The following is a 72,089-nucleotide window of genomic DNA, read 5'->3' as shown; positions in this document are numbered from 1 at the left end:
CTACTGAGCCCGGAATCGATCGTCCTCTCGGGTTCCCGACCCGTGATTCGCTGCGCTGCGACGGAAGACCCCAGCTGGTGCTCCTGCGGCTTTCTGGCGCCGGCCACCCTCGCGTGAATGCCGTCGATTTCCGTGTTGCATATTGTATCCTTGTTGGAAGTACCCCATTGCCTTTATAAATATTTAAAAAAAATAAAGCGCATGCTTTGGAAGAAATGAGGAGTCGCGAAATAGCAAGCTCAAATCCGCGTGTGCGACCGCAAAAGACGCGAACTTCGCGTTCCACTTCACCAGGAGAGATACAGCTTTGGCAGGGGCTTTATTTCAAGGGCGCTACGCACAAAGACGTTCGCGTCGTCGAGGCACAGAATTCGTACCAAGTTTATGCATCATCACCACGAAGTAACCAACACACAATACATTCTTGAGCGGAATCTTTCTCGTTGGAGAAACAATAATTAAACGAAGGCTTCCGTCCGAGTTCTGAATCTCACGGACCCAACGTTTCGACATTACGGTTGGTTTCTGAAATTACGGCTTGGTTGGACGTCTTTCTTTATTTCCGATACATTATTTGCTACAACTGTATGTTCTAGTGCTCAATATTCGTGGTGCCAGTGTTTGCAACGCCACACCGTCACACAGCCACACGTCACAATATTTTTTTCGTAATTACGTAATTTTATAACGGTAAAATAAAAAATGCCAAGAAAAACGAAGAACAAGACAACGAAATACACATACGAACCACAGGTGTGCAGCACTTCGTTTTTTTTTTTTTGTTTTTTTTTTTTGTTCTTCTTCTTTGGGCACTGTGTATTTTATCGTGAACATGTCCCACATACTCGCCCAACTTTCCACCGTGATACGGAAGCTTACTTAACCACCCCCTACTCCTCCCTGACCTCACAAGCCACCCCCGTCGTTTCCTCATTTCACAAACACTTCCGACATCCCTACTCGCACCGCCCACGGTGCCCCCAGCAGGGTTGTTGACGCCGGCGGAAGACGAGGTCGAAAGCCACGTCGAGAAACGTATTCTTCGCCTTGTGTCGGAAGCGACTATTTCAGACGCTTCCCGCAAAGTTGTGAAACAACCTTTTGTCGTCCCCGGTAACACCCAAAAGCGACAGGTACGGCGGCGGGAAAGCTCGGAGTATTGACAGCTCGTCTAGGGACAATCTAGACAGCATCGACGACAAAGAGGCGCAAGGTGTAGGGAAAAGCGGGCGCAGCAACGTCGGCGCAGACGTTCGATCGGAGAGGCGCGCGGTGTTTGCTGTCCGCGCGTACTTCCATGAATATCGCTTCGAATTCGCGTCACAGAAATCTCATGCAATCCGGGTATTGAAGGCTGGAACACGTATACGCGATATAACAGGTAAAACTGGTACGAAACTCGGAACTCTAAAAAGTGCTTCACATCATATTTTAAAAACAATAACAACCGGGGGGGGGGGGGGGGGGGGTCTATAAATTTACAGCACAATATAGGCCTCTAAAAAAACGGACGATAAGAATTTTTTTTTATGGAAAAATGTATTATAATTTTTGTTCTTTTGAAACCAAAAGAAGGACCAACTGTGAGCACATCAGTGTAATAAGCACTCTCTATTTCCTCCCCGATAATCGGCCGTCGTATTTGTTATTGTCCGTCCTTAAAGTCATATCTACCTCATTTATAAGGGGACCGACTTGACCTCATCATTCGAAGCGGCCGCAAAGCTGTAAAAATCCAATTGCGTATTTGTCCGCAGTGGTAAAGAGACGCAAGCAACGAAAAACTCACGCGCCCAGTTCCTTTGAGAGAAGAGTTCGGTTGTTCGATTACATTGGATTCTTTTCTGCTTACCCAGGTCACCGAAACTGTACCTAAACCTTCGGGAATCAGCCAGGCTGAGCGGAGACATCCTATTTTGTATCTGGTCGTCCCCCAATCTGGGAGGACTCTGTCACTCCCCGTCGCCAGAGAAAACACCGTCCATCATTGCCGGCGTCTGGGTTTTAGGGACAAAATCAGTCGGAAATTCCTCTTCGATTACGAAAAAGTCGGCGAGTCGGGGTGGGGCATGGGACGGCTCTACAAATGTGGCCTTTATAAACCGCGCCATTCTGCATCGCCCGTAGACCATACAGAAGTTGACATTGGTTGCATTACTTCCTTACGTCATCAATGCTTGTGGCAAAAGGGAACTTTTAGCGAACCGGTACTGTGTTCAGCGTACCGCACTACCGGAGGTTTCGAAGCATGCTTTTAAGCGCGCACCCTGCAGTCCCGGTATCACTAGAACGTGCGCTTAAAAGCATGTTTCAGAGGCTCCGGTAGCGCCGTACGCATAAATGCCTGCGTGTTTACTTACCCGCAAAACACTCAAAGAGCCAATCTCTCCGACCTTCGAAATCAGCTCAGCGAACGATGAGGCGAAACATCCGTTTAGACCTAAAAATGAAGTCGGCGCTGTGGCATTATGCAGTGCAAAGTGTCATGCTTGCATTGCGTGATGCCACAGCGCGGACTTACTTCTTATGTCTAAACAGATGTTCCGCCTCCTCATTCGCCAAGCTGATTTCATAGATCGCAGGGATTGGCTCCTCGCGTGTTTTGCGGGTAAGTAGACGCGCAGGTATTTTTTAGAGTGCACGGTAACGGTTTGGTAAAGGTTCCTAATATCAAGGAGTTTTCGTAGACCGCGTTTCCCGGGCCAGACTTGGGCTGGTTACTTGAAAAATGTAATGGATTACATTTACAAATTACCGAGCCTCAAATGTAATCGATTACTGGTACAGATCACTTTCGCTGAAAAGCAAAGTATTACTTTACTCGTTACGTTACAAGTTACTTTCACGTTACTTTTTTCGTACACTTATCCAGAAAACAAAAGAAACAGTTTTCATACTTTTTAGAAATGTTCCGCGACACTGTTTTTCATTTCTCATACGCCCGTACTATGGTAGTCCTTGTAAAAATAAAATATTGTATTTAAAAGAAAGTGTGTAGGCGGTAGTGCTGCAAAACTATCGATAAATTGACTATCGATACTATCGATAGTTTTTTCCAAAACTATCGATAGTGTCGCAGAACTATTAATAGTCGGCTATCGATAGTACTATCGATAGTTTTTCGATAGTCGACTATCGATAGTATTATCGATAGTTGCTTTACTATCGATAGTTTTCCACCACTAGAGCGAACACAATTGCCGCACCGCCGCTCGCCTCCCTTCCTCCTCTCTTCGCTCTAACTCCCGTCTTCGTCATCACTGAAAGCTGAACCAAAGTTGGGATGGTAAGTTGGTGTCCCATTTGAAAAAAATAAAGCGAAGAAAAGAGTAGGGAGTGACGAAAACTACTAGTGTCGCAAAACTATCAATAATAAAACCGTTGACAGTAGTATCGATAGGTTTACAATAGTCGACTATCGATAGTTTTTCGATAGTCGATTAACGATAATTTTCCGATAGTCGACTGTCGATAGTACTATTTATAGCTTTTCCACAGTCGACTATCGATAGTACTATCGATAGTGTTTCGATAGTCGACTATCGATAGTACTATCGATAGTTTTTCGATAGTCGACTAAAGTAGTACTATCAATAGGTTTTCGATAGTAGACTTTCGATAGTAATAGCGATAGTTTTTTCGATAGTCGACTATCGATAGTGCAATCTATAGTTTTTTTACTATCGATAGTTAGATTTCCGGTGACTATCGATACTATCGATAGTTTTGCATCACTTGTAAGCGCACTCCGTTCACCTGTAAGCTGACAACGCACTGAAAGCTGCAAACACACCCGCCATCCCGCTAGCTTACGGCCTCCGGAAATGATCCCTGGAATTGTGCAGACAAAGCTAGTGGTGCGCATGCTCAGTAGCAGCGCCTACCTCCACTACGAGATTCGGAACTAAAGAAGCAATCTACGAAAGCTCCCCTTTGACTCCGGTGTTTTGCCTGTTATTCACGAGAGAAAACTTGGTTCCAACGTTACAATGTATAGCCAATGCAGAATGCAGGTGCCCCGGCTTACCTTGATGTGTTCCCGTACATTAGAGTCTGTTGTTCTTGCTGATGACAATTTGTGTTCTTTGGCAAGCAAAGTATGCGCTGAAACTCTAGGTTTCCATTCTCCTTAATGCCCTGCATTTTGAAAATCTCATTCAGAAATGGTCATGGAGACGACGGACACTTTATGACCGACAACTCGACCAGTCAGCGAAAAAGGGGCTGTTACGGGTTATTGATCGTTCATCGGTTCTCACTTTCATACCAATATTCGTGGAGGCCAGGGAAGGGAGGATAAGAGACCGAGACAGACTAACGGTGGCCATCGGTCTCAGCAAACAATAGAGGATCACACCACTTTTAAGCGTTCTCTCTCTCTGTCAGCACTTCTTAGATGGCCTAACCCCTCCGCCCCCCCCCCCCCCCCCCCCCCCCCCCGCTCCGATTCTGTCGACAGTCAACTGTAAGGTGAGGAGTGCACTCGACCACCGTGCCCAGACAAGCGAACCAAAAGAAGTATCGTCCGTACCCTCGACGACAATGCTCTCAGCCTCGTGCCGGGCGCTTTTCAGCTGTGACTCAAGAGCGTACTAGAATAAAGCAGCGCACATCAAAGGCAAAGAGAAGTCGACCCCCTCGGCCTAGGCTACATCGCTGTTACGTGAATTGTGAACCCGCGAAGCGAGGGGGTACGGACCCGCGTTTGATGTCTGTGCAGGTGGCCGGAGACGTCGAAGACGTCTCCCGCCACCAGCGCATACATCACACGTACAACGAACCTCACACTCGAGATGTCGGAATAGAAGATTCAATAAGTGCAAGGAATATCTAAAGTGTACCCTCGTTGAGTGATATATTACTCATAAAACACTGGAAAGGACAAAAGTAACGTCGTTACTTTCATCGTTACCTCAGAAAAAAGTAATAGAACTACAGTTACAAGTTACATTTAAAAAAAAGTAACTCGTTACAGTTACAAGTTACCAAAAAAAGTAACGAAATTACAGTAACGCGTTACTTCCCAAGACTGGTCGAAAACCACGTCGAGAAATGTATTCTTCGCCTTGGATCGGAAGCGACTATTTCGGACTTAAAATACGCTTCCCGCAAAGTTGTGAAACAACCTTTTGTTCGTCACCGGTAACATCCACAAGCGACAGGTGCGGCGGCGGGAAAGCTCGGAGTATTGACAGCTCGTCTAGGGACAATCCAGACGGCATCGACGACAAAGAGCCGCAAGATGTAGGGACAAGCCGGAGCAGCGACGTCGGCGCAGACGTTCGATCGGAGAGGCGCGCGGTGTTTGTTGTCCGCGCGTACTTCCATGAATATCGCTACGAATTTGCGTCACAGAAATCTCATGCAATCCGGGTATTGAAGGGTGGAACACGTATACGCGATAAAACAGGTAAACTGGTACGAAACTCGGAACTTTAAAAAGTGTTTCACATCATATTCTAAAAATAATCACAAAGGGCGGGCTATACACGAACTCAACTCTCCTACGTCACGCCGCGGTGGTGGCGCGTCGGTCGCACTTCCGGTCTGGGGCGGTGGGCAGAAGTCGCCGCGCGAGGCATGCATTCTTGTGTTCTTTTCGGAGAAACCAGACGAAAAACATCGTTTTCGTCAATATTCTGCGACGGGGGCTGTACCAAAAGTGTCTGGAAAGGTTTGAAGATCAGTTTTCATTTGTTTCTGCCCGCTCCGTTCGTCCGAGTACGTGGATAGTAGCCGTGAAAAGGGTAAGCCAGGTGCTGTCGAACTACGATTGCTTGTGCGAGAAACACTTTGTGGTCGGCAGATGTATTTGTTTTGTTCCGACATGAACGAGAGAAAACCGCCAAGTTGTCAGGGCCACTCGCGGGTTCACAGCGTCTTCAAATTCACACGGCCGCATGATCGTTCGAACGTTCGTCTGCTCTTTCGAGCCTGCTTTTTGACGTCTGCTCGTTCAAACAAAAGCGCCCCGTAGACCAAACTTTGACCCGGTGATTGCAATAAGAAGTAATTGCAGGCCTCAAAAGACTTATGTAGGCTCGGTGTAAAGACTAGATACAAGATGTTGATCATAGGTACCTGTAGCCATCACCGACCTGTTACGCTTGGTCTGTTCCCGCTTCTGAATTTCGGTATCGACGTCGAACATCGCCGCTACCTTCTACACTTTTGCAGCACGAGCGACGTCGCGATCGAAAATATATAAAAGAATCTCATCATGGTTTTGGCGTCCATTCTGCGGCGTTCACGCGAATGAATCGCCGCACGTCAAATAATTTACGCAAAGTTTAGCGGTGTAACGAGCCTTGATAATTTCGCTCAGGCGATTAAAGGGGTAAGACATTGCTACGAGGACGTAGAATAGACAATTCGAACGCGAAAAACAGTATGCAGACTCACACAGACGCCGACAACGTGACATTCCAATGGTTTGTTGAGGCGGGACGTGGTGCTTCTTGCCCGCTTTCAATTGCGCAAGCGTTCGAACTGTCGTCTGCTCTTTCAAACTTGTCTGCTTTTTGTCGTCAGCCCGTTCAAAGGACAGCGACCAGTAAACCAAACGTTGACCCGGTAATTGCGATAAGAACTAAGTGCAGGCCTCAAACACTCTTGAAGGTTGGTGGGGTAAGTAGGCTAAGTGTAAACAGTAGATACAAGAATATGTTGATCATTGTTACCAGTGACCATCACCGATTTGTAATGCCCGATTCCACCTGCGTTCTCAGTATCGATGTCCACCATCCCAGCTACGGTCCACACTTTTGCAGCCCGAGCGACGTCGCGACTGAAAATAGCGAGCAGAATCTCATCGTGCGAGTCAGGCTTTAGCGCCCATTCTGCGGCGTCCAAGTGAAATGAATCGCCGCAAGTCACATCATGCACGCAAAGTTTTGCCTCGTTAATTTTGCTGAAGCCGCTCAAGTAGTCGGACATTGTTAGGAGGACGTAGAATCAACAATTCCAACGCGAAAAAGAGCACGGGGACTCCCAGCGACGCCGAAAACAACGCAATTCAATGGTTTGTTTATGGGCGACGGCAGGCTTCTTGCCCACCATCCATCGCGCATGCGCGGCGCCGGTGGCGTCCGCTAGGGGCGCTCCGGTTTGTTTGTAAACATGAGTTGGTGTATAAAGTTACATCACAATATAGGCCCCTAACAAAACGGACGATAAGGTTTTTTTATGTAAAAGTGTTTTATACTTTTCTTCTTTTCAAACCAAAACAAGGACCAACTGTGAGCACGGGATCACCCTGACCATGCGGACGACTCATTTCGTCTCTCTGCTCGTTCAGGTTACGGCTCGCCTCCATCTTTCGGCCCAAACGTTCCTGCCCAACCGTGACAACACTATTCTGGTGAACGAGTACGGCAACCATCGTGATGAAGCCCACCCACGGCATGAATGTGCGGCCCATCTTCTGGAAAATCATGCTCCGAGCTGGGTCATCGAGATGGCCTGGACCACGTCAGCAACTACGTCATCATCGAAAACAGCGGCGCCACCTAGAGACAACTATATATACGGCTGGAATCACTTGGCAGCCTTGAGGGAGCACGGGATCACCTTGACCATGCGGACCACTCATTTCGTCTTTCTGCTCGTTCAGGTTGGTACAGTACCCTCGTTAAACGCTAAAAGAACAAACAACGTGTGTTTACTGGTGTTCCCGTGCTCATAAGTGTTTTGCAAAAACTGTTTGTGACTGGGTTGATATTATAGGCCTCCTTCTAAAGGTGTCCGGCGACGTTGAGGCCAACACCTGTCCGATGAGTGATAAACAACTGGAACAGTTCAATGACATGCACAAAATGCTGGTAGAGGTTAACGCGCGCTCGCTTAAAATAGATCAGGCTCGGTCTTGTATATACTGGCATCGTTAAACGAAGTTAAAAAATCTCAGGAGTCTATTCAAACTGCCATAACAGGTATTAACGCTAGACTGTCCAAGGTTGAAAATAAAACTATTGCCGTGACTGAGGAAGCTGGCGTGACAAGACGTCTAGTCGAAGTAGTCCAACAAGAAAACTGGTCTCTGCGAGCACCTCTGGACGAGGCGGAAGACCGCTCTCGTCGTGATAACGTGGTTTTTTACGGGATAAACGACAACTTATCTGAGACTTGGGCACAAACGCAGGAGGCAATTTTTGACATATTGAGGCAGACGCCGAATATTCCAGTGGCTGATGGAGCCACTGTTCGTGCCCACAGGATCGGTACTTTTTGTCGCGATAAATGTCGCCCAGTTATCGTTAAATTTGCTTCCTATAAACTAAAAGACCAAATTCTACAGTTCAGGTCATCGTTTAGATCTAGTCGCATTTCCGTGAGTGAGGACTTACCAGTTGGAACACGTCAAGCACTGAAAAAGGTAATTGAATTTGCGAAAGCCAAAAATGCCACATTTAAGCTTCGACACAATCGAATGTACATTGGTAATAAATGTCTTGTTTACGATTCTGTTAATGATGACGTGCTCGAAAACAGTCCCTCCGTCTCAGCTGTTGTTTCCGGGACACAAAGTTTGCCTTCTGCTGAGGACGCACCTCAAACATTGAATTCGGAATAACAGGCAGCGAGGGGAAGAGTATGTCATGATCTTGTCTCTAATGTGTCGGTACTTTTTACTAATATTAGAAGCATTATTAAAAAACGAGACGACTTGTGCTCAGTTATTGACTCCACAGACGCGGATATTATTGTCTTAACTGAAACTTGGCTATCTGGGAAAGTGCGTGACAGTGAACTTTTTGATCGGTCTAAGAAATATAATATTTACAGAAATGACAGGCAAGATAGGTGCGGTGGGGGTGTTTTAATTGCAGTGGGTACTCAAGTTGAGTCGTTTTGCATTAACGCGACAAGTTTAGAAATACTTTGGGTCTGTATAAGTTCTCACCACAACAGCTGGACTATGGGAGTATGCTATAGACCACTGTCCTGCTCATCTCTGTTTGTTAAAGCTTTGCATGACTCTCTAAACAACTTAGTTATGCGTTTTCCCAGTTCACCGGTTTTTCTGTTGGGCGACTTCAATTTTCCTTCGATCGTGTGGACAGAGTGTAATCTATCCACGATTGCGTCATCATCGGACTGCAATGACTTTGTGAACCTTTGCTTAGATTTTAATCTCACTCAGTTGGTTACTGAACCGACCAGAGTAACCCCGCTGTTCCCAAAGATATTGGACCTCATTCTGTCGAATCACCCTGACCTAGCTTTCCCCATATCATATCTTCCAGGGCTTAGTGATCGTTGTATATTACATTTCTATGTTAAAGCTGCAGTGCTGAAATCATCAAGTCACGTAAAACAAATTCAAGATTATGCGAGAGCTGACCTCGTCAAAATGAAAAATGATCTAGCAACTTTTATTGATACATTTCTAGAAGAATTCTGAGACCGTTCAGTGGAAGCGAATTGGCAAGTGTTTAAGAATAAAGTGAAATCCCTTACTAACCTGCAAATTCCCCTTAGGATTGTACTCGAAGATTCCCTGTCTCCGTGGTTTAACAGAGCCCTCAAACGTCTCTCAAATACAAAGAAGCGTTTATTTAGAGCAGTCAAATATACCACATGTGAACGGCGGTGGTCCAGATGCCGCACTGCAGCTGAAACATATAAAGAGAAAGTTATTAAGGCCAAGCTTGAGTTTTTTACGCGCACCATACCCGGTATGTAATAAAAAAACCTTAAAAGTTCTGGAACATCATGAATAAAAAAACTTATTTTTCTGTGAGTTTTAAAAACGAAAGTGGGGATGTTATGCCATTGAAGAGTGTGCGAATGTATTGAACCGAGTTTTTGTTGAATCCTTTTTTAGTGACAGCAGCACGTGATGTCCTCTCTTAGACATTTCAGACTACTTTCCGATGGACCTCACCTTGCTCGATTGTGCTGGTGTCGATCATGTCATTGAAACATTAAGATTGTCGTCTTCAGCGGCAATGGAAGGTGTTAACTCGAAGTTTTTGAAAAATACTAAGCATTACTCTTCTATCATATTAACTAAACCTTTTGATCAGTCTATTAGAGATCATATTCTCCCTTTAGATTGGAAGGTGGCTCCCACTCACAAGACTGGTGACAAACATTTCCCCTTAAATTATCGCCCAATCTCTGTAACCAGTGTTCCTTGCAAACTCCTTGAGCATATAATATTTTCTAACCTCGTCAATTTCTTAGAATTTAACAACTTCTTCTGTCCATCCCAACATGGATTTCGAAAAACATTTTCATGGGAGACAAAGCTTGTATCATTCACACATGCCCTTCACTGCACCCTGGACCGAGGATCCCAGGCAGACTGCATTTTCCTAGATTTCCCCAAAGCGTTCGATAAAGTATCTCATAAACTACTTCTTCTGAAACTATCCAAACTTAACATAGATGCTAACGTTCAGCCGTGACTTGGCTCCCACGTCTCGCCGCGAGCGAACCTTCTCGCGGCCCAGGAAAAGGGGGATGCACGAAGCCACGTTTTGATCCAAAGGAGCAGTTCGGCATTTAATTGCTCAGCGCCAACGACCAAGTTAAGTATATAGAAATCATGCTTATTTATTAGGGTGTTTTCTTGTGTTAGAACTTTCCAGAGTTGCGTCGGCATTGCTTTTTAGCTTTCTTTGTGGGTGTCGGCGTTTTGGAGGGAGTGTTTGCGTGGGCAGAGCGGCCGAGATGCGGGAGCGGTTCCCCCGCCGGTCGTTAAGAAACGTCTCGGATTTCGGGAGTCTGCTCGGACAGATCCCTGGGACAGCCCCTTCTTGCGACTTTTAGCCGAATGTGCCTGTATATGAAGGGTTTTGCCGCTTTGTATAAAATTGTCGCGTTTTGCCCGATGCAATAACTTAGCGGTTGGCGCCAGTCAGGCTGGGAAAATTGCAGAGAACAACTCTACGAGGAATTTAGGTTTGACGGTTAGGGCTCCAGGATGACAGCTCGCCGACCATTGGAGAACAGTATACCACGTGTGAGTGGCGGAATTTGAATAGATTGGTCGGTTCCTGAGGGGAAAGGAGGCCCCTACGGGCCTACAAAAAGAGCGCGGAGAGGATTTTGAGGGATTCGGACTTTGGATTTGATGGAGAGAAATTGGGGACGGGGGTCGAGACTTTAGACGAGGCAGGATGATTTCCCAAGTTGGGACTTGTAACTAGAGTGTAAATAAATGTACATAGTTCTCTAGAAGCAGTGAGCCGACCCGTCATTCAGCGACGTTCGTGCCGTCACGCTCCAGACCATCGGTGCGGAACCTGCCTCCCACACCATTGGGAGGACCAACAACAACAACTTTAACTGACCACTTCCGGTCATCCAACGACCGGTATCCAAGACCTCCCAAACCCATAACCAAGCACAACAAATCATCACGCGCGGACAACTAATAAGCGCGAGGCACATTTTGTGCTCTCCATGTGTATTATCAGGAAAGGTGGAGACATACCTCAGCCTGCCTTCCGTACGTCACGATGACAAAGAATTGTCTTTTCCAGGTGGTTTTATCGAATCCCGTTGTAGCGTGGCTTATTTGTAGCGTATTTTATATTGCTCGAATGTACGTGTTTTAATTGTAACATCATGCGTTTGAACAGGCCACTTTCACAAATCCGCCCATGCAACACTTCACGCGTTGCATGCTGGGAACCAGTGGGCCACGAAGCTGAGTGGCATGGTTTCGGTTTCGATTAGACAGCCACTCTCTCTGTACACCTGCAACCAAGCACGTGAACTTCCAAGCCTGCATAACCTTCCTTCAAGCGCATGCGAACGTGCTTGCACGCCAGGGGCACCAGCAGGGAGGTTGTAATCCATCATTCTACATTTGCCCACTTTTGCCCAAAGTCCGGCACATCGGGAACCACAAAAGCAGTGGGAAGGGTTTCTTTTTCGGTATCTCTCGGCAACACGGTATTGTACACTTGTAGAAAGTCATAGCAATAAAAACGCAAGCGGCGTGTTCCGTCATAGCACGATAATCATTACAAAATCTGAAACTGACACCGAAACTAAGTGGCCAACTGGTACCCAGAATTCATTTTGTGCCACCGTGCCACCAGGGGCGCTTCGATTCGGGAAAAGGTCTATTGGTATAGCTAGAGTGTACTAGAAGGTACGACTGGGACGAGCTATAGGCTCCGCTCATGCTTTCAGGTGCACCTCAATATGTGAAAAGCGATGAGCTGGAACCAAGTCACTTTGATCGCAGCGCCACCTTCGCTGCGATCAAGCAACGACACAGGTCAAGGTCATATGGGCAATAATTCAGTCTTGGGTAAGTTACTTTTTAAAAGTATTTAGTTACAGTTACTTTCCTAACATTGTATTTAAGTTAGTTACTTCAAAAGAAAAGTAACCCGTTACAGTTACAGTTGCTTGGGCAGAGTAACTTAGTTAATTTCAAGATACTCATATTTTGTATGGAACTTTGAAGACATGGACGACAGGACAAAATGGGCAACATTTACATTGTTTTGGGAATTTCTAAAAGTTCTGAACTTTTCGAGATATATTTAATAACGCCGTGTTATTATTTACTCCATGTTGTATCAAAGCAGCACCTGCTTTTCGAAGTTCTTATCGCTTAGCTTTCCCCTCTTGATGTTGAGAACGTCCTGCCCCTTGCTGAAAAGACGTTCAACAACTGCGCTAGGAGGAAACGCGGCATTGAGGCGTAAAAAGATATTCTTAATGCTGGGAAAGTCGTTGAGGATGAATAAGGCCGTCGATGAGGTGTCAGTCTTCCATCGCTGTGTTCATCGTCATCATCGCATATTGGCTCCCGTGTAACTTCCTCAGAAGGGCCTACATTCCTCTGCAAGAAGCAGCAAAGAACGCGTTTTCTGCGCTTCATCCATTCATGAAATTTTAAATTTTGGAGGCGCCGCGGTAGCCAGTAGGAGCTCGTTGGACCTGAGGTCTTCAGAAAATCTGCGAATGAAATGAAAGCATTTACTCACACGTGTAACGTTAAAAACTAAAAACAAACGTTTCAGGAGCGGGTCGCAGTATCAGTGCACTAGCCGTTACGTCCACGGTATTCGCCATATAATGTGTGCCTTAATAAAAAAAATTTAGGAATATTGTGGCCAAGGCCCTTTAGGTCTCATATGTAATAAAAAATTTAACCCTTTTATATTTAATAAAAATGTGTGCATTACTTGCCTTGATAATCGTGAATGAGCCTGCGTGGCAGACGTAACTTTCTACAAAAAGGCGCTAACAAAGAGGTAGTACATTGTCCAAACAATAAGGAACTGACTTCTTCAAAACTGCAATCTACTGTGTCTACAAGACAAGCGAGCTGCGAAACCTGAGCGTAGGCAGTGAATGTAGCTGCCGCATCAGCGCCACCAATGTCGGCACCAAAGCGCCCATGAACATGTACTGTTCACCTTGTAGGATGTCGAGCGCCTTGGCAACCCCTTTTATTGTCTAAGGAATAATAATAAAAAAAAAAAAACATTAAAAAGATTGTAAAAACGTGAGAGCTTTTGGGCATACCCGGCAATACTCCTGAATGAGCTTCTGATCATCTTTTTGTAGACGCGGCAGCGCGAGGGCGCGTCGCAGACAGCCTCCATCTTGTCCTTCTGGGCCTCGTCAACAAACTTCATTTCATCCTAGAGTGAATTCCAGCGAGTAGCGTTAGGAATAGGGAAGTATCTGCCTAGTTTCTTCTGACGACTAGCTATTTAAAAAAAAAAAAATGAAACTGTTCAAAATAGCAACATCGGAAATATACCATAGTCAATTAATAAGAAATCTAGACACTCGAAATTTCATTGACGTAACCTACGATTCGCTCCTTACGATATCAAGGTCAAACCCAACGTCCTATTTCTGCCGCGCTTTGATGATAATGTTCAAGGGAAATATGGTCTGGCGAGATTAACGTAATTTAACCCGAGCCAAGAACCCTACTGATCTCCAGCTCCACCTTTTTGACCATTTTAAAGGGGTGAGAAAAACAATCTTGAAGAGTCTGAATGTCAAGGATTTCTGTAGCCATAACCAGAGACAGGGTTCACTTTTAGGAAAAGTAACTGTAACTTTGCCGTTACCGTTTCGTCACTTTTGTAAAAAATTTAGTTATCGTTACAGATACGTTTTGAAAAAGTAGCGAGTTACAGCTACAATATACCAAAAAAGTAACGAGATACAGTATCTCTATACCAGTAACGCGATACTACCCAAGACTGGGCAATATAGCACCTTGGGGGCTATATTCTATTTTTTTTTATGATTTTGACGCCAGAGGTAACGTCAAAGCACCACGACACGACGACGCCACGACGTCATCGTCGACGACGTTATGCCACGCCAAGATACTGTCGTAAGGCCGTCGTGACATCGCGTCGTGTCGAGGACGACGCCGTTTGGCGACATCAAGTCGCCGTTGTAACGCGGTCATGACGTCGCGCGCCACATCGAGGACGACGTGGACGTGGCAACAATTACGGTTTCCACTGGGTGGGGCATTGTAAAACTTGTGGTTGTTCCCCACGCTGGACGGTGCGCAGGTAGAGGTACGTAACAAAGGAAGGTTGGAACGAGAGTTGCTGGATCGCGAGGCGGCAAAAATACATGCTTTTGAAAAAGGCGTTTGCATAAGCGTCGCATGGGTGTATAGGCAGCCGAAAGAGTAGTTTCATTCACACTAACTTGTAAATATTAACGCGGCGTTTTTTCCTTTCCTCGTTCGGATTGTGCGGTGGGGGGAGGTAGCTATTTTTGCTGGCTTTTTGAATAGGCGGTGGGCGGGCTGTGTCTGCTGATTTGGCGGTACGCAGTTTTTGTTGAGACAACACTAAGCGCGTACACGGCGATAGCAAAGTTGGAAGCATTCAATAAATTTTGGTTGCCAGTTAGCGCTTGTCCTGTGTGCTTCTTCGTCTTTTTGTCCCGCCTTTTTTGCGCTATTTTTAATACACATTCTGCCATTTATGAGGCCAGAGCTATGTCAATGCTCTCATCACCGTGAACGGTACGCACATTTCTTCAGAAACAATTGCAATCGGTTGCAAGTTACAAATACAAGGGGTCCCCAGTTTTGGAGAAACACTCTACGCTTACCGTTCCTTGTTCTTACCTTTTCCTGCGTTGGGGGGAGCACGGCTAGGACTGCCGAGCGGGGAACAACGCCGATGGCTGGACAGGGACGAGTCCCCGACCCTGGTCTCAGCCATTCCTCTATCCATCGCCCCCTCTATACTCACAAAGCCTGGCTGTTCGACAACGGAGCCATAGAGTCCCCGGTCGCAGATTTCGAGCGCGAGGATGTGGTAGCACAGAGCGTTTCGGGGGAACCAGGACGTCAGCGCACACCTATTGCAGCGGCGAGAACCCGAAACATGGTTTTCAAACTTGTGGAGAAAAGAAGCGGTAGCGCGAGGAACGCCAGGAGCAAGGGTTTTCCCAGGAATTGAAATTAAGTGAAGATTGACAATAGAGAAGTCGTTACGAATTAAAGGGGCGCCTTCACAAAAATCAAGGGGAAGGTGTACACCCCCCCCCCCCCTCCCCCCTTTAGGGTGTGTGGAGGGAAATCACTACCGAGGAGCACGAGCGGAAATTCCATCGCTCGGAAGAAGTGTGTTTCGGCATCTCGCCGCATCGGGGCGCCAGTCACGTGGCTCTCCTCTCATCCTTTGTCTGCCGCTTTACCTTTTAAGTTTCGGCGGCCGCTTCTCGTGGCGATCTGCCAGGCTTTCTCAGTATAGAGCTATGCTCTACTTACGAATGCAGAACGTGGATTCGTGCGCGTAATCACGTTATTTCAGAGGCCTTTTATTGTTCAGGCAAATAACACCATTAAAATCCGACCAGACTACGTGCAGCAATGACGTCGTGGATTCCCTAACTTTCAACATTTCCTCGACGCAATGTAAAAGAAAGAATTATATACGCAGTGCGGTCTACGTAAGCAATGTACACCATGCGCGGTGTCTCCTTTTGGAGCTGTTCGGTCTATAGGATTAACGCGTATCGGCCAATATTGCACAATCTCGCTTTACCGCGGCTACTACAACTATAGGCGCCTTTGTGCGCCGTTCGGCGTGAGGGCTCTGTTCCCAGCCCGTCTCACGCTTAGAGAGCGCTTCCGCAACTGCTCTTCGACAAAGAGCACTTCGATAGAACCAGGGAAACAAACATTCTCAAGAGCACAGTCGAACTTCACCAGGACCGCACGCCGTAATCCGAGGTAATCCGGTGTAATCCAGGTGTGCACGTACTCCTGTTGTGGAAGACACTTACTCACGCAACAGCTCACGAATTTGCACACACTGAAATTGTCGCCGCCAACCCACCCACGTGGGAGGTTGCACACGGAGCACCCCTCAGGGGCTCGCTTCGTATTGCGGGGCAAGAGAAGGTCTCGGCGGGTCACGATGAGAGAGAGAGAGAGGGAGCACAGCGATCACGACCGCCGGCGAACACGGAGCACGCATTGCCGACGCACCTGGATGTATCCGACCGGCAGGGAGTGTGTGTATCCAGTTGTCTTCCCGCTGACGCCACGACGGCTTCCATCCACTCATATATTCCACTCGCACGCACAAACAAACGGCGCCGTCTCGCGCGACAGCTGCGCGTACGCGCGCAGTAGGAGAGACACCCGCAGGAGACTAGAAACAAGGCGCCCGCTATTATATAAAGCGCCATACGCGCCTTCGAGTGCGCAACGGCGTCCTTGCTGCCGAAAGCGGTTATTAGCGGTACGTAGAGCGGAACGTCTATCGGTGCGACGCATGGGAGCAAGTGCGGTACTGGACTTTCCCTACCGCTGCGTTGCGGTTGATCGTTCGAGAAACGAAGGAGGATGGTCCGCGCGCTCGCTCGCACCACTGACTTCAGTCGACTGCGTGTCAAGGAAGATGTGCGTACAAGCATGGCGCAAACGCTCTTCGCGACGCTACGCGTCGGCCTGCCGCAACTGAAAGCTTCGCATTCAAATGCTGTGTGTACATGCCACGCCGTCTCCTCGAGGGAGAGGGCGACTCGGCGACGCGGCCTCACATCTTGTTGAACCGTACGCAGGAAGCCCGCGTTTGCAGGTTCTTGATGACGATGCGCGGGTGAAAGGCGTCCGGGTCCGGGTTGATGCACGTCAGGTTGGCGCCCTTGAGGAAGCCCCTGCTGCCGCTCCGGTGGTGGTTGTGGTGGTGGTGGTGCTGCTGCGACAGGGGCGAGGACGTGGCGGCCTGGTTGACCGCCACGGCCGGCTTCTGGTACAGCGACACCGCGGGGGACGCCACCGCCGCCTTGCGGTACGGGGAGGGCGAGGCGGGTCCCTTGGCGGTCCCCGGTGGGCACGCCGTGGGCAGCACGAGGGGAGGCCTCCCAACAGGCCTGCGCACGGGCGCCGGTGCCGGCAAGCCCCGGTGGGACACCGAGAGGTCGAGGGGCCGCGTGTCCTCCTCGCCCTTCGTGGGGCTCGAGGCGAGCGGGGTGGCGGGAGGGGTCTTCGGGGTCTGCGGGTGGGCCTGGGGCGGAGAAGCGGGTAGTCCGGAGCTGCAGGCCCCGGAGCCCTTCCCGGTGGGACTCTGGCTCCTCTTGGCCGGCTCCGGGAGCGACGCGCACTCGAGAAGCAGCTTGCCGGGCGAAGCGGGGCGGGCCTCGCCGCGGCCTTGTGCGCCGTCGACCCCGGCGAAATCGGCGCCGTCCAGCTTCCGGTTCTTGGCCGTCGTCGCTCCCTCCGGCCGCTCCGGGGACCGGCTCCAGGGGCGCCCCTGGCTGTCCGGGGACCGTCTCTGGTGCCTGGCGTACTGCAGCGTCCGCTCGGCGTTCCGCTGCTCCTTGCGCCTGGACTTCTTGGACTGCGGGGAGCGGGGCGGGGACATGGCCTGCGCCACTGTCGGGGGCACCTCCTTCGTCTGGATGGTGATCTTGTTGCTGCTCCTGTCCAGCGTGCTAATGGTGATCTTGGACAGGGCGGGGAGACTCTCGGCGGGAGGCTCAGACGCCTTCTGCCGTTGTTCCTGCTGCGGGAAGGACGATAGGACCGTCTCCGCCATCTGGGCACTCCCGAAGGCAGCAGGCGTCTCTGCTGCCATTGACCTGCGAGGAGCATACAGCACGGGAGGCGCGAAATCGTTCGCATGCGCACTCAAAATGACAGAGTATAGGGAGTCCCCGAGAAAAGATAACTTTGTTTTTCGAGCAGGGTAAATAAATTGTGAATCGCAGAAAGCTCAAACTCCGTGATGATGTCGCGCTAGAAATTAGGAAAGAACGCGGAAATTTGAGAACATGACGCTATTCGGATCGAAAAATAATTGAGAAAAACAAAATTTCTCCGTGAACCGACGTCCACCTAAGCCCAATATTGTCGAAACGGGAGATGACGTCCTGGGTGCCTGTACCATCTATTTAAGTGAGAGAGACTCGTCAACAAGAAAGAAAACACTATCCTCTTTCTCGCTCACAAGAGTTTTCCACTGATATAAATTTCACAAGCGTCCGCAATGTAAAGTTCTATTTTCCCGATCTATCCCAAGTGCTAGCGTGACATTCTCGCGGAGTTTAAGCTTTCTGCGATGCATAGTTTATTTACTCGGGCCAAAAACACTCTTCTCGTTTCTCGGGAACTCCCTGTACACGTCCCTACTTCCATCATCTGTTTCGCACGAATATGCCCGGAAAATACATTTTAAATCTATGGCCAGCATCTTTTTTCGTGACTAAGGCCACAGGCAGAAACTCGGAATAGGCTAACACACAAAAACTTAGTAAGTACAGGAATATAAAGGAGGAAATAGTCGTTCGGGGGGGGGGGGGGGGGGGGGGGGGAGGGGGAGTCACGTCTTCTTCATCCAACGCAGGCAACGCCATATGTACCGCTATGCCACAGGTTCCTCGATGGAACAATCATGCTTATCGCCCGGCTAGTCCGACTCAAACTCTCCGAGCAGTACATCTTCCCGGTGGTTTCAATCGAGATTTTTTATAGTAAACGTGCAAAGACTGCAAGTGTCGACCCAACCCTGATCAAACCCGTGACGTTTCCTAGAGCTGGATGACCTGACCACCCTTCAGTCTTGGACAGAGAGCGCGATACGTGCCGGCTGAACTAATCAACCATCCACACTTCTCGTCGTGAAGGCGTTCTTCACGTGCCAATGTTCGGAACGCCGGTCAGTGGCCTCAACCAACGGTCAATGCGGAGAGCAAGTCGTCTGCTTCTTGCGCAGGAGATGCGGTGACGTCAGAACGACGCCGAGTTCTGATTGGAAGGGGAGTGTGTAGACCTCAATGCGAGATGCTTCGAGGTCTACCCACTATTTTTTTCAGTCAGCTAATCAGAGCTCGGCGTTCTGACGTCACCACAACCTCGGCAAAAGAAGCAGACGATTTGCTCTCCGCATTGGTCCATCCGGCACATAGCACGGAGTCAGCCGATTGGCGAACGAGATGTTTCAGTGCGGCATTAGTACGGTTCCTATCCCCGACGAGACAACCGAGGCTACTAAAAAAAACAAAAAAACTCAATCGTGTGAAAAAAAAAACGCTGTGGAAGCCTTAGTCAGTACGTTCCGTCAGAGATGAAAGCCTGACTTTGCGCTTCTATCCGGCGATGAGAGCAGAAATATCCCTACTCACGACGTTATAACTGAGCACTTGGCCAATTGCGGAAGGCCGATCACAGCGCCAATCCCCTCTTGGAATTCGAGCACTCACGCGTCCCGTGTCTCGGGTAGGCGCGTCTCTGCAGCGGGTACGACGGGCGGAGTGACAGCGCCCGCAGCTCCATCTGGCGGGTGCATGTCCCTCGGCACTAGCGTCGCGGGAGGTCCTGCAGCGTCCGGTTCCGGACTCGCGAGGCTCTGGGCGACGCCTTCTTCCACTCCCTCTGAAGACTCCTCCGGCACCGGTCGACCGGGTGCCGTCGCCTCTTCGCGGGGGCACTGCTGTTGTTGTTGTCCGGTCGGGTTCCCGTCGCAGTGCCTCTCGTCAACGTCCGCCTGGGCCCCAGCCGTGTCCGTCGAGGCAGGTCGCTTTGCAGGTTGGGAGTACACCCGGAAAGCGAGGCGTAGGGGAGAATCCTGCGAACCCCGGATTAAGCCCTCCGTCACGAACTCCATCGCGGTCGTGTTTCCAGGCGTCTGAACGCCTGCCAACCGAACTAGCATGGAGATCCTTTTGCGGGTTCAACGAAATGAACCCGAGTCTATGGAATCTTTCTTGGAACTAAAGGAGACGAGCCTTGTCGTATCATTGACCTACACGCCGTTCACGATCATTCAGCACTGTAACGCCGTCTGCTCGGTGCCTAAAAGAATTCGCTTTTCTCCGCTACGCTCCACACCCTCATCGCATGCAGACGCTGCATTAATGGGTAATGGAAGCATGTCGTCGACACCGCAAAATGAACAAAAGCTGTCCGAATATCCCCGAGGAGTTCAATTCGTCCGCACTCAGCAGGAGTGCGTTCATCAGGGTGCTGAAGAAGGCTCACCCTCTTCCAGGCGTAGATGTAGGCCACGTCCATGAGCGAGTAACCTTCGCAGAGAACGTCGTTCATGTGCAGGATGTCGATCTGCGGACGAGAAACACTGATAAGTCTTGAAATGATCCCTGGCCTTATGGTCTAACACTTTATCGTACGCAGGTTTGTCAATCACTCGCTTGCACTGCTTCGGTTAAAGGGGCCCTGCAATCATATTTAAGCGTCTACCTTTTATGCGGTTTCCACGTCTCTTGGTTTTCGGGCAAGGCAGCGGGCACGGAAAGAGTAGCTAAATATCAGTGCGCCATATTTTAACCGGACGACACGGTAACCTCCTCCACCGACAAGGGCGACCCGCGGTACCGAAAGCGCGCAAAATGTGATGTCTTTGGTCCTCGGCTTACTACTGGTCAGAGCTACTGAAAACTTCTTTTTGGTCGAAATAGAAAATATAAGTGGCGCGAACCGTTTCAATTATTTATGAAAGTAGCTTTTGTTCACTATTAATGAAAAAAAAAAGAAATGCAGTTTATAAAGTACGGAAACAAGGAATGACCCGTCAACATTCCCGCCGCCAAGCGGTGGAAAAGGCGGCGCATACTAGAAAGGAGTAGTGGGATAAGGCGCCGACACGGAAAGGTCCCGGATGTACGCGGTGGCGCTGCAGTCGTCTGGACAGGAGGATCCGACCAGCTCCGAGCGTTCCGAAGGCCTTCGGCGAGAGGCTTTGTCTTGCGGTTTGGCCGTTTCGCGGTATGGCAGCGCGAAGTGGCTCCCATTCTGAACTGATCTTTACCCCGTGTTTGCTGTCGTTTGTGGCCAATGAAGTGTCATGCTGAATTAAGCGCGAAACACATGTACGACGAAACCGTCCGATCCGACGTCCGACCGCGCAATACGACGGTCGGAGGCGAGGGTTTTGAACGCTCTCCGATGCTACGAAAACCCTCGCCTCCGACCGTCGTATTGCGCGGTCGGACGTCGGATCGGACAGTTTCGTCGTACATGTGTTTTGCGCTTGAGTGTTTAATCGCGCAGCAAACGCAATGAAAGCCGCTTTGGCTGCCCGCTGCATACAGCCTATCCAGAACATGCTTTAGTGGCGCCCTCTGGCGCCGTCGACACGGAGTGCGGTGGCCGTGAGCGCTCGATGAGCTCACTATTCCTCCTCTAGTTCACGGCCACTCAAGCCAGGACCTACGACGTCATGAAGGAGGTTATTTTTTGCTTGTTTTTGTAATTCTAAATTGCCTATAACTTTTAAAATAAAGCGAATTTCGCGAAAAAAAAAGTTTCACTAAGTTACTACGTTCAGTGCGCTCAGGTTCGGTGCAAATTAAAAAACAGTAAAAAGTCCTTGCAGGGCCCCTTTAAGCAATCATAATTTGACTTCTACCTGAGATGGGACGCAACCCGCATCCTCTAGGCGACCGGTGCGTGCAATCCGCCTGCTCCGGGTACCGATCCCAGTACTTCTTCAAGACTTGCGACCAGTATAACGATAATGATCCCTGGAGAACGGGAAGAAAGGGGGACAAAAGACAAACAGAAATCTCCATACACAGCAAGGTGACTGGTGCGCAAACGAAAAAAATCCGCATGGTCCTGGTATCGAACTAGGGACCTCTCCATTTCTAGTGGAGCACTCTACCAACTGAACTAAGTAAGAGTTAAGGTAGGTTTATACTCCAACGTAACGTCGACGGGCGCGGCGTAGCGCAGTGCGCACAGATACTGATTGGTCGCAGATATCGAGTTCCTGGTTGCCGGCCAATGAAAGGCGCGCGTTCTGCGCTACGCTGCGTTCACTGCGCTCAACGTCGGAGTATAAACAGCCCTTTAGACGTCAGTAGAGAAAACGGGTTTTACCAGCTGCCACCATGGAAAAGGTCCTTGGTTCGATACCAGGACCTGATGGATTTGTTTGGAGATTTGTGCTTCTCCGTTGTCCTTCTTTGTTCCCCTTGTCCAAGGATAATTATCGCCTTAACTTTTTTTCTTTTTCCTTTTTTTGGCCGCATGGGTGGTTTAGGTAGCTCTGAGCTAGGAGATTTTTTAGCAGAAAACATATCGGTTCGAGAGCAGCTTCGTATCCGAAAAAGTTCACATTTTGCCGGAACTTTGCAGGAGCACATACATAAGTTTGGATGGATTTGGCGTTGTCCCCTTTTCGTCACACTTCCAAGGATTTATATATTTACTATTGCGGGACACTCATTCCAAACGTTAAGTCAGCGATCGTACTAGCCAAATTACCCTTCAACGGCTGTGAAGCTGTGACGTAAACTTAGTCGTCAAATTCGTATCTCGTTTTCATTATTGCTAGTGGACAAGGTTGCCAGGATTGACGCACACGTGCTATCCCCATTCCGAAGTTGACGTAGAGTACCAATTAAACCCTCTAACTTAGGTAATAAAGAGCGGTAAATTGCCGGTATACAAAGTTTTCTCACATGATACGAAAATCAGCAATTTCTGAACCTCACAACTCCTGAAGACAAAATATGCTTTGTGACAAAAATTTTATTTGTGACAATTTGCTTTTCCTCGGATACGATTCATGGGATCTAGCCGCCTGAAAATTCAATATCTTACAAAGAAGGTAAATATAAATACTCTGGGTTCCTTGGTGCACAGATGTTATAACGAGTAGGACGATCATGGACTCACATCATTTGAGTCAAAAAAGGGCACCAATACTGTAATAAAGCAGTCGCAACCGATCAGGTTAAGGAAGTGGGAACCATGTGCAGGCACATTTGTACAAAACAATGTCACAATTCTAAACGCGTTCACGCAGGACAAAAAAAAAGAATTACCTACGCTCGTTGATATTCCGTGGTGCGACGAAACCCCGGCAGTAGCCGGAGCTTTGTCGCGTGCCGCGCTTCGTCTCCCTCATTCCAAGAAGTTGGCCGCCGCCACACAGTTTACCAAGATATATCGAAGCGGTGCATAGACCGCGTTTACATGAATGCGACTTGAGCGCACCGACTCCAATCGTCCTTCCAATGAAGCCGACGGGGCAACGTTTACATGAATGCGCACCAAGCCTTACGCGAGGGTGACGACTTGCCGTGTCAAAGCTCAAAGTTGAAGCTGCGTTTCCCGCACCAGCCGCACCACGGGACTAGGTTTCCGGGTGCTTCGCACGTGGAAACCCTTCGACACCTTCAACGAGCGTAAAGATAGTGCCCACGGTTTTTAACGCTGTGCTAGAAGTTACGAGACGTAAGAAATATGAAAACCCAAGCGTTGTGGGCTCCGGGCCGGGCCGCCGGGCCAACAGGGGCGACGTACGTGCGCACGCCCTGACGAGCGAGATCGTTTGCAACCGCTCTGAGGCCTCTGAGGACGCCACCGCGCTTCGTCTCGCCAAACCTCCCCAAAGCACGACCGGACTCCGAGGCCGAATGGCCCGCAGCCGGGAACGGCACGGAGGTAGGAGCTGGTCGTTCTGCGGTACCCAGTGCTCGGAGGAGCTGTTGGCGTCGTTCGTACTTCCGTCGAAGCCTCTGGGAACTCCCTCGGACGCGTAAGTCGTACTTCCCGAGGCTTGGACGGTGGCCGCCCTTATAGCGAGAAGCTCCGCTATCTTTACAATGGCAATAAAAGCCCGCCTTTCGTCTCGGGAGAAAACTGCGGGCGCCCACATGGGACCGTTGTCTGCCGCCGCCTACGAGGATGACCGCCGCAATGTTCTCAGCTGTTCACTCGCTCCCGCAGCGAGGGCCTTCCCATAATCCTCAACGTTCAAAAATGCGATGCGACCTCCGTTTACACGGGCCGAAAGAATGCACATTTGCCGTCTCGACCTCCCCTCGTCTAGCGACTTGAATGCGATGCACTTCCCTAGCGCATTATGCCGTTTACATGACCGCAATCAATGGCTACGTTTACGTGGATGCGACTGCAGCGCATCGGATCCAGTTAATAAATCGAATCGGTCCATGTAAACAACTCGGATCGGATCGGGGTCGATCCGATCCGCTGGGACGGGGTGGTTTGAGATGGTCAATCCGAATCGAGACTCTCCATGTACACGCTAGCGGATCGAATCGAGTGCTCGAGCGAGGGATTACGGGGGCTTTGCTTCGCCTGCCGCTAGGCAAACCGGACACCTCGGAAACAATCTGAAGGTCACGAGGTTTGCGTTGTGATCCTTTGACACGAGGTGCCGCTGCTGGTCGATCCGAATCCATGTAAACTTAGTGATTGCAGTGGATCCGATTCGCTAACTGGATCCGATGCGCTGCTGTCGCATCCACGTAAACGTAGTCAATGCGACGACTGGATTCGATGCGACTAAGTCGCATTCATCTAAACGCGGCTCTAGACAGCGTCGCGGGCGACCCGACCTTTCGCCTCCACCGCACGTCTCGCGCCGGTTTTCTTCTGGTGGCAGGGTGTCGTCCGGACTCCATCGCTCATTGATCCCCAGGGAGAGAAGGAGGACAGGCTTCCGCCGGGGAACACCGCGGAGCTTCACACTCTCGACACACGACCCACGCTAAGCGAACCGACGCCCCCCGAGCGTGTGCGTGGACTCAACCGCTGCTGGAAGGCCAGCGGGCGAGTGCATCGGCGGCCACGGGAAAGGGGAGGGGGAATGCTGCTCCGCGTGTCGCCACGTCCGCGAGAAAACCCGCTCCTGTTCCGTTCGACAGAAACCCGTCGGGCGGGTAAAACGAAGTAGGTCAGACTTGTGCATACCTAACGCGTTACATGTATCTACTTGCTTTTGAAGTCACTTTCCGTCTTCCATAAGAGGGAAAGAGTCTTCTACCACGCTTCCAATGAGCGCGTTCAGTAGCGCCTTCCTTGCCTCCGAACGGAGTGACTCGAGTGAGAGTCCTCGGAGCACCTACTAAACAACACTCTAAAAAAAGGGGGTGTAGACGTTACACCCCTTGTCACATATACGACACCCCAAAACTTCAGTTGGATGTACAGCACACTGAAGTAATACCGACGCTACCAAACTTCACAGTCGGCTTGATAGCCGAGTTGTACAAGTCTTTAAAATAGTTAATGTAAGTGTGACTGACTGCAAAAAATGTTATCGGGGTTTTCTAGGCTCAACTGCAAAACCTGTGCGTTTTTTCCCTGTAGACTTTGATACATACTCTAGCTGTTTAATATGTTATATCGCACAGTCATCAACCCTCCTGCAAAAGTTCAGGCCGTCTGCTCGACGTCAGTGCGCTGTACATCCAACTGAAGTTTTGGGGTGTCGTATATGTGACAAGGGGTGTAACGCCTACACCCCCTTTTTTTTAGAGTGAAGAAAAAACAAAACAAAAAAAAAAAACGCGGCTCCAAACTTGCTTTTACTCAATTTCCGCTTCCTCCGCTGTGCCAGACGGACTCTGAATAACCTGGAAGCAGACGATGGCGAGCACGATCGTTTTTATTTGACGCCGGTATTGAAGAAGTCTTGACAAGGTCGCTGAAGAAAAAGCGAGTGACTGTACAGATCAGCGCTGCTGTTCGAAGCGATGCAACGCGATCGAGCCCTTCGCTCTGCGGTGCCCAAAGGCCGCCATTATTATAAAACCCGACAAAAACGTCGTCAGCTCACGCAAAACATAGAGCTCGGAGAATCTACGCCGCCGGTTGCAATACTTTTATACGGCCATACGTTTGTTTTGCCCTTCGTAACAAAATTCCTATGAAATGTATTCGTATAGACACGGGAAGTTCGGCCGCGCTCGGCGATCAAGGTTTTGTCGGCCGAAACGAGCGTCAGCCAACGTGCACCCCGATTTAGCTAAGCCAACAAAACATCAATCGGGATCATGCTCTGCGTGAGTGTCCAACCGGCTACCGAATTCGCGTCCATACCCTTCCTTGCTCTGTACAGCGCGGACAGGACTATCGTCGATATTCACCGAGTTTCCGTGCAACGGTGACCAAGACACGGCGTCAAATGAATGTTTCCGTTGTTTATTAGCATATTCCAATCAAACAAAATACGGTCCAATGCATTTTTCGAAAGAGCCTTACCTGGACAAGAAATTCGAACGCGTTATTCGTCTTACATTGAGCACTTTTCATTAACAAAAGCGAGCGAACCGCACACCCGCGACAGAACCGAGGCAGCTTATCCCTCCATTTTTTCTTTATCTTCTAGCTCCGGAAATCGCCACCAGTCAGGAAATGACGTCATCTTTAGCTCCTTTGACTCTACGTGCACCGTCTCCGGACTCGGTGCTTCGGAGCTTGAATCCGAAGCCCCGGAGTTACGTACACCGGAAGTGACTTTTGGCCGTCCAGTGGAAGGAGTCAGTGACTCCTTGACTCCGGGGCCGCTACTGAACGCGCCCAATGGGGGCGTTCTGTAGCAGCTGCCTCAGCTCCGAACAGGAAGTAACTCGAGTCGGAGTACCCAAAACGCTCACTAAACGAAAAAAGAAGTCCTGTTTTTCAGTTGTCTTTCGGCAGTTTCCACTTCCTCCCCTGACGCAGACGGTCTCCGAAAAAAGCGGAAGCGGACGACTCCAAGCACGATCGTTTCTTTTTGTTTGACGTTGCCGGTATTGAAGAAGTATCGACAAGGGCGTTAGAGAAAAAGCGAGGGAGTGTAGACATCAGCGCCACTCTTCGAAGCGATCCAAAGTGATCGAGCCCTTTGCAGGGCGGTGAAGAGACTGCTATTGTTATACAAACTGACAAAAACGTCAACACACGCGAAATATGGAGATCAATTAATCTGCAGAACGTAAGGGCACAAGTGAGCTGGTGTATATTAAATATTTTAGTGAAAAACCCGAGACTGAGGTAAAACAGACGACGACAAGCAAGAGAAGGAGAACGTCTCAAACACAGCTCAAGCTGTGCTCGGTGAATCTATACTTAAAATTGAAAGAATAAAACCCGGAGGACAAGCACAGGACAACCACTTTCTTTCATTTAGCAACGACGCTTATTTTGGAAGGAAAATTGCAACCTGAACGAGATGCCAACTAAGATGGGGTGATTAGGGGGGAGAAAAACTGGGGGATGTAAAGAAGGAGGAAGAAACCACGAGGCACGTGCAACACTACAGTGATGGTGTAGTTTTTAAGGGGAGCTGCGATATTTTTCAAGTTCAGGCCCGGTGAATTCTATTTCCCGCCTTAATATGGTTACTGAGGCCGATGAAACATTGTCTTCTGTGTTCTGGAAGACGAAGAATCCGATGACCTCACGTCTGTAGCAAATGCGGTGTCCCCCCTTTGTCCTGGTTCCCGCGAAGACAGGCGCGCATCCAACGGATTCGTTGGCGCGAACCGCGATCGGATGAATGGGGTTTTCTGTTCTTGAAGTGGCTTCATTTTTGTGCTCACGTAAGCAGTCATTTATACATCGGCCGGTTTGTCCTATGCACTCAGCTCCGCATTTCAGGGGAATGGAGAAAACCTTTTTCTGTGCGGCGAGCCCGGAAAAGCGTAGCATCCTTTTTTTTTTCTCCACAAACTACACTCTAAGAAAAAAAGGAGGAGAAAGGTAGCAACAGCGACTGTTCCTCCTTCTTGCGGACAAGTTGCCCAGAGAAGGGAGGAACGGCAGTTCAGATCATAGGAGGAGGACGAGTTCCTCCTTGTTCAGTTGGCGCAGGGGTAAAACATCGCGCTACTGACCAAGTGGTCAAAGGTTAGATCCCCAGAGGAGCGCGTTTTTTTTTTTTTCGTAACGTTTTTCATTTTTTTTATTTATTTACCAAAACACACATAAACAAACCCAGACCGATGAAAGGAAAATTAAAGTCCTTATTATTCACCGAGACGTTTTTCTCCTTCTCCAGGCAGACGGGAGAAAGCTTTCGCCCTCCCGACTCATCTTCTTTCGGTTTCGTTTTTCAAGCACGTCGCGCACGCTGTTTAATAAATTAATGTTGAGTTGATTGAGCTCCAGTGGCAGCGAAGGCCGCCTGCAATTCCGTCTTCTAGTCCAAACGTGCAGAACATTTCGGTTGCATTGACGTTTTGACAACTAATTTTATCAAACCAGCTAACGAAGCCGCTAGAAACAGCGAAGTTCCGGAGCAGTGCCAGCAGCGCCACGTACACTGGGAAGATGGCCGTCTCCGGATTGCGGGACTCGCGCTCACGCGGCATGGAACTACAGCAGCGAAACCACGCGGAACTGTGTCGACGTTTTCAACGTTATGGAAATCGCAGGAACTGCGTCCAAGACAGGCAGGTTTTGCTGCCGGCTTCCTGGGTGCCTTCCATGCTGAGTTCGGTTCTGTTTTCCGATGCCGAGTGCAACCGGCGTTCAATGTGGTTCTGTATTTGTGCGTGCCAGCAACATCGTCAACGTGGTTCTGTATTTCTGCGTGTCAGCGACATCGTGATGGCAGTGTTGTGGGTTGTAAACAGAAGACTGGAATTATCGCCGACGTGACCGTGTGTTCGCGTATCAGTGGTGTAACAACAAGATGAGATCGTAAACTGTCGGGCATTGATGCCGCTGGTTGGGCCGTGATCGGAGGGGGCGGGGTGTCGCAGGATGACATTCCGCTTTACATTAAAGAGTTTAAAACCACTTAAGGGATTAGGTGCAGTCGATCGACGTGTGGATGGTCATGTTGGAACGCTGGTCTGAACGGTAAGTTCCTATCGTACAGTGGCCAATGTGACTGTCGGTCCCCGAGAGCGATTTCGCTCTGGGGAAAAGACTAAACAGTACGAAAGTATGACGGAAAGTACGTATATTTACAATGGAAGTTTAGCATAAAAAAAAAACAGGTAAAATCGAGAAAAAAAAAACCCTATCCTTTATTTTACTGTTTAAATATATTACGGTTCCTGTAGAAACTGCCCTCCAAGTGGCGCGCTGGGATGAGCGCTAGAAGTTTTCGAACAGTTGCCGCAAGTCGCGGCTTTGCATTCAAGTTGATCGAAAAGCGATTTCTCTGCCCGTGAAGCATCACTTCCAGCTGAGTGAATATCCGCTCTACAAAGATTAATTCAAGACGGTAATTGCAGCCGTGCGCGAACAGCACAAATAGAAAAACAAACACTACAATATGAATACTGGCTACGAAGTGCCGTGCGGGAAAACAAACTCATGGCTTGGAACCACATTGGAGCGGCTCGATTTATTGGCTTTCAAATAATTACGGCATGATCGAGCGTTTTCTTTTTAATAAGAGATTCATCCCCTGAGCCATTAAAAATAGTCTCAGATGTATGACATTGCTGCAAAAAAATTAACATGTTCGGAATATTTTTTATTGCTTAGGGAGTCACCGAAAAATTCCGTACGTTCAAAACGACCAGTATAAAAGACGGAAACGCAGGGCTCGGGAGTAGTGATCGGGGTAGTGTGCTGTTGTATTGGTGTTTGTATGTGCAATGCCTGTGTATGACCTCAATATATGTTCGCCTAATGCTTGTAGTGTGCATAATGTGTCTACATGTGTTAGAGATTCCCGAAGAAAAGGAAACGCAATTGTGGCGTAAGAAAATAAAAATATTTTTTTGTAACATGAATTGGGCGGTACCTAGCGCCCCTAGCCTAGCTACTTGCGATTACTTTGCTTGACCCTGCCAACTGGTGGCAAGCGATTTAACATCCTTTTACGCTACGCGGCTACGCCATAATTTCGTGTTACCGTGCTGAGGTAAGCCAAAAGGTTGTTTCGGATTTGCTTTTTTTTTTTTTTTTTTTGGTTTTGCGGGCGAATGATTTTCACTCCTCCGTGATGTGCGGTTGACGCAACGGTTGAAGAAGGAATTGTGGCTCGAGGAATAGCAAAGGTAAGACATAAAGTGCGCGAACTGGGTGCCGGTTGTCTCCGTTGATCATCGCAGTGCTGACGATGAGAAGACTGAGTGACTGCATGCTTTCGAAACGCAAGTTTCTTTACCTGCAGGGGTAAAGAAACTTCGGAAATACAGTTCGCGGAAAGCTCGTGTTACGTTTTTATTTGCTGCTCCTCTCGCTTCGTGCAATAGACTTAGTGTTCTCGTTAAGCCTTATCGAGCTCGATTTGCTCGATTCGTGGCCGCCATAATGAGATGCAGTTGACGGAGGAACTTTTGCTCCCCTGCTTAAGGGACGAAAGTTTCTCCCTTTCTGTAGGAACATATGTGTCAAGAGCGTTCCTCCCTTAGGGAGGACTATACTGACCCTTTTTTTCTAAGAGTGTAGCTTGGCTTCTTCTTTTCAGATCTGATCTCGGAACACGGAAAAAACAAAATACTCAAAATGTAAAAAAAAAATGGAGAAAGTAATTTGTAATCCCAAAAGAATGGAATAATAGCACACCAGTAAGCGTCCACCCTGTCGTGTCCAAAGCAGGCTTTCCGTCCACACCCTTGCGTGAGCTGCTCTTTACACCGCACAGTGGTTGTATATGGTCTCAATGTAAGCTTCAACATTGTGAAATGTGTGTTCGTTCGGCTAAAAGGAACACCGGTCCAACCAATGTGTATTTATAATTTCCGTGTCCATAGAAAGTGTGAAGGTCACTTCTTTACACTTTACACATATAGTTGAGTTATCTAGCCAATGATATTTATCTAGACAATGATATTTATAAAAAAAGTATATTAAAATGAGGAATAAAGCATTAATCGAAATTTCGCAAAATATGAAATAACTGCAGTGTATATAGGCTATTGTCTCAACAAAGGCTACACAAAGTCTCAAAACTACCATTGATAGAAAGTGTATCAAAAGTGGGTTAAAGAAATGAATCTAATCTCAATACATTATGTAACTGCAGTGTATATAGGATTTCCCCTCAACAATGGCCATACAAAGTCTGAAGACTACCATTGATAAAAAGTATATAAAAAGCGGGCGATAAAAATGAATTCAATTTTGATACACTGTAACAACTGCAGTGTACATACTTTCACCTCAACAAAGTCTATACATAGACTGAGAAATACCACTGATAAAAACTATATACAAGGCGGGCGATAATAATGAATCCAATTTCGATAACAAATTTAACCACTGCACTGAATAAACCAGTGTCCGAAAAAGGTGTGTACACAATGCATACAAATACGTTGTTACATATAGTGCGTAGGAAAGAAAGTCGTAAGGATAGTTAATAAGTGGCAAAAATTTCAATAGACTGGGCAATTGTTTTTTTATTTTTTTTGTAAAGGTTGCCAATGTGAATTTACTGGAGGAGGCAACTTTCCTGTCATAGCGTGAAGCAATAGATCTAATCCGGTGGGAAGCATTATGAATGTATGGTACGCTGTCTATCCTTCGACTGAACGGTGCTTTTGTAGTTACTTTGGGGTTAATAAGCTGGTGAAAAATGGACACAAGGGGCTCCACCGGATATCCCGAACTCTGGAGTGGCCGAGTTTCGCCCTTCATGCTATCTGTTGCCTAATGCTGACATTATTTCGTTTTAGCTGATGTGATTATAATCTTGATAAGACCTATTTTGACTGACTTTGAATGAACACTGTCAAAAGGGAGCACTGGCTTTTATGAACACTTCCAAAACGCCCTGCAAACACCTTCGTTGTTTTTTTTTTTTTTGTTTTTTGTTTTTTTTTCAATCGCAGGTCTAGAAACTGTAGTCCTATCGAGGATGGATCTTCCTTTTTGAATTTTAGTTTGCCTCCTGCGCTTCCGAATCGAGGTCACAATCTCCTCGATTTTATTGGCTAGGGGGTGAATAATCAAGCATTCAGCTGAACCTACCGTAAATGAAAGATTCGGTAACAGCTCCAGTCAACCAGTATCTGCAAGTATTCATCGCCGCCAATACGCATAAACAGGACGTCCATCTCCGCGCAATAGCACATGAGAGAGGATGCTGGCAGAAGCACTTCGCCAAGTTCCTCCAGAAGCATCTCTCCAGCGTCCATCCCTCACAGCCTTTTTACATAAAATTTACGAAATTCATTTCATACTCAATATGAAAAATACAAATTTATGTTTAAATACAAATATGAAAAGAAAAAAAAAACACAAAAGACCAAGACAACGAATGCTAATCCTATGCTATACCTATTTAGCTCACGTATTTTTCAGTGCTGCATGGGGGATCGGTGGCCGAGTGGGCTAGCGCACACCAGGTCGGAGCACGTGGAGCGAAAGCTCACGCTGCAGAACCCAGGGACCCTGAGTTCGATTCCCACCCCTGCCCGTTTCGATCTGGATGAGCGTCGTACCGGCGTGCGGTCGTGTATCACTCCTGCGTGGTGCACGTTAAAAACCCCAGGCTAACGGTTGTGCAGCACTGGCTAAATTGCTCATTTACAGCTGAGACACCAGACGCCCACTGAGGCAGATAAACTTCCGGCTGTATAAACATACGTACAAGAACAATTTGTGCTGCATGGAACCATATTATACTCCATTCCTGCATGAGCTGACAGTGCGTCCAATCTACAGGGACGAGAGCGAAATTTTGAGACGATGCGCTCACGACTGAAAGGTCCGCGTCGAAAGGGAGCTTTCGTACATTGGTTCCTCATCTCCAAATCTCGTATAGTTGAGGTAGACGCTGCTCCTGAGCATGCGCATCGCTAGCTTTGTCTGCGGAATTCCAGGGATCATTTCCGGACGCTCTAGCTATAGCGGCAGGTTGTAGCTTTCGGTGCTTTTCCAGCTTACAGGTGATTGGAGTGCACCTACGTTCTTTCCTACAAATATATATATATATATATATATATATATATATATATATATATATATATATTATTTTTACGAGGACTACCATACTGCGGGCGTAAGAGAAATGAAAAGTTGTGTTGCGGAACATTCTTGAAAACGTCAAAATGATTTCTATTGTTTCCTCTATAATGTGTACGGGAAAAGTAACGTGCAATTAATTTGTAACTTAGTAGTAAAGTAATTCATTAATTTTCAGCGAAAGTACTCTGCAACTAATTAAAACTTGTTGTTGGCCTAGTTGGTTCATGATGCAGTATACAGGTTTTTTGCGCGACACAGGGGACAATTACAAGCGAGTAGACACGGACAAGCGCAAACTTTCAACTACTTTATTCGTGCGCAATCGACCACGAACATCAAGAAAGAGCATGCGCAGCACGCTACACAGACGAAAAAAAAAAAACCGAAAATAGATAGTAAAGTCATCCACCAAGACACAATCCACGATAGTCATTATCGAACCAGCAACCCGGATAAAAACTGCACTTCACTTTCAAACAAAGAAACCGAGGTATCGCTGACACAGTCCTGGTTCTTCTTTATATAAAAAGCTTCCATCAATTCTCTGGCTGTGCTGTCTTTGCTTCTACCCAAGATCCTAATCTCCCGAAATCGCGCATCACACCCACAGTCGGCACAGTGAGCAGGCAAGTGTGCATTGCCTTTATTCCTGATCGACAATTCATGTTCCCGTGCGCGGTCATTAACGCAGCGACCAGTTTGACCAATATATGCTTTCCCACACGAGAGCGGAATCTCGTATATACCACCGCTGTGGCACAATCCACAAACGGTCGGGCGTGCTTTTTGTTGCAGCCACTTGTCTTCACAAAGGCCCGAGGCCCGAGGAAATCCTCGGGCCTTTGGCCGAGGATTTCCTCGGGAAGAGAAAAGACAAGTGGCTGCAACAAAAAGCACGCCCGACCGTTTGTGGATTGTGCCACCGCGGTGGTATACGAGATTCCGCTCTCGTGTGGGAAAGCATATATTGGTCAAACTGGTCGCTGCGTTAATGACCGCGCACGGGAACATGAATTGTCGATCAGGAATAAAGGCAATGCACACTTGCCTGCTCACTGTGCCGACTGTGGGTGTGATGCGCGATTTCGGGAGATTAGGATCTTGGGTAGAAGCAAAGACAGCACAGCCAGAGAATTGATGGAAGCTTTTTATATAAAGAAGAACCAGGACTGTGTCAGCGATACCTCGGTTTCTTTGTTTGAAAGTGAAGTGCAGTTTTTATCCGGGTTGCTGGTTCGATAATGACTATCGTGGATTGTGTCTTGGTGGATGACTTTACTATCTATTTTCGGTTTGTTTTTTTTTCGTCTGTGTAGCGTGCTGCGCATGCTCTTTCTTGATGTTCGTGGTCGATTGCGCACGAATAAAGTAGTTGAAAGTTTGCGCTTGTCCGTGTCTACTCGCTTGTAATTGTCCCCTGTGTCGCGCAAAAAACCTCTATACTACTTTGCAACTGTAATCCATTAAGTTTGATGCTCGGTAATTTGTAGTTGTAATTAATTTTATTTTTGGAGTAACGGGCACAAGCCTGGTGTTTATTAGCGTGTCCAAAACAGACGAAATACGCTCCAAGGCATTTTCGGATAAGAGCCCAAGCTAATTCGACGGCGTTATTCGTCTCACCCTGAGCACTTTTCATTACCAAAAGCGAGCAAACAGCAGGCCCACGCTGCAGCCGACGCAGCCTCTCCCGCTCCTCCTCCCCCCCCCCCCCCCTTTTTTTTTTTTACTTTTTATTTTGTCGCCGAACTTCGTCAGCGATTCGGAAATAGGCTATTAGCCCCGAGAAGTTCGCGTGGCGCCCCCTTACGGCGAACCGGGGTGACGACACGGCGAGGAGATGATTTTTTCCCCGACTCTCCCCGCTCGGACTGTGGAGGCTGTGACGACGCTAGCTGTCGGCGCGCTCGTTTCTATTTTATTTTTTTGGCGTGTTTTTTGTAGGCAGTGTTAATTGTTATATGTGCCTTTATTGAGGTATGGCCTGTAGCTACAGGTGAAACTTCAACCAACGTTTTAAGCATGGTTGACAGGGCAGGCAACGCATGAATCGCAGCTGGTATATGAAAATAAAGAAATATGGCCACAATTGCAGGAGCATCACTATAGATTTACATCTCGCACAATAAATGCTGCCGAACGTCTGAATGAATTGACAAGTTATGTATACTATTTTCTTTTTTTTTTGTATCTGCTTTTAAACAAGATCGCCGAAGCAGAAAAGCTGCATGCTCCTCGAGCAACATGCTAAACACAGTCTGGACCATGGGTAGAGAATCGCAAGTAAGACAGCCCAAGTGCAGGAGCAAAGTAAAAAAACAAGGAACATTTATTATATACATTGCTCGCATTTAACCTTTGCTGGATTCGGATAATTTTTCAAAGGACTACACGGGTGGTATTTGTGGACTTGCTTATATCAACCCTCAAGAAATGTACAAGAAACGTAAGCGAAGATGTCTAGCTCGTTATTAGTCCCTTAAACCCTAAAATTGAGACTTTACTTAAATCGAATTGTCCTGAAGCTAAAATACCAGAAGCTTTTCTCACGCAGACTGTTGCCCTTCACAGGTTCCACATTTTCTGCTACTTGTGCTGCATCTACCGCTGGACAGACGTTCGAATGCTTGCTTTTACTCCTGTTTTCCGTTGTTGTCAGAGAGTCCAGCTGTAGGGAGTTTGGAGGCTGAGGAAGCTTTTGGGGACCTGCAGCAGTCTCTTTTAATTGGAAATGGCAATTCAGACTAAACGGTGTATTTTTTTAATACACAAGGAAAAAAGTATAACATTCCATATTACGGCACCATTGCCGTCCATATTTTGGGCAGTTCAATACATATCATACAGGCAACTGGGGGCGATTCGGCCGTTTTTGCTGCTACCATGAAAACCTAATTTTCAGTAATGTTGCATATTTAAGAAATATGGCTGCATACGTGTATAAACTATATAATTAATTCACGAAGAAGCTACATTTATGTAAAACAACCCTGTTCCACGAGCACTTTCGAGATCATGAGACGCAGGGCCTTTCAAACATCTGCGAACCAGCGCATGCAGAGTGGAAGCGCAGAGTCGGGGTCGCGAGCTAATTTGCCGACCACTAAAAAGGCCCATGATATAAATGCCACTTCAAATGACTTGAAAGCGGGATGTAATATCGTCCTAAATCATGAACATGAAAGGAACAGAATTGCAGCGTCTGAAACACTTGCGCCACCGCTTCACCGACCCTTCGCAAGATTGCCTTGTGTCGTGTGGACGGACGGGGAGGTTCATCGGCGGAATTACCTCCTCCGATAGCTTTCGGGATTTGTTACCCAATTTTAAAGGTAAAAAGGGCAAGCAGGCTTATAAAATGTACGGAAGCACGTCAATATCAGCCTAACTCAACGTCTTGTACACCGGGTACACGAAGTCCAGCTCCTCGAAGAGCTTCCGGGACACAACGCCAAACCGGGAGCCGGTGCTGGGAGGCGAGCCGATGCGAGGTAGCGGAGCGGAGTCCTCCGCCTGACGTCACGGTACACTTCACCCAATCAGGGCGTGGCGACGGCAGCGACGCTTGTGTTCGCTCTCGGGGCTGATACCGCGTTCCTTTCACCCCCCCCCCCCCTCCCCTTCACCCTTCCCCCCCCCCCCCCTCCCCGCAAACCGTCTCCGGACTTGATGCACAAAAGCGCGAGTCCTTTAGTTGCACCGCGGAAGCCGCCTTTTCCCGTCTAGACTCTATAGGGAAGGAGCGTTAACACCAAATTGACTTCTGAAGCCGCTACAGAACGCGCCCAATGGCGCGCCACTTTATTCACGCGCACTCCCCTAAAAGCTGCGGCGTGGGTCGACTCGCTCTATACTACTATCCCTATCCCCACACGCACACACACTTCTCTCCTCTCTCCCTAACCCCCCGAGAGTCAAGGACATCAGGGCCTCGTGCGCATACACGATTGACTCCCTCCCCCCCCCCCCCCTTTTTTTTAAACTTTATTTATTTGTTTTTTATTCACAACACGTATTATTACTGCGGTGGCTTTATTCGAAAGCGCCAACGCCGGGGACCGAACAGACTGGCTCTCCGAAGACAACGAACTCCTTGCGCGTCACGACAGCAGCGATTTCGGCATCATTTTGTTTTTATTGCTCGAGAGGACGAACTACGAAAGCATTTCGTTATTTCCTGATAGAGGAACGAGTAACGCTATTTTGTTACTTTTATTTCGGTAACCGGCGCTCTTAGACGCACCGGCGTGCCCACACACGCACACTCACGAGCATGAACACGCATTATCACGCACGCAGACAGACACACGCACGCCCCCACGGGGCTAACGCGCACCCACACACTTACGCACACACCCAGCTGTTAGCGCGGCTGTTAGCGGCTCTTTCGCTCGAAAGGACCGCTAACAGCTCTCACTGTAGAACAGCAGGATCTGGGCCAAAGCGAACAAATCACGTACACTGATAGCCGCTCTTCCGCGCGCTTAAAAAAAAAAAAAAATCAATTTTTGACCGCTCGCTGCCGCGTAAACAAAGGCCGCACGGGTGCGCCGCTCCTCCTAAGCCGCGAGAGCCGCTGAGGGCGTTCAAAGCGTGCCGCGTCTCTACCGCCGAGTCCGAGCCCACCGCACGAGCGGGCGCAGAAAGTGAACAAACGACCGAGCGGCATACGGGCAGAAAAAGATTGGCAGCGACCTTCATTTTCCAGGTTCTATTGAAAGAAATTGGCGCACTCAGAAAAAAGGGTGTATTCTTACACCCTTTGTCAAATATAATACACCCCAAAACTTCAGTTCAACGTACAACGCACCGACGTCAAACCGACGGCACTAACTTTAACAGGAGGCTTGATAGCCGAGTGGTACAACTAATGAAAACAGCTGATGTACGTGCTACTGATTATGAAACAAATCATCGGGGTTTTCTTGGCCTTACTGCGAAACCTTAGTGTTTTCTTTCTGTGGTCTTCGATACGTACTGCAGCTGTTTAACAAGTTATATCGCACCGTTATCAGGCCCGTCGTAACATTTGGAACGGTCTGCTCGACTATTGTGCCCTGTATGTCGAAGTTTTGGGGTGCATTACATGGCATAAAAAATGTAAGACGATATCCTTTTCCTTTTTTTAGTGTGTGAGGGAATAGGTGTTTTACGTAACGTATATTTTCCCGCTAAATTTAGCGGGTAACTGAATTGGTGTAAGGTCACGTGACGTCAATTTCCCGCTGGCTTTAGCGGGGAAGCTAGATTGATGTTTGGGACACAAGACTGAATTTTCCCGCTAAAATCAGCGGCGGAATTGAGTTGACGTATGGGTCACGTGCCGTCAATTTCCCCAACGTACATAGGTCACGTGACGTCCTTTGACGTCACGTGACGCCGCTTTCCCGCACAATTTAGTGCAAAATGCACAGACGGACAAAATTTTGGGATTGTGGGGTAGCACGAAACACCATTTCGTGCTTTAAACCGAACCAAAGAAGCGAACGCCGAGCATAGTTATCCTCCTGGCCAGACAACCCTAGACACTTCCATCCTCTCGTCCCACGGCACACAACCCGTGGACGGGGTTCCTAATTTTCATGCAAAACATGTCTTCAACCAATCAACAGTTCGACAAAACGCAGGCTTGCAAGAGCCTGCCATGCGGTGGCCATCATCAGGATCCCTGCAAAGCCTCCGACATGAAGTCATTGGCAAGAAAAATACCTCCCTTTAAAGGCCGACGTACCAACCTCGGTTTTCTGCAGGGAAGATAGTCCTGTTAGCGTTCCCCTCTCCTAAGCTGCAAGGGGAGCCAAGTTGTGGCATGGTAAAACGTGGACAGGATATAGGAAAGAAGGAGGCGGGTGTAAGGAAGCTGTGGCGGCCCCCTTTTTTCTTTGCGGGCAGGCGCTTGCGGTCACGCCACCGCCGTGGCCGCCGGGGGAGGGCGTCGGGGTCTTTCTTTGCCCTAAAACCGTTTTGTTTACGGGGTTTTGGTTAGGGTCGCAGGCCCGCCCGTGTTAGCGTCTTGGGGGACAGTAGGTTGTTCCCCCTGCGGGGGTCTGTTGCTTTCGGTGCCGGGGGGTGTCTGTGTTTTTGTGTCGTAGGCGTCCGCCGCATGTCGGCCTCGCCGGGCCGGGTCGGGTTCCACCTTGAGGGACCCGCTGACGGCGCCGTCCTGGCGGCAACCCAAAGCACTGGGGAAACTGCGAGACGTTCGGAACCGGCGCCGGTCTGTCTGCGACCGCTTGCGTGGGCGACTCTACGGAGCTGTCAGCCAAGGGCCGTTGCGAACTTGATGAATGACTGTGACGACCCCCGGCTGATCATTGGGCAACGGACCCCACGTGCCTTTCACGGGTTTTAAAACTATTGGTTGACCAATGCCCGAGAGAGAGGAGGTGAGGGTCCTCAAAGGCCGTTGCCCGAGCGGGAGGAGCGGATTTTGACGGAACTTCGGGAGTTGTTTGAGGCATCCTGCCCCAAAATGTCAATCCCCTACTTTGTACATAGCCACTGTACATAGTTTGTAACTGTAAATAAACAGTTGAAACTCTAACTCGCCGAGCTTTCATCGCCTGCGGAGTACCTCATCGACCGCCGGGCCATGCTCAACCATCGCAGGCCCAACTCCAAACTATCAGCGAACAGTTTCTGCGGGCAAGAGTGGAAAGCGCGAAGTATACATCGGCCTTCGAGCTAAAACAGAAAAAAAGGAATAAAGAAGCAAAACAAGCGGCATCCACATCGCTACGGAGCCATGGCGCGCCCTTGAGTCTGGCTGCCATTGCTTCACCTCGGCTTTGAACAGCAAAATATCAAAACCAAACTGAACGACGGCGAGCAGCAGAGTGAGGTGAACCAGCCTGATATTTAAAACTCGGTGATATCCGTGATATTTGTGAGTTCGTGATATTTTGTGATATCTTGTGAGCCGGTGATATTTCGGGATGTTCGTGGGTAGGTGATATTTCGTTTTATTTGTGAGTCGATGATATTTCGTGATATTTTGTGAGTCGGTCACTTTTCGTTATATTTGAAGTCGGTGATATTTTGTGATATTTGTGAGTCGGTAATATTCATTAAATTTGTGAGTCGGTTATATTTCATGATAATGCTGAGTCAGTGATATTTTGCGGAATTTCTGCTTTTAACTTCGGTGATATCGATGAATAAGGTCATGATGAAGGTCGTAGGTGATATGAGGGGTTGTTAATCTTTTTTTTTTATCTTTAAGCTCTATGATTTCAGTGGCGGTGACTTTTGAATGATGGGCTCTGTGATATGACTGGAGGTTACTTTTTGGTCTTGAAAAACTTCGTGATACGAGTGTGAATGAATTCCGAAAGTAGCTTAGTGAAAGTGATGTGATATTGAATACTCGGATCCAAAATGCCGACCTATTACCCTGGTTGTCAGTGAAAATGGTTGCAGCTGGACGTACCTTAAGGCTGGGCCCCAAGGCGTACTTTGTGCGGAGGAACTTCTGCAGGTGGTTGACGGTGAAGGCTGCGGGACAGTTCAGGAACCGACGCGGCCCCTGCCGGTCATCATTGCCCTGGTGGAAAGATGCGCGCTCAGTAACACCTCGCAGATAACAACGCCCCAGTGCTAAACTGCCACCGTCACCTAAACGCGTAGGGCCACTGATGTACCCCTCCCAAATTAAGACGAAACCAAGCGGCGAAGGCTCGAACTACGGTTGGCGTCCCGACTGGGATTTAAGCTACACTCTAAAAAAATTCCGAGCCTCTACTTTCCCGCACAACACTCAGAGAGCCAATCACCGCAACTTTAGGCAGCTCAGCGAATAACGATGCCTAAACTTATGTTTAGACTAAGAAACGCACTCCGAGTTGTGACATTAAGCAATGCAAAACGTCACGCTTGCATTGCTTAATGTCACAACTCAGACTGCGTTTTTTGGTCTAAACATAGGTTTCGACATCGTGATTCGCTGAGCTGCCTCCGTAAGTTGCGGTGATTGGCCCTCCAAGTGTTGCGCGCGAAAGTAGACGCACGGGCTTTTTTAACCGTGTACCTCTTCTGTCTTCTCCGCGACTCATCTGGGTCTCGGAAGAACCAAAAGAGGTTGCCAAACTCCCTTTCAAGACGCCACACATTGTTCGATTCGAGCTTTCGCCGTTGTGTAAGGAGCGCCTGTAGATAACTATTCCCGAAAAATGTAAACTTGTCCCGATCATTCTGATAAACCCGGGACGCGCATAATGTGTACTGCGAGCGTTATGCATGCGTTATGAATAGTTATGCGAGGTTACGGGGAGCTTTGGGTTGTCTCGGATGCCTTACGCATGCAACAATTATGTGTTCCCCGAGCTCATAAAAAAAGTTTTTTTTTTGGAAGACAAATTTGAAGTTATTGCGAAGGGAGGTTTATCGCACACGCTAAGCAATCTATGCGGCTATGGTTGACAGTCTGGACTCCGCGCTTATTGCCCCCCTAGTGAGTGACGTCGAAAATCCAACACCTCGGCCGCTTGGAAGAGTTGGTCCGGCGACAACAGAGGCAGCGAAGCCGCACACCGCCGCGGTTAACCGTAACCGCCTCGCGGCAGGAGGCGACCACCGGCGCCCCACGCGACTTCAACAATCGCCGACGGGGAGAGCCGGAAGGGGTCGAAGATTTGTACCGCACCGCGCCGCCGCACCGCGAGGCTCGGTTTCCCCTCGGCCTTTCCTGGTCGGTCGGGTCGACCCCGTGACAAAGCAATCACGCCGGCCCGTGCTCTCTTTGCCTCCCCAGGCTGTCCTCTTTATCGTGCCGGGCACGGCCTCCCGGGTTGTGTACTTTACTTTCATTTTTTTTTTACTGCCCTCAGAATGGAGCGTCAAGCTGGTGTAAAGCGTCTTCGTGGACAAGCGGCAGTATAGGAGCATTTATGGAGAGAGTGCTTCATTAAAAGGGCCTTCCCCACTTAATGTGTCTCCAAGCGCTTTTTGGGGTGCGTGGTTTTCGTGTATTGCAATTGGTCGACTGAATCGCTATCACAATGACGTCACTCGCTTTAAGTGCCTGATCGGCCGGCCAATTTCACCTAAAATAATGCGAGCCCGTGAACAGCCTCATCTGGCTTCGCGTAACGCGATCGGGCTATAGACCTTTCCGGAAAAGGGCCGCTGGCCGGTTTCATTTTCAGTGTTCGTGCGTATCGCGCGTCATTTGTTCGCATTCCGAAGCGACGCACACGCGCGTGCTGAGCTGTGGAGGTCGCACGCTGAGCTGTGGATTTGTAAACATTGGAAAGGTCTATAGGATGGCGCAAACTCAGGGTACATGGCTGGAGCCCGACGCCTAGCAGGACACTGACGAAGCAGCACTCGTATCCAATCTCTCACTACACTCAATTTCTCTGTAATGACCCTGTAACGTAACACTGTACGTCAAGAAATGGTCATGGTGACACGGTGACGCCACGGCACAACGACGAACCCATAGTGGCGCCGATGCGTTGAATTTATATAGTGTACGCCCGCGGTGTATCGAGCCTTCGTTACAACTCTTCGTAACGATCTGGATGTTGAAAATAGCCCATAAAAACATTCTGCATTAAGGAAAACAAAAAAAAACGACGCACGTGTGTTTGGTCGTACGCGGTGTCGCATTCTGTACCGCCGCGCTCGTCAGCAGTGCAGAAGTGAGTTGCTGACACTGTCGGGTCAGGTGGAGTGAAGCGACCAAGCGAAGGGACAAGGTCTTAGTTTTCCTGGCTGCTTCGGGAGCCCACAGAGTATCTGTTCCAACGGAGCCCTGGACTAAGGGCCTCGACCGGGACTCGTCAGTCTCCTAACCTTTTGAAAAATAAAGTTATACCACCACCACCACGCGGAAAAGACGCCGCTAAGCGGGCGCTGTTGCTCTCCGCGCAGAGAGAAGTGCGCGCAGATTTCTGGCGCTGCCAAGAACCCGAAAGCAGATGAGCCAAGAATAGACCACCTCGGGAGAGCCACCGACTGGCGCGTCGCCTTCGTGGCTCCTCCGCGTACCCGTCGGTCGCCGGCCGTATACGTTTAGTGCGTCGAGTTTTTACAGCCGTACCTCGTCTTCTCTCAATTACGCGAAAAAGCCGGCTTCGTTGATTTTTTTTTTTTTTTTCTCTCGAGAATGCCTGAGAATTTCGCCATTCGTTTAGACTCGCAGTGGTCTCAAACTCATTTGAGTCTGGGGGCTAGGCAGCCCATACCGGAAAGGTCGAGGGCCAACGCAACACGTAGGTGGGGTGGGGGGGAGTCGGACGATTTTAAAGAGAAGAGGCCTTTGCGCTTTTGTAACTCAGTTTTGCCAGTGACATGTTTAGTTTTGCTTTGTTTATATGACTACTTTGGAGCCTGACGTCATGTGATAACACGAATTGAAATGACACCGCCCCGCCGACGTGGTGCCATTTTTAATGGAACAAGAGAGCAAGTGCACTTTCATTTTCGTTGCACAATTCACGGACGAATTAACCAAGATCAACATATCTCTAAAAAAATCAATCAATTAATTTGACAGTTCTTGCTTTCCTGACGATTTTTATTACAACACTCTGAACAAACACTTTGAACGCTCTAATCCCGAGCTCATAGCTTTATCTTTGGCAACTACTTCTGCCGATCGAGAGTCCGTGCAGCCCGAGATGCATCCTTCAACGAAAAGTTCGTGCTTGCAGCAGTAGAGGAATCATTGTAAATTGCAAAAGGCTGGGAACCAAAAAAATGAAGACAAAAACAAAGGGCAAATGAACACAGATAAGTATAAGCTATGTGAATACGTTAGAAGAGCAAAGCTACTTTTCGAGCGAAAATGAATCGGCGAGATGAGATCACTATGGCGCATGCCATTTCCAGCGCATGGGAACCGCGACTCGTAGCCGGCTGCCTGCGGGCCGCATGCGGCCCGCGGGCCGCGTGTTTGAGACCCCTGGCTTTAGAGTGTGTTACCTTTCAAAGCATGTTGTGAATTTTCACTCGGCAAGAACTCCTAACTCTTTCACTTTCAGCTCCCCAAAAAAGAAGAAAGTTTCCATTTGCGTGATGTAGTATCTTTGGGAACATCCGCGATTCGACGTTATTTTTGTGCACACCTCTGCACACAGGAGTTCCTTTGAACAACATCACGAATAGTGAGCGCACCATCACGTAAATATATGCGGGAGAAACGGACTCAAATTACAGCTTGTGTGCGGAACGCACGTTTACTTTTGAAAACCTAAATAACCACTCGTCTCGCCTATCTTGGCAGATTATATTTTCTGTCGATAATATGCCAGCTAAAGCCGAAATCTAAAAAGCTAATTAGTAAACGTTAGGTTACTATTTCAATAATTCTTATCACGCCACACTCGCGCCCTGACGTCCACCACGGTCGAGAAAGTGATGCTCAGTTCGTTCTTTGCTCCGAGTGTCCTCGCATAAATTATTTGCAACCTAAAAAAAAAAAAAAATTTATTGAACTAAGTCGTTTGCGCGAGGTGTTTCAAAACCAAATATTTGCTATTCGAACGCTGTGCTTTTAAACTTAATGAAAAATTTAAAAAAAAAAAAAAGGAAACGCTGTGGGAGTTTGTAAACTTCGATGCAAAATCACGCGATATCGGAGTCGTCAACAAGATCCGCGATAGCCGACTCTCCGAACTTGTAGCACGGAGGCATGACAAAGAGCCGATCAAGTTACTTCTCGTCTTCCATCAAGCGCGTGCGGTTCCTTGATTTGAACAGGGTCTAAATCGCGCGACAGTCTGCGGCAGTAAAGTACTTTGACTGCTCTCTGCAGCTCAATGAAACAAACGGTTCCGACCGTTCTGCAACGGCTCCCTGTGAGAGGTTGAGTTTGATATTGGTTAGACAAGACTGTCAGTGACAATTCTTTGACTGCAAAATGCGAGGCATAGCGTTGGTCTAAAAAATAGCTTAAGAGGAACGTTCTTCCGTCTAAACATTGCGAGCAAGAACAGCCCGACGAGAATCGGGAACCGTTCAGAACAGGCGTTTCCATATTCCGTTACACAGACGGAGATGGGCTTGCGCCACAAAACAAAACGTAAGCAAGGCCGATAATTTAGCGAAGCTCCGAGTAAAAAGGAAAGAGAACGACAGCGCCGTTGCCCCATCGATCGCTTTGCTCTGCGACATAGTTATCCCTACGATACCATTTCAACTCGTGTACCCACGAACGGGTGATCGAGTGTTTCGACGTATACACGAACGAGGCGTTCAAGGAAAATTGCAGACACCGTTCGAGGGCATTTGTGCGCTCTCTTCTTCCTCCATAATGAATAATCGTACCACTCAGTCGGCTGTTTTACAGTCTCAGTCCTTATCGGCGACGTTTCGCAGCAGCATATACCCGGGCGTGTTTTCTGCACGTGGTCGTCGCTGGGAAATTTTCTTCGTCCAAGTTGGTGGGAAAGTTCCGCCGCTAAACGTCGCAGTGACATCACGGCACGTTATAAGAATTAGTCGAGCAAACAGCACGACGTCACCATGTCATCACTTGGTGCTGTGACGTCACCTGACGTCGGTTAGTCAACAGGATGATCGTGTATAGTCTGTGTTGCGGAGAGCCTCGGCTGTCGCCACAGTCCACTTGCAAAACGGTGGCGAGATACCGAAAATGTGTAACCCCAGCGAAAATGTGTAATCCCAGCGTTGCTACGGCACTTTTGGAAACTCGCGCAGGGCCGACGTCTGGGAGCATGCATCCTTCGCCACGACATTCGCCACTCCCTGTTCCCAGAGCAAGCCTCATAATTTACCCGTCTTTGCTTCTCGAGAGAGCCCCGACGAGAAGAAAAACGCTATAAGTGTGTCTCACACTTATGACGCCAAAATGTATAGTCGAAATATTTGTATCATAGCATCATACCGGAATATACTTTCAGAATACTTACAAAGTACATTTTAATATAATCTGAGGTAAATGAACGGCAACCCATAACACTAGAGCATGAGGAATGGCTGATTCCACAATACCTCTAGCGTGCTTTCTGACCAGATGTGCGTGTGAAACCAATCAGGCAAGGTGGACACATTTAACGTTTTTATACGCGTTAACTAAAAATATGATTTTTTTTTTAAAGTTCTCAATTGGTTTACGCAAGTAGGAGAATCGCTTTTTGTCATGGGTATTGGCGCGCATATTCCCTACCCTGGGTATGTGTATGACCTGCGCGCGTTCTTTACCTCAGGGTACGAATTGGGAACCCGGCATGAATGTTGCATTTCCTGTAGGCGAGAGCCCGGCAGACGCCTAACCGGCCTTCAAAACCTCTCTCTAAAATTTCACTATGGCATCCCAGCACACGCGCGTCCGGTAGAGGGAGAGGCAGGAGCCGCGAGGCTCGACTTACCCCGTCATCGGCAGCGTCGGCAGCGCACTCTTTCCCGTCGTCTTCAGACTCCCGATCCTGCGTCGTGCTGCACAGGCGGGAGAGGTCACGTGACAGCCGGGACGCAGGGAATGAGCACCCCAGAAACCACGCTCAATAAACAGGTGCACTGTCGAGACCGGTTATAACGAAGTAGGTTATAACGAAATAGCGGCTTCAGCGAAGCGATCACGATTTCCCATTCCCCTTTGCACTTCGTTATAACCGAAGTCGGTTATAACGAAATAGCGGATATAGCGAAGTGATTTCCGATTCCCGTTGACTGCGTTATAGCCAGTCTGGGCAGTATAGCCTCTGGGATCGACACGACCCTCTTTGTCGAGCGCAATCCCAGGAAAACGCAGCACGGGGCGAAAGCTCACCGTCCTATCTGCCAATGACCGAAACGAACGTCTGAACCTTTACTCCCAATATAGAGCTCTTTGACAGAACTCTCCGAGTACTGAAAGCGGCCACGGTCAGTCATGAAATTCAGCTGCGCGCGAAGTGGTGGAAGCTTACCAGGACGCGAAACTAACCCAAGATTCGGGTAGAATGCGAAGAAACAACCGAGTGTCAGAAGGGAGGCGGAATGGGGATATACAACGCGTGTCAAACGTTGTCTGGCGCCTTTTTTTTTTCTCGTTCCTTCTGTTTTTGTAAAATTTAAATTTTCCTTTTTAGTTTATACTAATATCCGGCCAATTGCTCATATGCCGAGTCATAGTAGCCAGAGTACGGTGTCAAATCACCCAGGGTGAAAATAGCGGGAATCTCGCGAAATAGCGTGTATACAATGTCTTACTTGCCGAGTGTTTATTTGACACTTAAATAAGCCGTTCAGATTTGCCTCCACGATTGTATTTTAAAACAAGCTGGCAACGAACCCGCCCCCCCCCCCCAAAAAAAAAAAACAAAAAAAAACAACAACAACAACAAAAAGACACGTATCTTCCTTAAGTTTTTTTTTCTTCTTTGTATTGTTGCACTTGGTCGACGAAACAGACTCCGTCGACAGCGGCGCGGAAGGTGGTGCCGTATTTCCACGCTCAGTTTAATTGTATATTTACAGCGACTACGCTTCCCTCTCTCCACGAACGCAACTTTTCGCGCTATAGTGCACTCTTCACAAACGTTGGCGCTCTCGCGTTTCGAGGCCCATCCGCACATTTGCGGCCCGTGTATGGGGCGGCGTCCTTGCGGCACCAAGTGTCTGCTTCCGGTAGGAAGTACACCATTGCTCACCGCGACGCACGAAAGTACAATAATGAAGTTTATTTCCTATTCGATACAGGAATGGAGGAAACAGAGGGAAAAAGCTGTTTAACAGCTTGACGGAGCCCCCTGCTCCCTTACAGTTCCACATGACAGATTAGAAATACAAAGCAACAGCAAAAATATCAACATTGTATACAAAAATCGACTATAACCAATCGCAGAAAAGTAATATATTCGATTCAAATAAGAAAATAAATCTTGCATTGTGACAGACATTATATCAACGTTTTTTGTTTAAGAGGAAATTTAGTAAAGTAGGTAGCATATACTTTAGAGACTGCGTGGAATAGTTGTTATGGCAAAGAGGCACAGCCCAACGTGCCGCCGAACGAGTTGGATAGGAGGTAACATGTTCCCTTAGTTTAGAAAGTTTGGCCAAAATATCAACGTTTCTTTTTTTTTTTTTTTTTCTACCTTAAAACGGAAAACGAATCAAAAACACGCAACAAATTATATTTTTCAAACAAACCCTTGGAGCTTGAAATATAAGAAACATTAGCAATGAGGCGAACAAATTTTTTTTTGTAATAGATGTATTTTTTGTAGATTTGAACTGGTGGTTGTACCCCATACCAGGTGGCAGTAGTTTAAGTGAGATGCAAATAGAGTTTGATAAATAAGTAGTTTAACGTTGTTTGGTAAAATAGAACGGTTTCGTGAGACTAATCCCATGACCCTGGACAATCGAGGAAGTATATAGCTTATATGCATCGTCCCAAGACAAATACTGGTTAAAAATAACGCCAAGACTTTTGAAATTTTCCACTATCTCTATAACATTTGAATTTATTACGAGACTTTTCGTTATAAAAACGCTCTTATTTTTGGTTTAAAAGAAAATTGCTTTGGTTTTACTACTATTAATTTTAAGCCCGTTGTCGGATGTCCAATTTTTCAACCCCGTTAAAGTATCATTTGCGCAGTTGATAAGCTCATCACTAGTCTTAGCCGAAAATAAAAGGGTTGTATCGTCTGCATATATAACAAATTTAGCGAGAGAATCTATGTTAACAATATCATTAATATAAATGTTAAATAGCAAAGGTCCCAAGATACTCCCCTGTGGTACACCGGAGAAAACAGACTTTGTATTAGATGAAAAGCCATTTAAATAGACAAACTGCTTACGATTACTCAAATATGACTGAAGCAACGTAAGTGCTTGGCCCCGAATTCCATAAAGATAAAGTTTTTTTTAGCAATAAATTATGGTTTAGATAATCGAATGCTTTCGTAAAATCAATAAATACGGCTAAAGCTATCTGGTTTGCCTCAAAACTCTCTAAAATAAATTATTTTTGTTCTAGTAATGCTAAATCTGTAGAACGGTGCTTCATGAACCCAAATTGATCATTAGTAATTACGCGATACTTATTAAAAAAATTTGACAGACGAATGTGAATAAGTTTTTCTAAGCCCTTAGAAAAAACCGGTAAGATAGAGATAGGTCTATAATTATTTATGTCGTTCTTATCTTCCTTTTCGTTGAGTTGAAAAACATAAACTAAAAATGGAAGTAAGGAAGGGAGTGATCAGCGGTAAAACATATTTTACCGGCCGAATCTGCATACCATCGGCATCACAGCTATGGCTATTTTTTAATTCCATAAAGACAGTAGACACCTCTGTATCAGTAACTGGCAATAGAAAAATAGAATCCCTAGTTTTAAAGGTTATATTATCACAAGCAGCATCTCCACAGTTCATTTGAGGCAAATCAACAAACCTGTCATTAAATGTGTTCGCCAACGACACGCCAGTTAATTTCTTCCCTGTAGAAATAATGCATTCTACACAATGGGACGTTTTGCCTTCTATAACTGAATTTAAGTTCTTCCACATAAGGTCAGAACGGCCTACAGAGTTTCTAAAGGAATCATGGTGATAGCCCTCCCTTGCTTTTCTCAGGGCGTTTGTCAGTTGATTACGGTACGATTTAAAAGTCCGAAGGTCATTGGGATCTCTAGTTTTTGTGAACTTTCTATATAGCGCATTTTTAACCTTTATGTTTTCAAGGAGATCTACAGTTATCCATGGTTTCCGAATGCGTTGCTTCACTTTAATTAGCTTGTAAGGAAAATTGCTCTGATAAAGGCTTTTAAACCGCTCAAGAAACAAATTGTACGCCTCATCGGGATCGCTCTTTGAAAAGATATCAACCCAATTTGTATTTGCCACACATTCCGCGAACCTCTCCAAACCATCCGGCGTGACACACTGGACTTGCGCAGAAGGTGTTGAATCATCCTTTTTTGCGTTATTCATTTTGACACACAAAAAAATAGGAAGATGATCACAGAGGTCATAGTTAATTATGCCAGATCTTATACGACTTTCCGCGTAATTTGTTATAAATAAATCAATCGAGGTTTTTGAGGTAACATTAACTCTGGTCGGAGAGTTTATTACAGTACGAAAACCATTTATAAGTATTAAATTTTCCAACTCCCTCTTTGAAACAGTATTACTTAACATATTCACATTGAAATCGCCGCCGCGTATAATGTTCAGCTTGTTTTTATTTGCCAAATCAAAAAGGGCGTTCAGAAAATCCAAGAAAGGGGACAAGGCGCCTCCAGGGGGGCGGTAAATGACCGAAACAAAGTCGTTTTTTGTTCGCAATGATAAAGCCTTGTAATCTTTAGTGATAACGGTAAACGAAGGCAGTAACTCGGAATCAACGCTTTCTTTAATCAAAATTGACCCCCCCCCCCCTTCCCTCGGGTTTGGCTGCGATTGATAAAAAAAACATTGATACAAAGGCAATCTGGAAACATCGGTATGGTCCGTGTACCATGTTTAAGAAAGCATAATAATCTCGAAATCGGAAAGCTCAGGAAAAAAACACTCAAGATCACCGCTTTTATTTTTCGCTGATCGAATATTAATATGTAAACAGTGAGTTGATAAAGAAAACTCTTCTCCGATAAAAGCTTCAAACTCAGAAGGCAATACATATTCTGAGACTGCCATTTCAAAAGAAAGTATAAACAGAAAAAAAAAATGCAGAGAAAGAGTGCACACACCAGTTGCTTAGCTGATGTTTGGCAAATCGTGTTCACTCTTTACTGTTTTGGCAGGGTCACCGGTTTTGCTCCTGACAAAGATGTTACCATTTCGGTGCCAAACATACTGAAAATTGTGTTCTCTTGCCCATTGTTTCGTAGACCGCAAGAGCGCTTTATCTTGACGAGTCATATTTTCCAGATCATACTCGTTATCATTGGGGCGTTTAAGGTTGCGTCTTTTGTCCAGCCAGCGATCGCGAGTCTGTTGTTGCGTGAAGTGCAGAATTATACCAGGGATCTTTTCTGGTTTAGAAGGGAGCCTGCGCATTGAAACAATTTCGCATGGGACGAGAGTCGGAACATCTACACTTAGCAGCTACCTCATTAACCAGGGACAGCAAGTTTTCATTTGCGGTTTGTGGGACCCCGTGGATTTCCAGGTTTTGTTTTCTTTTGTGCCATTCCATTCGATTCAGCTCCCGTTTCAACTCTGTAAGTCGTCCTTCCCGTCCCGGCGTTCTCGATTTCTTCCACACGTTTTGTAAAACGTTTTATGTCTTTGTCATGCTGGCCAACAGTCTTCAGTAGTTCATCATACTGGTCAGACATGTTTTGAACAGAAGTTTCAATGAAGAATACGGTTTGCTTCACACTCAACAAACTGTTCAGTTTCAGGTTCATGCTTGTAAGCAAGCTGTTCACATCGACTTCGGCCCGGGCTCAAATTTCCGTCGCACTGTGTTGCGGCAGATCAATCAAGAAAAAGACACGGAGAGTCACGTGCTGCCCCGTGCTCGTCAGCGACGCGCATAAGGTTCCCCGCTTAGGGACGGGTTCTTGCTTCCGCTTTTTGAGGAGCTGCGGGAACTAGGGTCGCGCGGTCCTCCTGACATGTTCTAAAAAAAAGCCAGAATTTCACTTTTTTTTAAATTATTTTGCTACCATGTCGTTTGTAGTGATATATATAATTTCATTTGAAACTCGACCATCCAAACCCCTCTCCAGAAAATTAAATTACAGAATTATTTTAACTTTATGATGGCTCTGGATGCGTCAAAGAGAATTCTAAAAAGCTTCACCGCGAAAGACAAAATAGTGCTGGCTCGTAAAAAAAAAAAAAAAAAAAAAAAAAAAAAAAAACTATTTTTGGGGGGATTTGCCAAATTATCAACCCAACCGATGAACCAGCTATATTAAACTGTTTGCGGTTCGAGCGTCAATCTGAATTTAATCGATCAACTGCCCAGCCCTAGTGGGGACGCGGCAGGCTTTTAAATGGTCCACGCTGGACAAAGTCCCGGAAGCCTGCGGGATCGTCCCAAGATCGGCCACCACCTCGACCAACCTCGATGCCGTCGCCGGGTGCCGCCATATTGTCGTGGATTTCGTTCACTGCTGGAGATCCGGAAGCGACGATGGCGCTTCCTTATTGGCATCTTGACTTCCGTGGACTGCCTTTCAACGCAACTGTGCGCCCAAGCTTTGTGAAAACGGTCTCTGTAACGTTCTGCTGTCGCTTGCGACAAATGAACGCATCGCACTCAAACGCAAATGTGTTTATGGGCCGTTCAAGAACGACCCCTGCTAACGAACAGCCGGTGGTGCTCGACGCGTCACTTCCGGTGTTCGGAGCGTCACTTCCGGACAGGCGTCGGACAAGCAAACGGATGATCGGAGGGTGATCTCGTGAAGATGGTTTGAGATGGGTCGTGTCGTGCCCATTCACCCACTCACCCGGTGAAGTACTCGAGGGACACGCTAACGGTGTCCTGGGGGCTGAAGATGAGCCTGCTTGAGGCCTCCACCACGCCGCGGTCCTCGAGGCACGACACCTTGGAGGCTGCAATGCACGAGCCGAAAGAGGGAGAAGGGCGGCGTCAGGTCCACCCACGCGGTGGCTGAGACACCCACAGAGGGCCAACCAAAGGGCCGGAACACGTCCGTCCTCTCCCTTGAAGTTAAGGAATACAGTTGAAAACAATCGTGGTTCGCGTGGTCAGTGCGGTGAAAAGAAACCCGCTTGCCTGCTCCATGGAACAAACCCATCAAGCGTTAAAAGGGACAAAACACAAGCCAAAACGACGTAAGAACGTATATAGTAAAAGGTATTTCTTTAGGAAGAAAAAAAACCGCCAGTCAAATAATAATAGTAAAAAAAACACAGTGGCTACAGTATATTTAGGCAAAAGCTGTCAAGTGGCAAAAACCAGAGACAGCCCCGGCGAGTCAATTAGATTGCCGAAGGAGAGCACGTGACAAGATACCGTCAGAGTAGAATTCCCTGCAGAGAAGTTACGTGTTCCGCTTCTTCACTCTAATTGACTTCTGCGGCCCGCAGCTTTGGCCCTTCGTTAAGTCTTGCTGAAATGGAGTATAGCAAATACGTTTTGATGGCATATCCGCGGAATTCCAGCTTATCTCCCTGCTTACACGGCTGCTGCGAGCCAGTCGACGGCCCATCGACCCCACAAAGGGCGAGGCTTCGGCATTGGTTCATCCGGCGACAGCCTACATGACACTGACCATCTGTATACGCTACGACGGGGCTTACCTGCGTCGGGATGCTGGTCGTAGAACTCCTGGCGCTGCTTCATCTCCCCTGGGGAAAAAGAGGACGACGAACGCTCACACCTAGGGTGCCTCAATGTCCTTCTGCTTAGGGTGATGCCATCGTTTGTAGTACCCGATGCCGACAGCACGCGCTCACAGGCAAAATACAAAGAAATCGCAGGAAACAAAATGTCGCCGTAGCACAGTCAGCGCCACGAGCACGTGCAGGGACACGCTCTTTCGCGCGCTTCAGAACAAAAAATAAAAATAAGCGTTCGAAACAAAATGGCCAGATGTCATCACCCCAAGCAAAGCGCACATGAAGGCACCCTACTCACACCGAGCCTAATATGGTCCCAGCGAGGAACAAAACACTAAACTAGGAATGGAGCAGCCAGAAGAACGTGGACTGTCAGGTGACGGGGAACTCTAAAAACAAGTCCAGGAAGACTTGTTTCGATCCAGTCATTCCCGTCCTGGGGCGTGTTACCTTTCAGTCCCGACACCAGAGAAACTACTAACACTCGAGAACATCGCTTACTTTGGTAGAGTCCCGGAACCACCTTGTAGACGATGTCCTGCAGAGTTTTGTCCACCCTGGAAAAGGATTAGGAAAGAATGACTGAGTGTCGAGGGGGGGGGGGGGGGGGGGGGGCTTTAGAAAGACGGGCAGGGAACGGAGGCACGCAGACCTGTGCGACCGGCCCTTCCAGCAAGGCTGCGGAGCGATGGCGCTTTTACCGCCGCTCAGTGTGACCCGATATGGTATATGCGCCTACCTGAGGCAACTGAGCGGCCTGGACTTGTGGACGGGCACGTCGCAGATGGGGCACAGCTTGCTGGTGTCCAGGTAGCGCACGATGCACACCTTGCAGACTGCACGGAGAGAGGGATGACACGTCCCCATCAGTGCCTCCCATGAGAGAGGAAAAAGAAGGCACACTCACAGGAGTGGAGGCAATCGACCAGCGTGGCCGCGTTCACCAGGTAGCCCCCGCACAGCATGCAGGACAGCGCGGCGTTCAGGTCGCGCAGCAGGGCGCGGGGCATCCTCCCGGAACGCTGCCCTTCTCCTCCTCCTCGGCCGTCACGCTGCCCATGTGGACAAAAGGAGAATGAAACCAAATTTAACAAAAGAGATTGAAGTCTTCACCAATGGACCTGTTTAGGGGCGGAACTAAGGGACACCTGGTTTTTGACAGGAGGGTGGCGAGGAAGTTAAGCATTCGCTTCGGCGGATAACGTCACCTCATGAGCGCGAGCAGTGCAAAGCAACCACGCCACGTTTTCAGATATCGCGGGCCAAATTACCTGAACTCCGCAACTCTTAAGAAGAAAAAAAGAAAAAAAAGTTTTTTTGTAGTCTTTTTTTAGGGTGGCGGGGGGGGGGGGGGGGGGGGCGAATGCAGACGACTCTGGTGAATAGGCCTCCTTTCGGATGTTCTCTATGTAATCGCTAAGGGGCGTCGATTTTACTGGAGTGGCGAGTATACAGGACATCCTCAGCATACCTTCCGGCGCCCCGGAGGGCGCTGTATACGTTTTTCAAAAGGTATATTGTCTTATTGAATGGGTTAAAACAGCGCAGAAAGACGAAGGACCAGTAAAAGAAACCACACAGACACAGCGCTGTGTCTGTGTGGTTTCTTTTACTGGTCCTTCGTCTTTCTGCGCTGTTTTAACCCATTCAATATGACCATCAACCAACTCGCCCAACTTTCCACCTTGTTGTATATGTCTGTTTAGGCGCTATGCGGAGTCCCGAGATTTTCGCAGTGTGTTGCTCAAACACGTTCCTTTCGCAGACTAGGTGAAGGAGTCTTCGGTAGAGGGAAAACAACCATCCAAAATGTCACCGGCAAATATTTTATCACTCTTTTTTCCCCGAGCGTTTTTGACTCAAGTAAGAGACGGATTTCACCGTGTTATCGAACACAGTCTGAGCGACAGAAGCCTCCAAAGACCTGAACAAGTTGAGCGTGATGCCAGCGCTTCATGGGGCACTGATGCCATAAAGGTCATATTTTTTTAAATATTTTTGTTGTTGTCTAAAACGATGTAAATTGTAACCGTAGTCACGCAAAAAAAAAAAAAAAAAAGAATATTGCAACGCGAAAAAAAAAAAAAAAAAAATCAAGCGCGCGCCAGGGCTTTTTTATTTTTGCCGCCCTTCTCTCCCGCTGCTCCCCTCCTCGCTTCAATTGATTTTTGACGACAAATCGCGGCCGGCCCTAGGGGTGGGCGACCGTGCTTGACTTGGGGGCGGGGGGGGGGGGGGGGGGGGGGAGTATTTATTTGGATACGCTACGACGGGCCCTAGACGACGCTATATATGCTCGATTGCCGTTCATTTTTGGAATGCGGTTCTCGACTGACAAAACGCTCATGTTGGGTCACTACCCATATGTTTCCTTACAACGTGATGTTGTATCTAGCCAGGTAGGGGTGTATAAAAAAAAGGGGGAAGGGCGCCACGGCCGGAGTTTGCCCAGGGCGCTTGATGGTGTAGGGCCGGCCCTGCGTCCAATATTATTAAATTTAAAAGCTTGGTAAGCGACATTTCTATAACATTTAATAACGGCATTCGTAAAACGTGTGTTTTAACGCAATTGCAAGCGTACTACGGCCCTTTTTGAAATACCGAAAATGGGAGTCCGAAGTGATGCCGTCCCTTGGCTTTTCACCCTCCCTCGGAAAATATGGCGGCGCTTGACGCAGGTAGCAGAGGATGATCGATGAGTCGGGGTATCGGACGAATTGGTCTTTTTGAGCTGCCCGACGACCTCTCAGACGTTGAAAAGTGAATCGCCAAACGGTCAAAAAAAACTGAGTTTGGTGTCTCTTTATTGAGTTTCGGTTGTGACTCCGCCTGGGCAGCCCTTCACGCAGCACCGGCGCGACGCGGCCCCTCACGTCGCTAACCAAAGTCTATATATTGCGCGTTCGCTTATGCCTTAGCACCCTTTTAAAGAATTTGAGATCGTTGAGAGGGCCCTAAAGGAACTTCAAACTCGAAAGTGAAGCGTCGTCTGCTCGCAGCCGGTTGTTCGCGGGACGCCGGCGAACACGACCCTTCGGGTGGCGGCGCTTCGGATCGGAGGCGTCAGAGAAACTCCACCCGCGGGACGGCCCAATATTCGAAGTTTGAAGTTCACTGGCGTGAACTTCAAATTCAACAAAAGAAAAAAAAAGTTTTTTTTTTTATTTCCCAAATATTGAATTTTAAAGTTTCAAATTTCGAAGGGAATGTCCACGGATCGTTTTCAATCGTTTGGGACAATAGAAAAAAAAAATATTAATTTTGACGTGTCAATGCCTTTCTAATGCGCCTCCGTTGTCGGGACAGGCCATTCCGTGTCTTAGTTTCTAATTTGCTTCCCGTCCCGTCAAAGGCAAACGCAGTCCGAGAGTCGTTCCGCGGCAACTGCCTGCGGCCCCGAGCTCAAATGCATGAAAAAAAATAGAGCTTGAAATTTCCGATAAAATATTCGTTAAAAAAAGCAACTGAAATTCGTCTATTTTTAATTAATTTACAACTCGGGATATTAATAAACTTCGAGCGTTAAACTAGCGAGGAACTGTTTTGCACACAAATTATTTTACCGTTCCTGCACGAAATTTATGGTGTGAGTTTTTACAATACAAAGTCATTAAACATTTCAGTCTCAATTTTTTTTTTTTTTTAGCCAAGTGCTGTATTTAGCGGTTTGGGGGCCTAGGAGCATTTTGCGGGGACCAGTTTGTTTGGGACAATTATGACCGAAATCACGACTCCGCGGATCATTTTCTTTGGAACCCTTTTGTTGGCGATAATTTTTTCGGGGACCATTTTGCCCGGGATCAGCTTGCTGGGGCCATTGCTCTCGGGGGAATATTTTAATTGAGTAATTTTTTTAGAACCATTTTGACCGGGGTCCTTTAACCCGGACCATTTTGTTTGAGATCACGTGCCTAAACCCATTTTCTGTGGAACAATTTTTTTTTTATGGATAATTTTTCTACGGATTGTTTTATCCGAAACCACTTAGCCAGGTACCAATTTCTCCGGAATCAGATTGCTGAATCCCGTTTTCTCTGAGACAATTTTGTTTGGGCTCATCTTTATGGGGACCGCTTTGTCCGGGACCATTCTCCCTGCGACCACTTAGTCCGGAATAAACGTTTCCGAGGCCCCATTTTCTGTGGGTCTAAATAGTTCTAGATGAGGGGTCTCAAACAGGCAGCCCGCGGGCCGCATGCGGCCCGCGACTCGCTGGGACGTGGCCCGCCGGCAACCGGCTACAAGTCCCGGTTCCCATGCCTCGTGCACTAGAATTGGCATGCGCCATAGTAATCTCATCTCGTTGATTTCTTTTCAATCGAAAAGTAGCTCTGCTCTTGTAACGTATTCTAATAGTTTAGACTTGTCTGTGTTTATTTGCCCTTTGTTTCACTTTATTTCTAGCCTCCCAGCTTTTTGTAATGTACAACAATTGCACTTCTAGGCTGCAAGCGCAAGCTGTTCGTTGAAGAACAAATCTCGGCTGCGCAAACTTTCCATCAGCAGGAGCAACTGCCGAAGATAAAGCTTCGACATCGGGATTCTTGCCTTAGAAAAAAAAAAGTCGCCATTAAAAGACAAGTGAGTGTTCCGAGTGTTGTAATAAAAATCTCCAGGAAAGCAATAACTGCCAAAATTGTTTTTAGAGTAATGTTGAGCTTGATTAATTCCCGAGCGAATTGAGAAACGCGAACGACAGTGTACTTGCTCTCTTGTTCTATTAAAAATGGCAGAACGCTGGCGGGGAGTGTTATTTTAACATCTTTATAACATCAGGTCACGGTCGAAAGTAGTCATATAAACAAGTAAAATCTAAAGACGTGACCGCCGAAACTGTGAGTTTACAAGAAGCATAGAGTACCGAGGTCTCTTCTCTTCAAAATCTTTTGACACTCCCCCCGTCTTACCTTGGCCCTTGGCCTTCCCCGTGTGGTCTATCTGGCCCCCACAGCCAAATGAGTTTGAGACCACTGAGAATCTAGATAATCGTTTGGGGATCACTTTGCCCGTGAGCATTTAGCCTCGTGCCATTTTGTTCCGCATCATGTTTCTGGGGCCATGCTTTCTGGGACTTTGTTCGGGATCGTAATTTTGGGGACCATTCTGTTCGGGATCATTTTTTGAGGGGACAATTTTGTCTGGGTTCCGTGGGATCGCCTTACCGAAAACTATTTTCTCTGACTATTTTTTTTCTTTCGGGATAATCTTTTTTGAATATCTTTTTGTACGGGATTATTTCCCGGAAACTCTTTGTCCGGAATAAAGTTTCAGGGCCCATTTTCTTTATGGCTATTTTGTTCGGGATAATCTTTTTGGTTAACGTTTTGTCCGGGACAATTAGCCTGCGACTACATTAACCGGGGTAAATTTTTCAGGGCCCAATTTCACTGGGACTACTTTTGTTAGGGATAATCTTGTTTGGGACCATTTTGTCCGGGACCATTTAGACCGGTATATTTTCTCTGAAATAACGTTTCCAGAGCCGATTTTCTCTGCGACTGTTTTGTTCGGGATCATCTTGTCCGGGACCATTTTCCCTGGAAGCATGTTGCTCGGAATCGCGTTTCCCGATCCCTTTTTCTCTCGAACTATTTTTTATACTCTTTTTGGGGGATTATTTCGTCCGAGATCACGTTTTCGAGGCCCATCTTCTCTAGGACTTCCCCGTTCGGGATCATCTTTTTAAGGGACCATTTTGCCCGGGACCTTTATGTCCGGGATCGCGTTGCCAGGGGCCATTTCCTTTGGGTTTACATTGTACGGGATAATATTTTGGGGGGGGTCGTTTTGTCCGGAATCACGTTACCCGGTGTCATTTTCTCTGAGATTATTTTGTCGGGAATCGTCTCGTTGGGATCTATTTTTAATTGCGATCATTTAGCGCGGAAACGTTCTGTCTGGGACAAAGGAGTAAGGTAAAATTTTGTTTATGACCCTTTTATCTTATACCCGAAACAACAGGAAGGAAACGGTGCTGTGGCGCTGCGATGCGCAACGGTGCGCGCTCTGCCAGTACAACCTCGAAGACAAGGCCTGCGCATGACGTCATGGTTAGTAGACCCCCTTTCCGCCCCAAGCGGCAAACAGGCTGAAGCTCGACGACGATAGGGGATACGTCAAGACCACTCCGCATTCACTAAAGGCCATAGCTGCGTGCACGACTGGTGAGCGCGAGCTGATAGCGAGGTACCACAGTTCATTTGCAACGTGCGTGCGACACCATCAAGATTTACGATCTTAACAGCCTATTAATGTGAGCTCATCCTGAGCATGACCAATGAAGCAGGCAATGGGGCAGACGATGTCGCAAATGATGTAGCAGACGATGGTGCTCATCCGGGCTACCTAGGGAGCGCTGAGGCGGACTACTTGTTAAAGCCTTGTTGTGTTGTGTAAATGCTCAAGACAAGTGCCTCATCTGGGAAGAACATGGCGTCCGAAATCTAGATCAGTGCTGCGCTGTGCCGCCATGATCTTCCCAAGGGCTGCACGTTGCACGTGCCACGAGCATCGGCGCACCTTGCGCTACTTTTGAAACATGAAGGGGCTTTACTACTAGTGATGACGTTTAGAGGAAACGCGCAGGCATTGTGTTCTACGTGGGTTTAGCTCTGCCCGGGCATTCACTTCCATTCACGCGAAAACATGCCCCACGGTCAGCGGTGAATGGGGAACGCAGAAAGGCCGCCGGCCAAGGTCGCGCACGGCAGCTGCCAATCGACGGACTGCACGCGAGTGCTGCCGTTCGCAAACAGGGAAGCAAGCGGGCGAGAGGGAGACAACAGAAACGCACTCGCACAACCCCGTCATCGTGTAAGCAGAAAGCCAAAAGCAAGGAGAAAGAGAGCTGGAGAAGGGGGAAGGTGTAAACGATTCATCGCCCTACTGCCTTCTACCCACCTGTCCCCCCCCTCTCCCCTCTTCCCCCCCCCCCCCCCCCCCCCAACTTCCTCCTCCGTACTGGTGTGCCGCCGTTTCCAAAGGAGGAAAAAGTATATCTGAAAGAGAAAAGGGAACAAAACCAGAAAAGAGAGTTGCCTCTCAGACGGAAGTACTAAGAGAAAAAGAGAGAGGCCAAATCGGGATATCCCCGCCGACCGCGATGTGGCGTTAGAGGGCGCCCCACGTGCTAAGAGGTGGGCGTATGGGAAGGAAAGAACAAACCCAATAGAAATAGAACGTGGTCTTACAAAGGGATGCCCTATGACGCCATGCCCTTTGTCGCTATTTACAAGGATTAAAAGTTAAGTTAGAAAAAAAACAATCTTGGGTTTGACCTTTCATACGACAGGCGAGGTCAAAAGATCGAACAGTCAATTGCCAGGTCTGATGTACGCTGATAATATTGTAACGAAGAAAATAAGTCTTCTTTTCTCCGTCGATGAACGATACTGATGTTAACAAATAACTGTTTATTTATGGTATAGGAGAAATAATCTTTACAACGGATATGGCCAATTCTTCAGTAAATGTTGGTGGAATAATCGTAACCTTTGGCGACTTCCCCTGCCGTCCTCCTTGAACACACCTTCAGCGGGTGCCCCGACCACAGCCGAACTCTACGAACAAGGTTCCACGCAAAGGCGGGCGAGCCGAACTCCTCTACAGCCGTAAGGGGTCCCAAGTTTGCGAGTTAGCGGGCGGAAGACTCCACAGCCGAAGGGGGTCGGACGTACAGGTTGGCCTCCAGAGGCAGGGTGAGATGTCCAAGGCTTGGTATCCGGGAGCCAAGACCCTTACAATCCTTCGGTGGCCACTTATATTGAGTCCAGCAGCATTGTTGGGTCCTCCAGAGCACCAATCAGAAAGTTTAGGAAGGACCAATCAGGAGGGGTTTTCTCAGCGCCAATCAAAAGGCTCGGAACCCAAAGGAAATACGAACATTCCATTGGTGTCGACTAGACGTGTGTATAGGAATGTAGAGTGTTAATATCTGATGTATCTTGTGCTGTTTCTGAATGCGTTGATGTATAAAATGCTGTGATGTCTGTATGTCGCGTATGAGTGAAGTGTGGCGTGGGATATGTACATACGGCATTGTCTGGCGAGCATACCTCGGCAAACCTCACTCATGAGGGCCCTCACTCACCCTCACTCACCCTCATCTTCACAGGTGAGGTGAGGGTGAGTGAGTTTCTGAACCAGGAAAATTCATGAGTGTGAGGGTGAGTGAGGGCCGTGAGGGCCGTGAGGGCGGTGAGGGCTGAGAGGGCGGTGAGGGCGGTGAAGGCCGTGAGGGCGGTGAGGGCCGTGAGGGCGGTGAGGGCCGTGAGGGCCGTGAGGGTGGTGAGGGCCGTGAGGGCCGTGAGGGCCATGCAACTCGGAGCAATTCGAATGTGTTTGAAGCGGCTGCATCCAATCAGGGACGCAAAATTTTCACGTGATACCTCGTGCCGGTGAAGATGACACCGAAAGACTTGGTTCTGGTTTGAAATCGATCGTTTTTTTTGGAAATAAACTGTTTCAGAAAGGTGCATTAGTATTCTTAACGAGATTTAAATGCATAAAAACACGTTTATAACGCGTAATTGTGTCTAAATAGTGCAAGTATAATAAAATTTTATGATGACGATGGCAAATTGCAGCAATTCGTTGCTGCGTGTGATCGCGGGCGGCCCGTGTTGCTGGTCTTGCGACGTAAAGTTTCTGGGCGAAATTGCCCCATCTGAAGCTGGCCTCAGTGGCGTGAGGGCCATCAGTGCGTGAGGGGCGTGACGGGTGTGAGGGCCGCAAGGGCGGTGAGGCGCGTGAGGGCGGTGAGTGGCGTGAGGGCGGTGAGTGGCGTGAGGGCCGTGAGTGGCGTGAGGGCCGTGAGGGCGGTGAGGGCCGTGAGGGCGGTGAGGGCCGTGAGTGGCGTGAGGGCTATGAGTGCGTGAGGGCCGTGAGGGCCGTTAGGGCCGTGAGGGCCGTGAGGGCGGTGAGGGCCGTGAGGGCCGTGAGGGCGGTGAGGGCCGTGAGGGCGGTGAGTGGCGTGAGGGCCACGAGTGAGTGAGGGGCGTGAGGGCCGTGAGGGCGGTGAGGGCCGTGAGGGGCGTGAGGGCCGTGAGGGCGGTGAGTGCGTGAGGGCCGTGAGGTTCAGCGAGGGTGAGTGAAGGGCTGAAGGTGAGTGTGACTGTGAGCGTGAGGGTGAGTGAGGGGCTGAAGGTGAGTGTAGCTGTGAGGGTGAGGGTGAGTGAGGGGCTTAGGTAAGTGTGGCTGTGAGGGTGAGGGTGAGTGAGGGCGACCTAAAATGCCGACCTCTGCTGGCGAGGCGCTGAAAGCAAGAATTGCTGGTTTCTTTTTTTCTTTAGTTTGAGCGCTGTTCGTTAGGTGGCGCGTGTCGCCGCCCAATTCAAGGAGTCGCGCGTTTATGTATCTACTTATTTGAGTGAAAAACATGGAGGCGTTCCATGGCTCCACATAGCAGCCACAAAGGGTTCGGTCTGGTTCGGTTCTTGGCCTCTCGTCCAAATGGGATCAGTCCCATAGCCAGTTGAATGGGTGTTCCGTGCGGTGAATAGCGCCAAGTGCGTGCACAAACGCGGTGAGGATTACCAGGGACTTGAAAGTGGATAACGAATGCTAACAGGTGAGCAGGAGCGTTGAACGATCGGAACCGACGCCGCTTAAATCGGTGATGCTTCGCCTCGCCGCTGTCAACCGAAAACGCCGGATCACTTGCGGCGAGCACAGCAAGCAGATGCTCTGTTCAATAAAGACATCATTCCATTTGTCGCTATTTTGTTTCCTTCTTTGAATGTTTTCTGGCCGCGAAGCAAACGCAGCCGGCCTCGCGAAAGCAATCGCGGACAAACCCCCTAAAATGCGCCCCCTCCCTCCCCCCCTTTCCCTCACATCGTCGCCCCTACTCGTATTAGGTGCGGTGCCGGTGCTTCGAGGCGCGTTTCGGAGTGCTTTGTGCGCACGGAAGGCAGCGAACGGGCGTACGCACTTGACAATCGTATTTTAGCAAAAAGCAGTCCAGCTCGCTAGGCCTTACTCGTATTGCTCCACTGTCGCTTGCCAGCCGCCATGTTGCTTTTGGGGGTGCTCACTGTGAGCACTGTGAGCACCTGCTGATTGCGTGCCGTGTGACTGCCCATGGGGTTGTTTGTATAACGAAGGGGGGGTAGCGATATCTGTGACGGCTTCTGACTACCCCAAGTGTAGTACCCTAGGACAACCCTTTTGTTGAGAGTGTAGGCAGACGGTCTTGCGACGAAGCAACGCAGCGCCGAGTCGGAATGCCTGCTAGGCCTATACGCTTCGTCGGAGTCGGTGGATCCAGCGTTCTTGTTCGTCGTGGTCTGTTTTAAGTACTGTTTTCTTGCTGCTTGAAGTCGGCACGCGCGGGAAGAACACGTAGAAAAATAAACGTTCAGTCAGTCAGAGTTTTGAGAGGAAGGAAAAGAAAGAAAATAAACGTTCGTCGCTGGCCGCCACCCAAGTAACTGTCGGCCCTGCCCTACTGCGCACGCGCAGTAGTTGCTTCGTTTACCACACGATAGATGGCGCCTGGCCCTCAGCATTATCAAATTTGGCAATTTTCGCCACACATCTCTAATTATGCTACAAAATGTGGATCTGAATATTATTTAAGAAAACTTTTAGGAAACATTCGCCGGCTATTTATTGTTTACGATCGCGGTGCTGGTGAGGTAGGCTCTTACCCAATAGGCGACCTGGATTTGGCTGACGTGCTCCATTTCCGGGGATGCATCGTAGTGAACAGGCGAAAGAAGGAAGGCGCAAAAGAGTCCAGTTTTCTTTGAAAAGTTCTATAGCAAATAATTTTTTTTGGCTCCCTATTTTTGTGTTTTTGTGTTTCTTTTCGCACCTTTTACGACGTGCGGTGGATGAAACTCGATTTTAAAATCATTTCATGGTCCCTTTAACAAATTGACGCGGACTACAACTTCTAAATCAGGAAGATGGAAACATATCACTTTTTTCGTAAGAACCTTCACCGTCGAATGAACAGCGAAAGCGGTGAGTCGACTTTCTTTCTGAGTCACATCTAAAGAAGCTATTCATCATGTTTAACACTTATGTCGCGTGCGCTAGCAAAGCCACTGTTCAGTATGGTTCACTTTAAGGCGCATATGATTGTTGCGGTGTAAACAGGAAGATCTGAGTTTTGGTGCATATAGACCACCTCTGCTCTTTGACGTCCCATCATGGCGGTGGTGCCGCTGTCGGCACTGCGCATGCGCAGTGCCTCGCTTCTCTTTGATCTGGTTCCGGCACACGCGCTGTGTGGGCGAACGAGGGCTTGTTTAGTAAACACTGTGTTGGTGTATACGGTAAATAAAATGAGCACGAATTACTGCCTCAAGGAATTCGAAGGTAATGTCAAAGTAATTTCATTAACGAACAAAAAGTAAGGGCGCAAACGAGCTGGTGTACATTGCACATGGTTGAAAAAACCCCGAGACTGCGGGTAAACGACACAACACAAAGACTTTTTAGTGTTGTGTCGTTTACCCGCAGTCTCGGGGTTTTTCAACCATGTGTAATTTCATTACTTTTGGAAAGTAATTGTAATGTAATGTACCTTTAGTCTGCGGTAATATGTAATGTAATCTAATTACATTTTTTCCAATTTTTCAGGAAAGTAATTAGTAAGGTAATTTAATTACTTTTTGAAGACATTTTTTTCATCTCTGCCCGCCGTACAGTCGTCCCGACGCGTCTCCGGAACATGCCGACAATTGCTCCGGGTGCAGCCGCCCGGAAAACAGGCAGCATTACAGACTCAAACACAGGCGCCTCGAAGCCAGTTTGCGGGAGCGCGCCTCAGTGCACACCGCGGGAGAGCGAAGCAGGCAGGCCGAGCGCCAGCAGAGCAAATCCGTTCCCTGTAGGCGGCGGACGCCCTCGGAAATCGATAGCCAGGAAAGGAGGAAGAGAAAGGAGGGCAGGCGGTCGGTGCAGAGGGCGCCGGGGAAGCCCTCGGCGACGCTGACGCAACGCTCGCACCGCCGGCGGACGTCGACGCAGGCAGACGTCGATTAGCACGGGCGCTGCTCCCTACTTCTCGCTGCTGCTCGGGCGGACGAGAGAGCGGCGCCCCGACGCCCGATAACGGACTCGCTGAATTGTCGGCGTCACCTAGCAACGCGGAGGAGCACAGATTGGACGCCACAACTACTGCGTCAGCCTTCCGCCGCGGTGTTCCCTCACAGACGTCAGCATTCAGCGCGTCTCCGTTGAAAATCTGACGCGGCACTCGTGCCCACTCAATCTGTCTCCGCATCGACCTTGTTTTGCTGACCCAATCCAAACGCGCCAGTCGCAGAGGTATTCCCCTTTCTCATTTCGCCCCATTCTCATTTGGATCTTCTCCTTTGAACATTATCACGACGCCCAATCCTGTATCGTTCTTTTCTTTTTTTGGCATTTTAGGTTTTGCATTTGCTCCCGTTCGCACTACAACCGAAGGATTTTTTCTCGACTTATTGACAATTGAAGTGGCCGGGGCGAAAACTGGTGTTTCTCCTACAAATCGAGGATTCCATGTTGATATATATATATATATATATATATATATATATATATATATATATATATATATATCAACATGGAATCCTCGATTTGTAGGAGAAACACCAGTTTTCGCCCCGGCCACTTCAATTGTCAATAAGTCGAGTATATATATATATATATATCAACATGGAATCCTCGATTTGTAGGAGAAACACCAGTTTTCGCCCCGGCCACTTCAATTGTCAATAAGTCGAGAAACCAAAAGGAAGGCAAGCTTGCCGTTCAAGCTTTCTTTCATTTAAAGACTGCTCCCAAACACTTTTTGAGAAAATTAAAAGTTCGTCTTCAGCAGGGATGAGCAGTATTTCAAGTACAAGTATTTGAAATTAGTACTTTAAATACTTTATGTATTTTGCATTTGTATTTAATTGCAAATTGGGTAATGCATTCGCCGTATGTATTTAAATACTGAAACGTGGGTATTTCAAATACAATTGTAATTAAATACAATTTTGTGGGCGAAAATACATCCCTCAAATTTATTGTCACTGTCCAGAGCAGGAAGAAAACTACGTTCTGCACCGAATGCAGTGTCTCTCAATCAAGCACCAGAGTTTAGTGACGTTGTGATTACGGTGCTAGTCCAGGGCAAGAATAGTGACGAAATCGACGTTCACAGGCAGACTGGCTAAATAAGTGCCTGTGACAACCTGTGATGCTTTCCAGCCTGACTTCCATCCATATTTTTGCCTGGAACATCCTAAATGCGCGGGTCGTCTAGATTTTCGTAACTGGTGCGAGTTGCAACAATAAAACAATTCTCTAGCTAGTGCTGCCCGTCTTGGTCGTGTCGGTTCTTTGTAGGTCTACTGACTCTATACCAATGTGTAATCGACAAAAAAGCTGCTTGAAGCTCTGTACTTTTTTCACCTATTACGTCAAAGCAGTTTACATTTTTTTGTGATTATATTTCGATTACGTTACTAGAGGCTCGCACACTAACTTCCGAGTGTGCGATGCAAAATTAAAATGAGATACCCAGAAACCCGTTGCAGGTGCCCTGAAGTCGCTGACACAAATTTTGAGGAATGTATTTGGAAAGGTATTTGGAGGAGACCAAATACATTTGGTTGTATTTGTATCTTGTACTTAAGTGCTTTTTTTTGGAAATGTAATTAGATTTGTAATTAAATACATTTTTGACGAAGTATTTTGTGTTTGTATTTCGATACATATTTGCATCTATTTCGCCCATCCCTGCCTTCAGTAACCGCGCCAGAATTGAAATGAAAAGAGCCGTATATTGTAACGAAGACAATAGGTGTTTTCTTCTCCGTTTATAGACGATACTGATGTGAACAAATAACGGTGCATTTAAGGAATATTGCAACAAATATGGACAATTCGTCCATAAATGTTGCGGGTACTACTCCTAACCTCTGGCAACTTCCCCTGCCGTCCTCCTCGACCACATCTTCAGCGGGGGCCCCGCCCACAGCCAAACAAGGTTCCATACAAAGGCGGGCGAGCCGAACTCCTCCGCAGCCTTAAGCTAGGGGTCCCAAGTTTGCGAGTTAGCGGGCGCAAGACTCCACAGCCGAAGGGGGGTCGGACGTGCAGGTTGCTCACCAGAGGCAGGATGATCTTCACGGCATGGTGTCAGGGCGCCCAGTTCCTTACGGTCCTCCGGTGACCGGTTATACACCAACTCATGTTTATAAACAAACCGGAGCGCCCCTACACACTTAAAATTTTAACACCCGTATTGGTGTAAACGGCTTGTCCTATTCGTGTAACTGAACACCCTAGGAAATGGGTGTAAGTCTTAGCACCTTAAGAAAGAGGTGTGATTTTCGGACACCCTAAAAAAGGGGTGTGATACTCTCACACCCTAGAATAAAGGTGTGATATTTCTAACGCTTTAAAAAGGGGTGTGATTAATGTCTAACACCCTAAGAAGGGGTGTTACTTTCTAACCCCCCCCCCCCCCCCCCCCGTAATGTCCACCTCTCAGAAATTCCTTGGGCGAACCCTGCTTGCGAAATTTATTCTTTTTAGCACAGGTGACGTAAGCAAAACTCAACAGGCTTGGAAAGACGGAACGACCGGAAGTTACTTGGGACGCAAGCGGCAGTTCATGTTTTTAAGCATGCTTGCAAAGTACTTGCAAATAAGAGAGCGATCTCATGTAATCCGTGATAGATGCATAATCCGATTCGGGCAGCACAGAGCGATTCGCAAACACAATGCCGGGGATGAAGGCGGTCGCTCACATTCAACTGAAGCCTCGCGGTCACCGATGAGCAGCTCTCTGTCGTGATAGATGCACAATCCGATTCGGGTTGCACGAAACACCGCAAACACAATGTCGAGGATGAAGGCGGTCGATCACATCCAACGGAAGTCTCGCGTCCGCCGATGAGCAGCTCTTTGTCGAAACTCGTCCAACAAACACAGCACAATAATTCCATAAACTCCGACGAAATAAATGGCCTATAGATGAAAAAGTTGGCATAGATGTATTCCGGCCGTTCACGACGAAAAACCACGGTCGCGAAATGGAACTCGTCAGGGCCTGCTTGCACGAAAAAGAGAACACTGACGGACGCTTTTTGGAAACCGGATTCACGTGGTCCCTACAACCCACCATAAACTTGCAAACGGCGAAGGCTATGACCCCATTAAGCCATCAGCGCGTCAGAGCGAGTCGCGTGACAAATGTTCGTCCAAGCGTTTTTGTCCTACGGAGAGCGGTCACGTGTTTCGCTCCACCCCTCTGATTTGCTAGAAGCGGCCTTCACACTCGCTCACAGCCACACGGACACAAAAGAAAGTGGGGAGACTTATCAGAAGAAGAGGTCAAAGGGGGTGGACAAAGCTGCTAATCTCCCTCTGCTGCCTCCTGGGCTGCACAGGGAGGGTCGCCTTGTATGTAGAACCTTGAAGTTGTTGTTGTTCGAATGGCGGTCCCTTTCGAAAAGTGTGGAGCCAGGGAGTGGCTTATGCTTTCTGGGTAGAACTCGTTGATCGTCGTCTTGTTTATGCGTTTGAATTCCTTCTTTTTCTTTCCTTTTTTCCTCATGTGTTTGGAAGTCTATTTATTGGTTCAGCCAGGTGACTTTGTGCTACCCCAAAAAAGGCGCCACTGTTTGTTCCAAGCTTGTTCGTTCCAAGTTTGTTCCAAGAAAATGAATAAAAAGATTAAGAAAAGAGGAATTTGTTCCCTTTTTTCCCGAGAAAGACTTCTCGGGCTAAAAGCAAGCAGATTCCGTTTTGGGTAATCTTTTTTTTTTATTTTTAACGTCGTATTTTAGGCGGCAAAGAAATAGAAATACCTCTCCGGCATAGCCGATTCACGCAGGATACTCTCAACACTCAACTAAAAACGGCGTCGTGTACGTTGTGTCAGCATATCGTTGGCGCGACTCATCCCATTCGTTAAATATTGGCTAAACCAAAATGGTGTGGGCACAATCTTTTCGAATAGATCTAATATCGGGTGACATACGGTGTGTTGCCTGGGCTGTATATTTCGGTCACCTTTTGCGAGCGGAGGTGATTTTTTAAATCGAAGTTGAACTGATAAAACTGATGCACGTGCGACACGTAATTTTCGGCTCCTCTCGGATGAAGAGTTCGATCGGAGTTGCAAAAAACATTCTCTAGGACTTCCTAATCATACGCGCCTTTGTGTGGCGATTAATTATATTCGATGTTGGTACCGCCGTACATTAGCAACCGTTTCATCAAAGCAATAAGCATGAACGGTTATAAAATCATGGGTGTAATCGATAGTATCAACATTAAGGCCGTCTCACACCGTGTGAGTGAAAAGTGTGTGGACGTCCGTTAACCACTTGACCGGGGACGGAAGCATAGAGCACTGCTCATCGTCATTTGCGCCGGGTTTTCGGGCAAAAACCGGTAGGAATAAATGGCCTCTCCTCTGGCGTGAAGAAAAACGGCGTCGATGACAATGATATTGACCGAACAGAGGGGAAAGCGAATTTGTGTAAGATTAATGTGACGCGCATTCTTGCACGTTCTCGTTGATGTCCTGAAGTTTTGACGGGACGCGGATCGATGCATCGCTACATAATTCCAAGCAACTTGAGCTACGTCTTGGTATTGCACGAAGTATAAAATCCACCGCTTAAAGCACATATTAGATAAAAATTCGAGCTTGCTAATGCAGGCGACATTTTTTTTTCGACTCATTTCATAGCTAGCTCCTCGATTTGGGGCACATGCTGCTATACCGCGATGACGATCAATCGATGTCACGATGTCCTTACCGGTTCGTCTCGTAGACAAGAATTTCTTCGACGTGATTAACTCCGACTCCTTGAAATCATACAAGTCCATCACACCCCTTCTACACGTTATGAACGGGGGGTGTTGCGACGAGTGCCTACACCCTTCTAACACGATTTCCTGAGCATATTTCAAATTGTTGGTGTGATAGGGGTGTAAGAGGGGTGTATGTAGGGTGTAAGCCCTCTCGTACACCCCTGTTACACCCACCAATACTCAAAATCGTGTAAAAAGGGTGTAGGAAGGGTGTAGGAAGGGTGTTGGTTAAAACAAACACCCTTTTAACACGATTTTGGGTGTTAAAATATTTACTGTGTAGCAGACGCTACCGGCGCCGCGCATGCGCGATGGGCGTGTGGGCAAGAAGCTCGCCGTCGACCATAAACAAACGATTGAAATGCGATGTTGTCGGCGTCGGTGTGAGTCCCCCTGCTCTTTTTCGCGTTCGAATTGTTGATTCTATGTCTTCCTAGCGATGTCTGACTACTTGAGCGGCGTCAGCAAAATTACCGAGGCTCGTTACACCGCGAAACTTCGCGTGAATAATGTGACACGTGGCTATTCATTCCCAGTGGACGCCGCAGAATGTACGCTAAAGCCTGAGTTGCATGATGAGATTTCGCTCGCAATTTTCAGTCGCGACGCCGCTCGGGCTTCAAAAGCGTGAACCATAGCTGAGATAGTCGGCGTCGATACTGAAATTCGAAAGCAGAATCGGACCAAGTCAATTAGGCATAGCAAGTCAGTGACGGTGACTCGTAACAATGATCAACATCCCCTTGTATTTACTGTATATATCGAGCCTGCTTACCAACCTTCAAACTTAAGTCTTTTAAAGCCAGCACTTACTTCGTATAGCAAGTATCGGGCCAACATTTAATCTACGGGCCGGCGTCGTCTAAGAGAGCAGACGACAAGCAGAAACGTTTGAAAGAGCAGAGGACAGTTCGAACGATCAGGCGGCCGTTTGAGCTTGAAGACGCACTGAACGTAGTCCGTAGCTGGTCCGCACAACTTGATGGTTTTCTGGCGTTCATGTTGGAATAAAACAAATAAATCTGATGACCACAAGTATCTGTGAATTCAAATCAAAGTGCTTCCCGCCCAAGCAATCGTTATCCGTCGGCGTCTGCTTTTCCCTTTTCACGGCACATATCCAGAAGCTCGGACGAACCGAGCACGTGAAATCTGACCTTCAAGTCTTTCTCGACCCTTTTGGTACGGCCCCAGTCCCGGCGTTTTGACGAGAAGGCAGGTTTTTGTCTGGTTTCCTTCAAAACAACGCAGGAATACACGTCTCGTATGGGGACTTCTGCCCACAGCCCCAGACCGGAGGTGCGACCGACGCGCCACCACCGCGCTGTGACGTCACAGAGATGAGTTGGTGTATATTGAGTTCAGCAGCATTCTGGAGCCCTCAGTTCACCAATCGGAAAGTTTTGTAATGACCAATCAAGAGGGGGTTTCCTAGCTTCAATGAAAAGGCACGGAGCCCAAAGTAAATACGAACATTCCAAAAACCACCGCATACATGAGTCAGAACACATTCCAACGAAGCTCAAAGGACCAACCATAAACAATAGAAAGCACATCCGCAGACAGAGAAGTTACACACGCAGAGTGAAACCACCTCCGAAGTAGAGATCCCCAAAAGCAAACATACGCAAGACGAAACACTTCCAACGCGGAGCTCTGTAGACAGAGTGTAGGGTAACAGGGTAACAGCGTGGGTTCACGTTCGCCTCCATCTGAGGTCCCCTGACTTGGCAGAGGCCATGAGCCGTGCCGTAAATACGAGCGAACACCCGTAGAAGGTAAAAACATAAAATAAAACACTCGCACGAGCACAATTTCGCCACAATATGTTCATAGCTCGCAATTTGGACAAAGTGTTTTGCTCTGCAACACCAAATTAAACTACCATTGTGCCAAAAAGAAAAAAAAAACTTCATTATTATGAACTAATTCCCGAA

General features: G+C 48.0%; 1 protein-coding gene across 1 annotated transcript; it reads right to left on the bottom strand.

Moving 5' to 3' along the window:
• Positions 1-15,764: 15,764 nt before the first annotated feature.
• On the bottom strand, positions 15,765-54,395 carry LOC115315503 (polycomb group protein Psc-like). The gene is made up of 10 exons (XM_029974642.4): positions 54,245-54,395; positions 54,077-54,173; positions 53,839-53,894; positions 53,299-53,346; positions 52,482-52,587; positions 46,444-46,510; positions 40,539-40,652; positions 20,456-20,536; positions 19,678-20,042; positions 15,765-18,057 (listed from the first exon to the last, which is right to left on the bottom strand). Exons 1-10 carry the CDS (start codon positions 54,345-54,347, stop codon positions 17,013-17,015), a joined length of 2,082 nt encoding a protein of 693 aa, XP_029830502.2. The 5' UTR covers positions 54,348-54,395; the 3' UTR covers positions 15,765-17,012.
• Positions 54,396-72,089: the final 17,694 nt, after the last annotated feature.

This window comes from Ixodes scapularis, unplaced genomic scaffold (genome assembly GCF_016920785.2).
Source record: "Ixodes scapularis isolate PalLabHiFi unplaced genomic scaffold, ASM1692078v2 PGA_scaffold44__24_contigs__length_19508400, whole genome shotgun sequence".
In the NCBI taxonomy this organism is placed as follows: domain Eukaryota; kingdom Metazoa; phylum Arthropoda; class Arachnida; order Ixodida; family Ixodidae; genus Ixodes; species Ixodes scapularis.
The sequence above is the reverse complement of the archived record's forward strand: the minus strand, read 5'-3'. Positions and strand labels throughout refer to the sequence as shown.

Coding starts and splice junctions, on each gene's coding strand:
- LOC115315503 (XM_029974642.4), bottom strand. CDS start 54,347: ATGCCCCGCGCCCTGCTGCGCGACCTGAACGCCGCGCTGTCCTGCATG. Junction 53,347..53,838: donor GGTTCCGGGACTCTACCAAA/GTAAGCGATGTT, acceptor CTTTTTCCCCAG/GGGAGATGAAGCAGCGCCAG. Junction 52,588..53,298: donor CGACCAGCATCCCGACGCAG/GTAAGCCCCGTC, acceptor CGTGCATTGCAG/CCTCCAAGGTGTCGTGCCTC.